This window comes from Sceloporus occidentalis, unplaced genomic scaffold (assembly GCF_023333645.1).
Source record: "Sceloporus occidentalis isolate IW3139 unplaced genomic scaffold, rSceOcc1.0.p SCAF_435, whole genome shotgun sequence".
In the NCBI taxonomy this organism is placed as follows: Eukaryota; Metazoa; Chordata; class Lepidosauria; order Squamata; family Phrynosomatidae; genus Sceloporus; species Sceloporus occidentalis.
Window position 1 is genome coordinate 16,881 of NW_028317415.1, and position 72,089 is coordinate 88,969.

The 72,089-nt window shown below is 44.5% G+C and overlaps 2 protein-coding genes across 2 annotated transcripts; one reads left to right on the plus strand and one right to left on the minus strand.

Moving 5' to 3' along the window:
- The first annotated feature begins 21,232 nt into the window (after positions 1 to 21,232).
- On the plus strand, positions 21,233 to 49,696 carry LOC149272590 (potassium channel subfamily K member 10-like). Its single transcript, XM_089506919.1, has 7 exons — positions 21,233 to 21,284; positions 37,472 to 37,830; positions 40,652 to 40,769; positions 41,180 to 41,340; positions 42,866 to 43,052; positions 44,602 to 44,744; positions 49,085 to 49,696. The coding sequence occupies exons 1-7, from the start codon at positions 21,233 to 21,235 to the stop codon at positions 49,694 to 49,696; spliced, it is 1,632 nt and encodes a 543-aa protein (XP_089363045.1).
- Positions 49,697 to 65,489: 15,793 nt separating this feature from the next.
- Positions 65,490 to 66,521, minus strand: LOC149272591 (G protein-coupled receptor 65-like). The gene has a single exon (XM_089506917.1). The coding sequence runs from the start codon at positions 66,519 to 66,521 to the stop codon at positions 65,490 to 65,492; it is 1,032 nt and encodes a 343-aa protein (XP_089363043.1).
- Positions 66,522 to 72,089: the final 5,568 nt, after the last annotated feature.

Consider the following 72,089-nt stretch of genomic DNA (forward strand, 5'->3'; position numbering starts at 1 on the left):
TTTCTCTAGATTCCAGCCTCTCCCAGCCCTGCCGGTAGTCGGAGCAGGAAGAAACGCAGCAGACGGTTCAAAGAGGTGGCAGGTCACCCGTTTTCATATATTTAACCGATCTTTACTAATGTTAAGAGCCCCCAGCCCCCCGTCCGCAGAAGGTTAGAGCCGGCTCTGTGGTTTGGCCGGTTTACAGGAGCACAATCCGGATGTCATTGATCTCGGTAAAGCCGTGAAATCTGCGTAAGGCTCCTCAAACACACAGAGCTGCTCTCCCATTGTGCCTGTGCTTTGCTACTGTGTACGGCGGCATCAAGCGATCCCGAAGGGATTAAGCGGTGGGCGAGCGCTTAATGCAAAATAAAACATGTTTCTGGAAGAATCTCTAGCTGGTTCTAGAGCTCCTTTATACTGATCATTCTACACAGGTCATTAATTATGAGGAAGCGCCGAGTCTGCAAAGAGGTCACGTAACCAAAAAGCCAGAGCAAGCGCCAACCAAGTGCCAGCCAAATGCCAACCAAGCGCCAGCCAAATGCCAACCGAGGGCCAACCAAGCACCAACCAAGCGCCAGCCAAATGCCAACCGATGGCCAACCAAGCGCCAGCCAAATGCCAACCAAGCGACAGCCAAATGCCAGGCAAATGCCAACCGAGGGCCAACCAAGCACCAACCAATTGCCAGCCATGCCCCAGCCAAGTGCCAACCACTAGCCAACCAAGTGCCAACCAAGCACCAGCCAAATGCCAACCAAGCGCCAGCCAAATGCCAACCAACCAAGCGCCAACCAACCACCAAGTGCCAACCAAATGCTTTGCTACTGTGTACGGCGGCAGCATCAAGTGATCCCGAAGGGATTACGTGGTGGGCGAGCGCTTAATGCAAAATAAAACATGTTTCTGGAAGAATCTCTAGCTGGTTCTAGAGCTCCTTTATACTGATCATTCTACACAGGTCATTAATTATGAGGAAGCGTCGAGTCTGCAAAGAGGTCTCGTAACCTTTTACGAGCCAGAGCAAGCGCCAACCAATTGCCAACCAAGTGCCAACAAAGCGCCAGCCAAGTGCCAACCAATCACCAAGCGCCAACCAAATGCTTTGCTTTTATGAGGAAGCGCAGAGTCTGCAAAGAGGTCTCATCATAACCAATAAGCCGGAAAAAAGCACCAACCAATCGCCCACCAAGCACCAACCAAATGCCAACAAGCGCCAAACAAATGCCAACCGAGCGCCAGCCAACTGCCAACCGAGTGCCAACCAAGCGCCAACCAACCAAGCGTCAGCCAAGTGCCAACCAAACAAGCGCAAACCAATTGCCAACCAAGCGCCAACCGAGGGCCAACCAAGCACCAACCAGCCATGCGCCAGCCAAATGCCAACCAAATGCTTTGCTACTGTGTACGGCGGCATCAGCCAAATGCCAACCAATCACCAACCAAGCACCAATTGCCAACCAAGTGCCAACCAAGCGCCAGCCAAATGCCAACCAATCAGCCAAATGCCAACCAATCGCCAGCCAAATGCCAACCAAGCGCCAACCAGCCAGACGCCAGCCAATTGCCAACCAATCGCCAGCCAAATGCCAACCAAGCGCTTTGCTACTGTGTACGGCGGCATCAAGCGATCCCGAAGGGATTACGTGGTGGGCGAGCGCTTAATGCAAAATAAAACATGTTTCTGGAAGAATCTCTAGCTGGTTCTAGAGCTCCTTTATACTGATCATTCTACGAAGGTCATTAATTATGAGGAAGCGCCGAGTCAGCAAAGAGGTCTCGTAACCAAAAAGCCGGAGCAAGCGCCAACCAATTGCCAACCAATTGCCAGCCAAATGCCAACCAACCAAGTGCCAACCAAGCGCCAACCAACCACCAAGTGCCAACCAAATGCTTTGCTACTGTGTACAGCGGCATCAAGCGATCCCGAAGGGATTACGTGGTGGGCGATCGCTTAATGCAAAATAAAACATGTTTCTGGGAGAATCTCTAGCTGGTTCTAGAGCTCCTTTATACTGATCATTCTACACAGGTCATTAATTATGAGGAAGCGCCGAGTCTGCAAAGAGGTCTCATAAGCGCCACCCATCACCAACCAAGCACCAGCCAAATGCCAACCAAGCGCCAACCAAATGCTTTGCTACTGTGTACGGCAGCATCAGCCAAATGCCAACCAATCACCAACCAAGCACCAATTGCCAACCAATCACCAGCCAAGTGTCAACCAAGCGCCAGCCAAGTGCCAACCAAGCGCCAGCCAGATGCCAACCAAGGGCCAACCAAGCACCAACCAAATGCCAACCAGCCATGCGCCAGCCAAGCATCAGCCAAGTGCCAACCAATCGCCAGCCAATTGCCAACCAAGTGCTTTGTTACAGTGGGCCAAATGCCAACCAACCACGCGCCAACCAATTGCCAACCAACCACGCGCCAACCAATTGCCAACCAACCAAGTGCCAGCCAAGTGCCAACCAATCGCCAGCCAAGTGGTATCAAGCAATCCCGAAGGGATTACGTGGTGGGCGAGCGCTTAATGCAAAATAAAACATGTTTCTGGGAGAATCTTTAGCTGGTTCTAGAGCTCCTTTATACTGATCATTCTACACAGGTCATTAATTATGACGAAGCGCCGAGTCTGCAAAGAGGTCACGTAACCAAAAAGCCAGAGCAAGCGCCAACCAATTGCCAACCAAGCGCCAGCCAAATGCCAACCAGCCGCCAGCCAAATGCCAACCAGCCGCCAGCCAAATGCCAACCGAGGGCCAGCCAAATGCCAACCGAGGGCCAGCCAAGTGCCAACCAATCGCCAAGTGCCAGATAAATGCCAACCAACCAAGCGCCAACCAAATGCTTTGCTACTGTGTATCAGCCAATTGCCAACCAAGCGCCAGCCAAATGCCAACCGAGGGCCAACCAAGCGCCAACCAGCCATGCGCCAGCCATGCGCCAACCAGCCAAGCGCCAGCCAAATGCCAACCAACCAAGCGCCAACCAAATGCTTTGCTACTGTGTATCAGCCAAACGCCAACCAAGCACCAATTGCCAACCAATCGCCAGCCAAGTGCCAACCAAGCGCCAACCAATCGCCAGCCAAGTGCCAACCAAATGCCAACGAAGCGCCAGCCAATCGCCAAGCAAGCGTTTTGCTACTTTGTACGGCGGCATCAAGCGATCCCGAAGGGATTAAGTGGTGGACGAGCGCTTAATGCAAAATAAAACATGTTTCTGGAAGAATCTCTAGCTGGTTCTAGAGCTCCTTTATACTGATCATTCTACACAGGTCATTAATTATGAGGAAGCGCCGAGTCTGCAAAGAGGTCTCATAAGCGCCACCCATCGCCAACCAAGCACCAGCCAAATGCCAAGCAAGCGCCAACCAAATGCTTTGCTACTGTGTACGGCGGCATCAGCCAAATGCCAACCAATCACCAACCAAGCACCAATTGCCAACCAATCACCAGCCAAGTGTCAACCAAGCGCCAGCCAAGTGCCAACCAATCGCCAGCCAAATGCCAACCGAGGGCCAACCGAGCACCAACCAGCCATGCGCCAGCCAAGCATCAGCCAAGTGCCAACCAATCGCCAGCCAAGTGCCAACCAAGTGCTTTGTTACGGTGGGCCAAATTCCAACCAACCTCGCGCCAACCAATTGCCAACCAACCACGCGCCAACCAATTGCCAACCAACCAAGCGCCAACCAATTGCCAACCAATCACAAGCACCAACCAAATGCCAACCAGCCATGTGCCAGCCAACCGTCAGCCAAGTGCCAACCAATCACCAGCCAAGTGGCATCAAGCGATCCCGAAGAGATTACGTGGAGGGCGAGCGCTTAATGTAAAATAAAACATGTTTCTGGAAGAATCTCTAGCTGTTCTAGAGCTCCTTTATACTGATCATTCTACGCAGGTCATTAATTATGAGGAAGCGCCGAGTCTGCAAAGAGGTCTTGTAACTAAAAAGCCGGAGCAAATGCCAACCACTAGCCAACCAAGTGCCAACCAAATTCTTTGCTACTGTGTACGGCGGCATGAAGCGATCCCGAAGGGATTACGTGGTGGGCGAGCGCTTAATGCAAAATAAAACATGTTTCTGGAAGAATCTCTAGCTGTTCTAGAGCTCCTTTATACTGATCATTCTACGCAGGTCATTAATTATGAGGAAGCGCCGAGTCTGCAAAGAGGTCTCGTAACCTTTTACGAGCCAGAGCCAGCGCCAACCAATTGCCAACCAATCACCAAGTGCCAACCAATCACCAAGTGCCAACCAAATGCTTTGCTTTTATGAGGAAGCGCAGAGTCTGCAAAGAGGTCTCATCATAACCAATAAGCCGGAAAAAAGCACCAACCAATCGCCCACCAAGCACCAACCAAATGCCAACAAGCGCCAACCAAAAGCCAACCGAGCGCCAGCCAACTGCCAGCCAACCAAGCGTCAGCCAAGTGCCAACCAACCAAGCGCAAACCAATTGCCAACCAAGCGCCAACCAGCCATGCGCCAGGCAAATGCCAACCAAATGCTTTGCTACTGTGTACGGCGGCATCAGCCAAATGCCAACCAATCACCAACCAAGCACCAATTGCCAACCAAGTGCCAACCAAGCGCCAGCCAAATGCCAACCAATCATCAGCCAAGTGCCAACCAATCGCCAGCCAAGTGACAGCCAAATGCCAACCAAGCGCCAACCAGCCAGGCGCCAGCCAAGTGCCAACCAATCGCTTTGCTACTGTGTACGGCGGCATGAAGCGATCCCGAAGGGATTACGTGGTGGGCGAGCGCTTAATGCAAAATAAAACATGTTTCTGGAAGAATCTCTAGCTGGTCATTAATTATGAGGAAGCGCCGAGTCTGCAAAGAGGTCTCATAAGCGCCACCCATACCCAACCAAGCACCAGCCAAATGCCAACCAAGCGCCAACCAAATGCTTTGCTACTGTGTACGGCGGCATCAGCCAAATGCCAACCAATCACCAACCAAGCACCAATTGCCAACCAACCACCAGCCAAGTGTCAACCAATCGCCAACCAAGCGCCAGCCAAGTGCCAACCAATCGCCAACCAAGCGCCAGCCAAATGCCAACCGAGGGCCAACCAAGCACCAACCAATTGCCAACCAGCCATGCGCCAGCCAAGCATCAGCTAAGTGCCAACCAATCGCCAGCCAAGTGCCAACCAAGTGCTTTGTTACGGTGGGCCAAATGCCAACCAACCACGCACCAACCAATTGCCAACCAACCAAGTGCCAGCCAAGTGCCAACCAATCGCCAGCCAAGTGGTATCAAGCAATCCCGAAGGGATTACGTGGTGGGCGAGCGCTTAATGCAAAATAAAACATGTTTCTGGGAGAATCTCTAGTTGGTTCTAGAGCTTCTTTATACTGATCATTCTACGCAGGTCATTAATTATGAGGAAGCGCCGAGTCTGCAAAGAGGTCTCTTAACCAAAAAGCCGGAGCAAGCGCCAACCAATTGCCAACCAAGCGCCAGCCAAATGCCAACCGAGGGTCAACCAAGTACCAACCAATTGCCAACCAAGGGCCAGCAAAATGCCAACCAATTGCCAACCAAGAACCAGCCAAATGCCAACCAAGCGCTAGCCAAAAGCCAACCAAGCGCCAGCCAAAAGCCAACCAACCAAGCGCCAACCAACCAAGTGCCAACCAAGCGCCAACCAAATGCTTTGCTACTGTGTACGGCGGCAGCATCAAGCGATCCCGAAGGGATTACACGGTGGGCGAGCAGTTAATGCAAAAGAAAACATGTTTCCAAGCATCAGCCAAGCACCAACCAACCAAGCGCAAACCAATTGCCAACCAAGCGCCAGCCAAATGCCAACCGAGGGCCAACCAAGCGCCAACCAGCCATGCGCCAGCCATGCGCCAAACACCAGCCAAGCGCCAGCCAAATGCCAACCAACCAAGCGCCAACCAAATGCTTTGCTACTTTGTATCAGCCAAATGCCAACCAAGCACCAATTGCCAACCAATCGCCAGCCAAGTGCCAACCAATCGCCAGCCAAATGCCAACCAAATGCCAACCAAGCACCGACCAAATGCCAACCAAGCACCAACCAACTGCCAACCAAGCGCCAACCAGCCATGCGCCAGCCAACCGCCAAGCAAGCGTTTTGCTACTTTGTACAGCGGCATCAAGCGATCCCGAAGGGATTACGTGGTGGACGAGCGCTTAATGCAAAATAAAACATGTTTCTGGAAGAATCTCTAGCTGGTTCTAGAGCTCCTTTATACTGATCATTCTACGCAGGTCATTAATTATGATGAAGCCCCAAGTCTGCAAAGAGGTCTCGTAACCAAAAAGCCGGAGCAAGCGCCAACCAATCGCCAACCAAGCGCCAGCCAAATGCCAACCAAGCGCCAACCGAGGGTCAACCAAGCACCAACCAATTGCCAACCAGGTGCCAACCAAATGCTTTGCTACTGTGTATGGCGGCATCAGCCAAATGCCAACCAATCACCAACCAAGCACCAATTGCCAACCAATCGCCAGCCAAGTGCCAACCAAGCTCCAGCCAATCGTCAGCCAAGTGCCAACAAATCGCCAACCGAGGGCCAACCAAGCACCAACCAATTGCCAACCAAATGCCAACCAGCCATGCGCCAGCCAAGTGCCAACCAATCGCCAGCCAAGTGCCAACCAAGTGCTTTGTTACGGTGGGCCAAATGCCAACCAAGCACGCGCCAACCAATTGCCAACCAAGCGTCAGCCAAGTGCCAACCAATCGCCAGCCAAGTGGTATCAAGCGATCCCGAAGGGATTACGTGGTGGGCGAGCGCTTAATGCAAAATAAAACATGTTTCTGGGAGAATCTCTAGCTGGTTATAGAGCTCCTTTATACTGATCATTCTATGCAGGTCATTAATTATGAGGAAGCGCCGAGTCTGCAAAGAGGTCTCTTAACCAAAAAGCCGGAGCAAGCGCCAACCAATCGCCAACCAATTGCCAACAACCAAGCGCCAGCCAAATGCCAACCAAGCGCCAGCCAAATGCCAACCGAGGGCCAGCCAAATGCCAACCAAGGGCCAGCCAAATGCCAACCAATTGCCAACCAAGAGCCAACCAACCAAGCGCCAACCAAATGCTTTGCTACTGTGTACGGCGGCAGCATTAAGCGATCCCGAAGGGATTACACGGTGGGCGCGCACTTAATGCAAAATAAAACATGTTTCTGGGAGAATCTTTAGCTGGTTCTAGAGCTCCTTTATACTGATCATTCTACGCAGGTCATTAATTATGAGGAAGCGCCGAGTCTGCAAAGAGGTCACGTAACCAAAAAGCCAGAGCAAGCGCCAACCAATTGCCAACCAAGCGCCAGCCAAATGCCAACCAAGCTCCAGCCAAATGCCAACCGAGAGCCAACCAAATGCCAACCGAGAGCCAACCAAGCACCAACCAATTGCCAACCAAGCACCAACTAATTGCCAACCGAGGGCCAGCCAAATGCCAACCGAGGGCCAGCCAAATGCCAACCAAGGGCCAAGTGCCAGCCAAATGCTAACCAACCAAGCGCCAACCAAATGCTTTGCTACTGTGTATCAGCCAATTGCCAACCAAGCGCCAGCCAAATGCCAACCGAGGGCCAACCAAGCGCCAACCAGCCATGCGCCAAACACCAGCCAAGCGCCAGCCAAATGCCAACCAACCAAGCGCCAATCAAATGCTTTGCTACTGTGTATCAGCCAAATGCCAACCAAGCACCAATTGCCAACCAATCGCCAGCCAAGTGCCAACCAAGCGCCAAGTGCCAACCAAATGCCAACCAAGCACCAACGAACTGCCAACCAAGCACCAACCAGCCATGCGCCAGCCAATCGCCAAGCAAGCGTTTTGCTACTTTGTACGGCGGCATCAAGCGATCCCGAAGGGATTAAGTGGTGGACGAGCGCTTAATGCAAAATAAAACATGTTTCTGGAAGAATCTCTAGCTGGTTCTAGAGCTCCTTTATACTGATCATTCTACGCAGGTCATTAATTATGAGGAAGCGCCGAGTCTGCAAAGAGGTCTTGTAACCAATAAGCCGGAAAAAAGCGCCAACCAATCGCCTACCAAGCACCAACCAAATGCCAACAAGTGCCAACCAAATGCCAACCGAGCGCCAACCAACCAAGCGCCAGCCAAATGCCAACCGAGGGCCAACCAAGCGCCAGCCAAATGCTAATCAACCAAGCGCCAACCAAATGCTTTGCTACTGTGTATCAGCCAAATGCCAACCAAGCACCAATTGCCACCCAATCGCCAGCCAAGTGCCAACCAAGCGCCAGCCAAATGCCAACCGAGGGCCAACTGAGCACCAACCAAGCGCCAGCCAAATGCCAACCAGCCATGCGCCAGCCAAATGCCAATCAAAGCGCCAACCAAATGCTTTGCTACTGTGTATCAGCCAAATGCCAACCAATCACCAACCACCAATTGCCAGCCAAGCGCCAGCCAAATGCCAACCAATCGCCAGCCAAGCGCCAACCAGCCATGCGCCAACCAAGTGCCAACCAAGCGCTTTGCTACTGTGTACGGCGGCATCAAGCGATGCCGAAGGGATTACGTGGTGGGCGAGCACTTAATGCAAAATAAAACATGTTTCTGGAAGAATCTCTAGCTGGTTCTAGAGCTCCTTTATACTGATCATTCTACGCAGGTCATTAATTATGAGGAAGCGCCGAGTCTGCAAAGAGGTCTCGTAACCAAAAAGCCGGAGCAAGCGCCGACCAATTGCCAACCAAGCGCCAGCCAAATGCCAACCGAGGGCCAACCAAGCGCCAGCCAAATGCCAACCGAGGGCCAGCCAAATGCCAACCGAGGGCCAACCAAGCACCAATCAATTGCCAACCAAGCGCCAACCAGCCATGCGCCAGCCAATCGCCAACCAAGTGCCAACCAAGCGCCAGCCAAATGCCAACCAACCAAGCGCCAACTAATCACCAACCAAATGCTTTGCTACTGCGTACGGCGGCATCAAGGGATCCCGAAGGGATTACGTGGTGGGCGAGAAACATGTTTCTGGAAGAATCTGTAGCTGGTTCTAGAGCTCCTTTATACTGATTATTCTACGCAGGTCATTAATTATGAGGAAGCACCGAGTCTGGAAAGAGGTCTCATAACCAATAAGCCGGAAAAAAGCGCCAACCAATCGCCCACCAAGCACCAACCAAATGCCAACAAGCCCCAACCAAATGCCAACCAAGCACCAACCAAATGCCAATCAAGTGCCAGCCAAATGCCAATCAAGTGCCAACCAACCAAGCGCCAACCAAGCACCAGCCAAATGCCAACCGAGGGCCAACAAAGCGCCAACCAGCCATGCGCCAACCAAGCGCCAGTCAAATGCCAACCAACCAATTGCCAACCAAGCGCCAACCAAATGCTTTGCTACTGTGTACGGCGGTATCAAGCGATCCTGAAGGATCGTGGTGGGCTAGCGCTTAATGCAAAATAAAACATGTTTCTGAAAGAATCTCTAGCTGGTTCTAGAGCTCCTTCATACTGATCATTCTACACAGGTCATTAATTATGAGGAAGCGAGAGTCTGCAAGCGCCAGCCAAATGCCAACCAATCACCAGCCAAATGCCAACCGAGCACCAACCAAATGCCAACCGAGCACCAACCAACCAAGCGCCAACCAACTGCCAACCAAGCACCAGCCAAATGCCAACCGAGGGCCAACCAAGTGCCAACCAGTCATGCGCCATCCAAGCGCCAGCCAAATGCCAACCAATTGCCAACCAAGCGCTTTGCTACTGTGTATCAGCCAAATGCCAACCAATCACCAACCAAGCACCAATTGCCAACCAATCGCCAGCCAAGTGCCAACCAATCGCCACCCTGCCATGCGCCAGCCAAGTGGCAACCAAGCACTTTGCTACTGTGTACGGCGGCATCAAGCGATCCCGAAGGGATTACACGGTGGGCGAGCGCTTAATGCAAAATAAAACATGTTTCTGGAAGAATCTCTAGCTGGTTCTAGAGCTCCTTTATACTGATCATTCTATGCAGGTCATTAATTATGAGGAAGCCCCAAGTCTGCAAAGAGGTCTTGTAACCAAAAAGCCGGAGCAAGCGCCAACCAATCGCCAACCAATTGCCAACCAATCGCCAACCAAGTGCCAGCCAAATCCCAACCAAGCGCCAGCCAAGCACACATTCTTTACTTACATTTAATACTTTTGAACAAGCTCTCTGGAGGGGAACAGTCAACGGCGGCTGGAATAAGAAAAATAAGAAAACAAAGCGGGTGAGCGTTACCGTGACAACGCGCTCGACTCCTTCTTGCAGCGCAGATCCTCTTTAAAGTTCTTCATCTTGCGCTCTCCGACATTCTCACTCATCTCAATCACGGGCGCTTTTGTGACAGGGACTGGGCCCCCCACACTAGGCGGCCCAGGACTACCCAGCGACAGCCCCCTTAAAAGCCGCTAACCGCAGGTAACTCCTACAGCGAGAGGCACAGGTCTCATCCCATGATCTCTCGCACTCTCTCCCTGCACGCTGTTTGATCTACAATGCAGGAAGTGACATCACATCCGCTCCCTGCAAGGTGGATCCATCTGCACAGAGGGGGAGAGATACAGGCAAGCTGTTTCAGGGGCCCACAATGGCACAGGCAAGCTGTTTGGGGGGGGCTACAATGGCACAGGCAAGCTGTTTGGGGGGGGCTACAATGGCACAGGCAAGCTGTTTGGGGGGCTACAATGGCACAGGCAAGCTGTTTGGGGGGCTACAATGGCACAGGCAAGCTGTTTGGGGGGCTACAATGGCACAGGAAAGCTGTTTGGGGGGGCTACAATGGCACAGGCAATCTGTTGGGGGGGCTACAATGGCACAGGCAATCTGTTGGGGGGGCTACAATGGCACAGGCAATCTGTTGGGGGGGCTACAATGGCACAGGCTATAGAAAAAACCATAAATCTATCAAATTGATTTCTAAACTCTAAAGAAAACTGATGTCACTGATAGGGCCCCTCGGGGGCCGCAGAGCGCCCCGGAGAAGTTCGGAGACGCCGGATAATCCGCTCCGGGAAGAACGCGGACTGCGCTTTACCTTTTGCCGACAGGATCTTGTTGTAATGGGCCAGCATCTGGTCTCGGACCCGGTACTGATCGCTCAGCCTGGTATTCGGGCCGATGCAAAACGCTGAAATGACAAAAAAAAAAAAAAGAATGAGATTCCCAGATCTCAAAAAATACTGAAATATAAAAAAAAGGCCAAATCAGCCAAAAAACACGATGAAGAAAAAAGTGAAATTCTGATTGGAAGTTATGCATTAATAGGTTATCCAAAATCCATCCGATGAATTGAGGCCGGGAAGGCTTTATTCTGCTGTATAAATCTCTACCACTTCTGCAGGGAGGCGGTTCCACCCATCTACCACACACAAAAAATGGACTCATGGCAAACATGTGGCTACCCCAGCCCCGAAAATGATCTGGATCACTATGGCCGGCCATATACCCGTCTAGGCAACAAGAGGGCACATACTGACCTGGGGACAGCAGAGGCATGAATAACCACCCTGGAGGGGTTTCCACAGGCTAGGGGTATATTGATTATCGCTTCAATTACATCTACAACCCCGCAGGGGCGGAATAAGACCTTTCAGCTGTAATTCCGGATCACTTACCGTTGCTTTTTGTACTTAAATGGCCTTTGAAGGGACTGGATATTCCGTATCTCGGGACAGACGGGACTCTGGCGGCTGCAACAAAACACATAAACCAGTTAAAAAAAGCATTACCGGTAACGCTGGACGGACCCAACCGGGCGCTACCGGCAACGGAGATAACGGCCATCACCGGCCACCTTCACAAAGACATGGGGACTACAGGGGCCACGCAGCGACAGGAGACATGCTTGTTGCCACGGTAACTGCATCACTTTTACTGCTTTGCACTAGAATCACTTTTTTTTGCAACCCAGAACAAACCAGGAGATCGGCCCCCATCCGGCCCCCGTCTAGTCGCCCGTTTCTTCTGCTGTAAAGACTCAAACCTTAATCAGTCGTTGGTCTCGTCTTAGATTCAGGAGCCGTATGTCTATCCCATGCATGTTTAATACCCTCGCTGTATTACCCTCTACCACCTCTGCTGGGAGGCTGTTCCATTTATCTTCCAACCCCCGAGTGTCTCTGGCTCAGTCTTGTATATGTCGGGGGGCTAGAATTGGGAGCATCAGCCGGCTGCTCTGTCCGGTTCTGCAATAAACATGATGTTTTATTCATAAGCTGCTAATGCAAAGTGCTAGAAACTGCTCTGCGGCCCCCGGGGCTCCTACTCAAAATGCCCCCATACCCCCAGCACACCTGCCCCATTTTGACTGCAGGGGTTAAAGAACCTGTAATCGGTGGCCAGACTGCACTCTGGGGCATCACAGATCACATACTGCCCTGGGGGGGGGGTAAGGGGAGGGTAGGAGGGGGGTTAAGAGAAGGGTAAGGGGAGGAGTGGCAGATGAGAAGGATGGGAGAGAATGAATGAAAACAGGGAATATCCCCCCCAGTATCTGCTCTGCCGGGCGGCCGCTCCCCAGCACCCCTCTACTCGGTACCTGTTCTGCCGGCAGGCCGCTCGCCGTCCCCACTGCCTCCCATGTTCAGCTTTCCGGTAACATCTCGGTTGCTACTCAGAGAGACGTGCGGCTTTTGTGACGTCACCGCGTAACGGGAACCGACGTCAGGCGTCCTGGTTACCATGGGAACGGAGGAAGTGCAGGGAGCGAGTGACGCCAGAAACAGCAGGAGATGACTCCTTCTAATTAAATAAAACACACATAGCCCCACCCAGCCACGCCTATAACCACACCCTAACCACGCCCCCGAAAAGTGCTCCTCTGGTCTTTCAGCTCTAAAATATGATTTATTGGGGAAAACTCCAGTAGCTTCCTACAGCCCCGAAAATTCCAGGGCAGTCTTGAGACTCAGCAACGCACCATGACATCACAACCCAGGCGTCAGGGCCAGGATATGATGTCATAGGATTCTTACTGCTGTGACGTGTGGTATTGGGGCTGCAGTATGTATTCCCACTGCTGTGGCCCCTGAGGAGTGAGGTCCTCAAAAGGGTGACAAGTTTAATCGCAGGGTAATCCATGTAACTATTTCATGTAACTATTTCACCCCGAGGGGGGTATTTCCAGCGTGTAGAATGATTTCTCCACACTAATATATCTACTGAGAGGCTGCTAGATACATGGAACAGCCTCCCAGCAGAGCAGACCCCGTCAGCACGTCTAGTCGCCCGTTTTTCCTGCTGTAAAGACTCAAACCTTAATCAGTCGTTGGTCTCGTCTTAGATTCAGGAGCCGTATGTCTATCCCATGCATGTTTAATACCCTCACTGTATTACCCTCTACCACATCTGCTGGGAGGCAGCTACATGGCAACATTCCTAAAGCAGTATTTATTTATCATACCAGTTCCAGTATTCGGTCAGACTGGTTTGTCCGTTTCAATAATAATAATAATCCCAGTTCAGCAGCCGATCACATGACCGATAAATTCTCCGTATAATCAGCCCGTTCATCGCTGTCCGAGGTCCTGAACTCCTAAACTATGCTGCATTTAAGATAACAATATTGACAAAAGTAACAAAAACAATAACAATAAAAATAATAATAAAACAATAATACAATTTCAAGAGTAGTAATTATAATAATACATGTTATAGTAATAAATATAATAATAATAATAATACAATTACAAGAGTAGTAATTATAATAATACATGTTATAGTAATAAATATAATAATAATAATAATACAATTACAAGAGTAGTAATTATAATAATACATGTTATAGTAATAAATATAATAATAATAATAATAATAATAATAATAATACAATTACAAGAGTAGTAATAATAATAATACAAAATAATATTGTGACAAAAATATTAATAATTAATAACTATCACAATAACAGTAATAATAAATGATTAATAAAGCAATTACAAAGGTATTACAAATAATAATAAGTATTATTATTATCGTAGCAGTAGTAATAAATAATAATACAAAAGTATTAATAATAATAATGCAGAATTATTATTATTATTATTATTAATGGTGAATGTTAAAGCTTTCAATGCTGTAATATTTACATATATTTATTTCTAAAAAGAAATTGTGAATCCGACGCAGCGATGATCTCAGAAGTGAAACACATATTTACTCCATAAATATTAAAAAAGAAGACATATACCCCAAAATAATTCTATAGAGACCCACGCTTACAGCACCCCACCCATAGGTACGTTTCCTCTGAAAAGTGAAATCGCTATAGCAACAGCGCTATAAACACAGCCTGGTCGGAGGCTCCATCAGCCTATAGCACTTTCAGCATATTTATATATATATAGCGCCGTCATATTCCGCAGCGCTGTACAAGAAATAGATGATTTCAGTTTCCCGCACCCAGTGAGCCCTCGGTGATTTACGGAAATATGCATTTTGTTTCTTGACCTTTAGTGACCTCTGATAAATCAGCCGTCAATATGCGTTGAATCATCATCGCACAGGCACTCATCTCCCGTGCCTCTCAGGGTTCAGGGGCAACTGGCTGGCTGAGGATGATGAGAGCTGAAAAGTCAAGGCTCGCCCACGGAAGACGAGCGGAAAGAGAACAATTGCTACGAAAAAAATCTTCACGAAATATAAACTATAAAGTGTCAATTATCACTGTTTATAAATCGGAAATCTCTTAAAATGCTTGGATCCGGCGACGGAAGCTTTGTGTTTATAAATAATGGATCATTTAAGCCATAAAACCAGATTTTTATGCTTTTTCTCTGTGTTTTTTCTCTGCTTTTCATTCTTACTGGTTTTTTTTTTAAAATGCAGCATTTGTTGCGCTTCTTCATATTTTCCATGTTTTGAAAGAAAAATATATATATATATAAAAGTATAATTTTTTAATGAAGTCGGCCTTGTTGTTTATAAATCAATTGCTTGTCTTTTCATGATTATTGTCAAGGTTTTGGTCGAATTGCAGAAGGATCTTTTCTAACAGAAGGCTGATCTCCCAAGCCTCATGAAATTGTCCAAATGATTGATTTTCACAAGAAAAATGCCTTTACTGGAGGGGATGAAGTCATGTAAGAGCCCGTTCCTGTAAAGTGATGTCATATCATGATTATATTACGCATCATATTGGGCAGCTTCCGGAATAAACCACTTCCAGTTTTAATTCAGTTTAAAGTCTCCAGGCTGCTCAGCAGGAAGCTGTCGGCACTCGGACCAATCGCTACAACCCCCCTTCTGTGTCAATTAATGAAAGTGCATCCTGATTGGCTGATACTCTACATTGCCATAGACTCCACAAATGGATCTTCCTAAAGATAAAAGGGACCTCACCTAAAAAAAATAAATAAAAAAAAAATCATTAATAAGAAAAAAATACAAAACTTTTAACTTTTTAACACAATGTATCATAAGATAATTGTAATAAACGAAATGCAGTTACATTCTTTTGCTCTCATTGGTGGATAAAACAGCCAATAAGAGGCGGTTTAGAAATAGGATTGTTTTCCGAAAATTTGACAATGGGAAAACCGAAATTGTTTGTTACAAAATTACAAAAAAAACATTATATTAATGTCCATTTTGCATAAATCACACTCTTTTGATTAATGTCACCTTTATTAAACTTTTAACCATTTTTAATTGAGTTTCCAAACAGAAACAAACCGTTTTAGTCAAATTTATTGTTAACGTTTTTACTATCAAGATGATGAATGGAAGACGGGGGGTGTGTGTGTGTGTGGGGGGGGGGGATGGCTTAAACCCCCCCATTTACCCTCTCTGACCTGGATCACTGGACCAAAGTAAAATAAAAAAAAAAATCCAAAAATATAGTTTTATAATTTTTTATTTAGATTCATTAAAATCAGGGTTTCTCACATTATATTGCATTCTCTATTTTTTTTTTTTTAAGTCACGGAGTGGGAGTCCGAAGCCTGTCTATGATGGCATCTTCAGAACATACTATATTTAAACCCAGTAATTATTCTTATAACAATACACACTGCTCGCGCATGCACAAGTGTGCGTTACATTCCACGCTTCTGACAGCCGAGTTTATATATAATATCATTTCGTCATGGTTCACAAAATAATACAAGTAACGGTAATCATTTCAATTAGTGGCGATTTTGTGTTTAACGCTGAATATAGAATTTCATATTTTAAATACCTTTTTTTTAATAATATAAAATGCACCAATTAGTGACAGAAGAGTGTAAGAGTTAATTTATTAATAAATACAGGAGCGCCAGAACTCCAGGGCCGGATTTACAGAATTTATTACTATTGATTAATATATTCAGGGGTGAGATATGGTGGGTGTTGGGCACCCAGGTGCGCAATAATTGTGGCGCCCAGCAGGTTTACATAACACGTGTTATGTGACCCCTCGGAAGTGGAGTGGCAGCAGAGTGCCAACTCGCACAGAGAGTGACAGGGCTGCGGGAGAGGTAAGAGGTAGAGAGAGCTGGTAACATGGAATGATGATGGGAGAGATAGAGTGAGAGAGTGTGTGTTTGTGTCAGTGCATGGTGATAGAGTGAGTGTGTTACTGGATGGAGTTAGCATGAGTGTGTTTGTTTGTGTCAGTGTATGGTGATAGAGTGAGTGTGTGTATGGAGTTAGCATGAGTGTGTATTGTGCTAGCATGGGTGTCTGCTTCTGTATGGGGATAGAGTGAGTGTGTGTTAGTGTATGGTGTTAGCATGCGTGTGTGTGTCAGCATATGGCGCTGGAGCATTTGAAAGTTAGTGTAAGGTGTTAGCATAACTGTGTGTGTTTTTCTTTGTTGTTAGAATGTGTGTGTGTCAGCTTATGGTGTTAGACTATGTGTATGTCAGTATGAGGTATTAGCGAGAATGTGTGTGTTTAATTTGTTGTTAGCATGTGTATATGTTAGTGTAATGTGTTAGCGTGTGTGTGTGTGTTTTTATTTGTTGTTAGCATGTGTATATGTTAGTGTAATGTGTTAGCGTGAGTGTGTGTGTCTTTTTATTTGTTGTTAGCATGTGTATATGTTAGTGTAATGTGTTAGCGTGAGTGTGTGTGTCTTTTTATTTGTTGTTAGCATGTGTAGATGTTAGTGTAATGTGTTAGCGTGAGTGTGTGTGTGTTTTTATTTGTTGTTAGCATGTGTATATGTTAGTGTAATGTGTTAGCGTGAGTGTGTGTGTGTTTTTATTTGTTGTTAGCATGTGTATATGTTAGTGTAATGTGTTAGCGTGAGTGTGTGTGTGTTTTTATTTGTTGTTAGCATGTGTATATGTTAGTGTAATGTGTTAGCGTGAGTGTGTGTCAGCGTGCGGTGTCGGGAGTGAGCCTAGGATTAGTGGTGTGAGGGAGAGGAGGGATAGATGTTATAGTTATAGGGGCTCTGAACAAAAACTGCACCCGGGGGCCGCTAACCCTGGCTCATCCGGAATATATTATTTCTATTTTTATATATGATGTAAAGATTCAGTGCCGGTCTCGCTGGTGGCCCCGGTGACGATCGCCGTGTCCCCCCGGTGACGATCGCCGTGTCCCCCCGGTGACGATCGCCGTGCCCCCCCCCCAGTGTCGTCGTCCCCGAGTGACGATCGCCGTGTCCCCCCCGGTGACGATCGCCGTGTCCCCCCCCAGTGACGATCGCCGTGTCCCCCCGGTGACGATCGCCGTGCCCCCCCCCAGTGTCGTCGTCCCCGAGTGACGATTGCCGTGCCCCCCCCCCAGTGTCGTCGTCCCCGAGTGACGATTGCCGTGCCCCCCCCCCCGGTGGTGTCCCCGCATTCTAGTTTTGCTCTTTTATTCGCCGTCGGGATTCCCTGCATGTCTCGCACACGCGGAGAAGTGCAATCCCAATTAGTATGAGGTGCAGAATCGGCGTCGCGTGGCACAGAGCCGTGTGTTTGGTTGTAAAACATGAGTAATACGCGTCGGACGGGTTTTTTTTTTTTTGCTAACATCAGCAATGAAGGTTGTTTGACGGGCTTCACGTGTGATAAATAAACACGCACATAAATCGAGACAAGAGTGGAGGAAAGCCACTCGCTTCCCAGCGCTCAACCTGGAGGCTACTGCCTGAGATCCACGCCATGAGTCTAAAGAGGCCTTGGGCATCAGCCTCTGCTTTGTACAACGCCATGGAATATGTTGGGGATTTTACAAATGGAAGATTAAACTTATTCTGCCAACCGCAAACTGAGCTTCCCTTCATAGAAACCTTAAACAGAAGACATGAATGATCCAGTGATGGTGGAACATCCCTAAACACCCGTCCATGGCGCTGGCCCTTTCTTGGCTCATTGGAACCCGGGGGTCCGGGGTAGAAGTTACTTGGAGCTCATTAAAAAAAAACATTGTGTACCAACAACCCACACAAAGGAACCAATCGCTGCCCCACAACGTACGTCTTATACAGGGACCGACCACAAGACACTGTCTACAAACACCGCCAATAAATTATCAACGACGACAAATACACTGGATTTGGTGTACTCACTGTGTGATTGTATCAGTGTGTGGTTGGTACATTGTGATAATGAGGACTTATTGTGTGTCTGTTCTCATGCAGTGTGAGACAACTGTGTTATTGTACACTGTATATGTTTATATGGTTGTGTCATTTATATATATATGTTCAGCAGTGTGTTGCTTATGTGTGTAAAGTGTAGGTATTGTGTATGTGCGTTGTGTAAATATTTTGTATGTGTGGGTATATATTAATAACAGTATGCATATTGTGTATAGGCATGTGTTTTGCTGACAGTGTGTAGCATACTCTGTGATCTTTGTATGTATTGTCTATCACTAATGTATTTTGTGTGGAGTGTATATTCTGCATGTATTTTGTATAGTGCGAATGATACATTGTATATAGTGTGTGCATACATCATGTACAGCGGGCACATATTGTGTATGTGTGCATACATTGCATATATGTCTTTGTATTGTATATAATGTGTATGCAGTGTGTATAGTGTGTACAATATTCATTGTGTATATGTAGTGTGTACAGTGTGTGTGCAGTGTGTATATAGTGTGTTTTTGCATTGCGAATGTAATATGTGCGCTGTGTGTATGCAGTGTGTTGTGTGCAGTGTGTGTTGTGTGTGCAGTATGTGCAGTGTGTGCAGTATGTGTAGTGTGTATGTAGTGTGTGCAGTATGTGTAGTGTGTATGTAGTGTGTGCAGTGTGTGCAGTATGTGTAGTGGGAATGTAGTGTGTGCAGTGTATGTAGTGTGTGCAGTGTGAATGTTGTGTGTGCAGTGTGTGTGTTGTGTGTGCAGTATGTGTAGTGTGTGCAGTATGTGTAGTATGTGCAGTATGTGTAGTGTGTATGTAGTGTATGTAGTGTGTGCAGTATGTGTAGTGTGTGTAGTATGTTCAGTGTGAATGTAGTGTATGCAGTGTGTGTGTTGTGTGTGCAGTATGTGTAGTGTGTGCAGTATGTGCAGTGTGTGCAGTATGTGTAGTGTGTGCAGTATGTGTAGTGTGTGCAGTATGTGTAGTGTGTGTAGTATGTTCAGTGTGGATGTAGTGTGTGCAGTGTGTGTGTTGTGTGTGCAGTATGTGCAGTGTGTGTGCAGTGTGTGTGCAGTATGTGTAGTGTGTGTGCAGTGTGTGTGCAGTGTGTGCAGTGTGTGTGCAGTGTGTGCAGTGTGTGTGTAGTGTGTGCAGTATGTGTAGTGTGTGCAGTGTGTGTGCAGTGTGTGTGCAGTATGTGTAGTGTGTGTGCAGTGTGTGTGTAGTGTGTGCAGTATGTGTAGTGTGTGCAGTGTGTGTGCAGTGTGTGTGCAGTATGTGTAGTGTGTGTGCAGTGTGTGTGCAGTGTGTGCAGTGTGTGTGTAGTGTGTGCAGTATGTGTAGTGTGTGCAGTGTGTGTGTAGTGTGTGTGCAGTGTGTGTGCAGTGTGTGCAGTGTGTGTGCAGTGTGTGCAGTGTGTGTGCAGTGTGTGCAGTGTGTGTGTAGTGTGTGCAGTATGTGTAGTGTGTGCAGTGTGTGTGCAGTGTGTGCAGTGTGTGTGTAGTGTGTGCAGTATGTGTAGTGTGTGCAGTGTGTGTGCAGTGTGTGTGCAGTGTGTGTGTAGTGTGTGCAGTATGTGTAGTGTGTGCAGTGTGTGTGCAGTGTGTGTGCAGTGTGTGTGCCCCTGCAGGCTGCCTGTTGTTTACCTGGCTGGGTGGATGTACCTGTCAGGGGAGGAGGGAGCTGCGGTCACATCACATACACACACTACACATCACACACACATTACACGGTGCATCCACACCTTACATACACTGCGCACACACACACGCATTACACATCACACAGCACACTGCACACATCACAGAGCACACTGCACACAGCACACATCACACTGCACACACATTATACACAGTGCCGGGCCATGTGTGATGTCAGCTGCTCTGTGCTTGCACCCAGGGGAAGCCCCCATGCAGCAGGGCAGCCCTGCCATTGTCTCCCAGCGCAGCTGCCTCTGTGATTACGAGGAGAGGGGCAGCCCCCCGGAGCAGCAGGGAGACCCCATGTTCTGGCCATGTGCTGACAGCCATCCGAGCAGATCCAGCCAGCCCCTGTGACATCCAGGCTTCCTCCAGCTCGCCCAGTGGTCACAACCAGTAAGTCCAGTAGCACAGTAAGTAGCCACCATACCAGCTGCAACCCCCCCCCCCCCACCTACCCCACTCCGCTTCACAGATAGAGACCACCCTTCCTCCTCCCTACCTGATTTGGATATCTGCATGGAAGGGGGACCCCATGCATGAAGTCAGACACCCCACCACCTCTCCCCATATCTCACCCAGAGGGGTAGAACTTCTTCCATGCTCCATCCCTGGGAGGGGTCTCCTCCCCACCACACACTGCAGTCATCCACTAGCCATGACGTGCTGTCGGATGCTGCCCCTGGCTCCTCACTTTTATCATCACAACGCATGGTGGGCATGTTGGACCCACCCTGAGTGGGTCTGCATCTCCACATCACACTCCACGCTCTGCTGCGGAGCACAAAGGGACCAGCATCGAGCTGCCCCCATCCCAGGAGCCCTTATTGCCCCCTATTTGACTTGGATCCAAGCCCTTGTGCTGGGGGGTTGCCTCATCTGCCTCTGGAGAAGACCTCCTCTGCCCAGCCCAAAGCGCAGGCTCCCTTTAGATGTTTGTGAGTCAGTCTCTGAAGCTGCAGCAGAAGCCCAGCGCTTACTGGGATTTGGATGTGGAGCTGAGCTCAGCCTTACTGGAGACATGAAATTCCCAATAGAGACTCCGAGAAAGCAGGTGAACTGGGATCCACAAGGTGGGTTCCTTCCTTCCTTCTGATTGTCTGTATGTGATCTCACCCTCTAGACAGCACGATGTACCCCCGAGCACTGGATACAATGTATCAAGCAGGGCAGCAACATTCTGAGCACTGGGTACAATGTATCAAGCAGGGGGCAGCAACATTCTGAGCACTGGGTACAATGTATCAAGCAGGGGGCAGATGTATTCTCAGCATCTTTGGGGGGTCCCTCTGATCTGTGTCGGGTAAATGTGTGTTTGTGGGGGAGGGGCTGCTGCTGGTGGATGGTGGTCCCCGGGTCTCAGATGCCCCTGTCTGTTGCCCTCACTGGGTAACAATGCCTCTCCCTGCCCCACCGCTGCACTGTGAAATTGGTCACACAGACCATTAATATGTTACAAGAGACTGCAGGATGCAGGCTGATGCTTTGTTACCCCAAACCTATAAATATGTATGAGGCAGAGGAGCCCCCAGGGCTGAGCTTCTTAACTTCTCTTCCTGAGCCAGGAGAGGACTTCACTTTAAATAAGCTCTGTTAACTCTTATTTCTGCTAGAGGTGAATTCATTATATTTTAATTATATTGCATGCAACAAGGGGCTGCTGCAGATCTCTGGTGGTGTAATGGGGTATAATGGGGTATAATGGGTTATAATGGGGTAAAAGTGACCTTACTTATTGTAATACTATTACATACATTTACACACCAAGTTGCTTTTGTTAATACTGAGGATATGTTGCAATTTTATTTTTCTATTTTATTTAATCAACAGTAAAACCCCAAAAATATCACAGTAAAAATTATTATTATTGTTATTTTTATTATTATTATTATTATTATTATTATTATTATTATTATCTTTATTATTATAAATAATTTTCTTTCTATATGGTGCTTATTGGATTTGCTTGTCTCTAATAGCTTTTTTATTTATTGCTCTATGTGCTGGGAAATAGAATAACTTGTAATACCTCTGAAGGCGCTGGGCTTTATGGAGAGTGTTGTGCTGGGTGATATTAGAATGGCTGGGTTACTGTATCGCTTCCCAGTAAGTGGCCCCCCCAGTGATCGTGATATCTGTCTGATGGATGGGACCTGTGTGTGTCCAGGACAGACAGTTTGAGCATAAAGTACATCACATCGCATGTAAGTATATAGCGCCAGCAGATTCTGTAGCGCTGTTACAATAGAGGACGGAGAGATTATTTAACAAAGACAATGTTAAAACTGACTGATACAGAAAGAGAAGAGGGTCTTGTTCCTAAGAGCTTACAATCTATCAGAGTAGAAATATATATTGTTTCTCAGCGGCCCCTGTATTTGCAATTCTTCCCTCATTTTATGTATAATGCTCGATTCAGAGCCATGCTGGACGGACCATTCCAGCAAAGCCATGATTTTTCCTTTTTATACTCGAAAACCCAGAATCCTTGACTGTAATGATGATGAATCCCCCAGTTTAACAACTTATGTGCTAGTTTGCATGTTACTGTTAGACTAGATTGTAAGCTCCCGGGAGCAGGACCCTCAGGACCTCTGCTTTTGTGCCAGTTTGTCATTGTGTATAAATTACGTTACTGACTCTGTTGTTGCGCTACGGAATCTGCTGGCGCTATATAAATGAAAGTAATGGAATGTTAGAAAAGTCACACCGATAGTCTTCTTGGTTTCTAGCAGACGGCGTAGGAGGCAGAAAAGTCAGGAATAAATTGGGGGGCCATTGAGGCTCCCACCCCCCCCGGTCCATAGAGCCTCTGTTAGTGACGTCACAAAAAGCTGTTGTTCATATGATGATAGCTCAGGAATCAGCTATGGCGTCTGATACAGGAGAAGTCTGAGAACTTCGAGGGACGGCAAGAATCCCAGCGCCCAGAGGCAGGAGATATCAGGCATTAAATAAACTCTGGGGTGACTTCCCAGGTGAAAGAAGCTTTTACCCCACGAATGTTTACCTCCGAGTTCTAATACAGGAGTCTTGTCTTTTGTAGCGAATGACATAATGGGCAACAAACCTAGACTTTTTTGGCAGATCGGCCCCCATTCGGCCCCCGTCTAATCGCCCGCTTCTCCTGCTGTAAAGACTCAAACCCTAATCAGTCGTTGGTCTCGTCTTAGATTCAGGAGCCGTATGTCTATCCTGCGCATGTTTAATACCCTCACTGGATTACCCTCTACCACCTCTGCTGGGAGGCTGTTCCACTTATCTACCACCCCCTCAGTAAAGTAGATATGGGCTGTGAGATAGGCAGATGTCTGGGTTGCTGCATCTTCTAGTCCAGCCGCTAACCCCCCACACGAGGCAAACAGGAGATCCCACCCAAGTAAGGGAAATAAAACTTCCAAATCAATATATTTTAGCTGTAAAATACGCCGGCTTTCCCAGGTAACGCGGCAGCCGGCAGCCTCAGACCCAATACATCAGCGTCACGCGTCGGGAACTATCGCCTTGGTTCGTGGAAAGATGTGACCTCGTTTCCAATTCTACTTTTTATTGGTATAAACTCCTTTATTTGGGGAAGAAGTAAATACATAATATATATGATATACAGTAATATATACATATTTATTATGAAAAAACCAGGAGGTTTGCTGTAAATATTTATTATTTGTAATAGAAGGTTGGGCACATTATAAAAATAAACAGAAAACATTACATTTCAGTAAATCAGACAAATGTTTATATATTATATATTATATTTCCTGCCTGTCTTCATTAGCATTGCCATAAAGCATCAGCTCAGTGTGGTGTTAGCCGGGAAAGTCACCCAAAATATCACATGACTGACAGCGAAGGCGGCTCCAGATCTGGGAGCTATTACTGTATACAGTGCTGGGGGGTTATATTACTGCATACAGTGCTGGGGGGTTATATTACTGTATACAGCACTGGGGGTTATATTACTGTATACAGTGCTGGGGGTTATATTACTGTATACAGCGCTGGGGGGTTATATTACTGTATACAGCGCTGCGGGTTATATTACTGTATACAGCGCTGGGGGTTATATTACTGTATACAGTGCTGGGGGGTTATATTACTGTATACAGCACTGGGGGTTATATTACTGTATACAGCGCTGGGGGTTATATTACTGTATACAGCGCTGGGGGTTATATTACTGTATACAGCGCTGGGGGGTTATATTACTGTATACAGCGCTGGGGGTTATATTACTGTATACAGCGCTGGGGGGTTATATTACTGTACACAGCGCTGGGGGTTATATTACTGTATACAGCACTGGGGGGTTATATTACTGTATACATCGCTGGGGGTTATATTACTGTATACAGCACTGGGGGGTTATATTACTGTATACAGTGCTGGGGGTTATATTACTGTATACAGCACTGGGGGGTTATATTACTGTATACAGCACTGGGGGGTTATATTACTGTATACAGCGCTGGGGGTTATATTACTGTATACAGCGCTGGGGGGTTATATTACTGTATACAGTGCTGGGGGTTATATTACTGTATACAGTGCTGGGGGGTTATATTACTGTATACAGTGCTGGGGGTTATATTACTGTATACAGCGCTGGGGTTATATTACTGTATACAGTGCTGGGGGTTATATTACTGTATACAGCACTGGGGGTTATATTACTGTATACAGCACTGGGGGGTTATATTACTGTATACAGTGCTGGGGGTTATATTACTGTATACAGTGCTGGGGGGTTATATTACTGTATACAGTGCTGTGGGGTTATATTACTGTATACAGTGCTGGGGGGTTATATTACTGTATACAGTGCTGGGGGTTATATTACTGTATACAGCGCTGGGGTTATATTACTGTATACAGTGCTGGGGGTTATATTACTGTATACAGCACTGGGGGTTATATTACTGTATACAATGCTGGGGGGTATTATTGTATGCAGTGCTGGGGGTTATATTACTGTATACAACGCTGGGGGGGTATTATTGTATACAGTGCTGGGGGTTATATTACTGTATACAACGCTGGGGGGGTATTATTGTATACATGTATTATTGTAAAATGTGGTTTTGGAAACAGTTTAGAGTACATAGTGTGAAGATGGTTGGCGTTGGTTGGCGTTGGTTGGCATTGGTTGGCGTTGGTTGGCGTTGGTTGGCATTGGTTGGCGTTGGTTGGCATTGGTTGGTGTTGGTTGGCATTGGTTGGCGTTGGTTGGCAGTGCCGTGTGGGAGTCCCGGTTCTGTGAATGATGATATCTTTGTACACAGTAATTAAATTACATTTTAATAGATTTCTGTTGGATTGGGGATTAACCCTTTATTTACCAGTATTTGCTTTGGTTTAAATCTTTACATGGTGCTGTACAGTAAGGATATAATAAGGCGTGGTGGGGAGTTATGGGAGCCGCGTGGAGGTTTGGTGGGCTGCTGCTGAGCCTGGCAGGCCCGCTGGAGCGGCGTATCGGGTGGGTGTTTGGCGCCGTTGGCCAGTGGCCATTTGGGCATTTGCCCGGTTTATTTATCATGCGTGGGATTCCGCTGAACGCACGTTGTACCCGACCGGCACGTACAGTGTTAATTGCCCATTGGCGTTGGAGCGAGAGGCATGATAATTAGTGGCTTGGAGCTCCATTAGTAATGATATTCAATGGCTGTGACATCACGATGATGTAAGCGGAGACCTTTAAGTCACTTCCTGTGTTTGGATTATTTGTAAACCAAATGCAGCCTTTTGTGATCTCTGATGGAGATGTAAGCGCTCGTTCCTGGGAGTTAATTGCAGTTAATTACCGGAGACCTCTGCTTTAATAAGTCGCCCTCTCGCTGCATTATTTCTTTGCGGTATTAATTGAATTTGGCGCCGGGGGATGGGCTCTGTTACGGATCAGACAAGGAGTTCTTCTTGTTTTTGGTGGAGACGTCTGGGGGAAGCGACTGAAATAGGGAACGGTTTGTAGGATAAAAAGGATCAGGAAAGTCTGAGGGGCTTCAATATCTCCGACTTGGGGGGAGAGAAGAGAGAGAGGGGATGGGAGAGAAGAGAGATGGGATGGGAGAGAGATGGGGGAGAGAAGAGAGAGATGGGTGAGAGATGGGATGGGAGAGAGAGAAAGAGAGAGAGAGAGAGAGAGAGAGAGAGAGAGAGAGAGAGAGAGACGGAGTAGAGAAGAGAAAGAGGGCATGGGAGAGAAGGATGGGGGAGAGAAGAAAGAGAAATAGACAGAGGAAAGAAGAGAGAGAGAGAGGGGATGGGAGAGAGAGTCGGGGAGAGAAGAGCGAGAGAGAGAGACAGTCAAGTGTAAAAACCAACATTGACTTTATTGTTTACTTGGTAGATAGGGTTGTAGAGAAGTGGACCAGCCTCCCAGCAGAGGTGGTAGAGGGTAATACAGTGAGGGGATTAAACACGCATGGGATAGACATACGGCTCCTGAATCTAAGACGAGACCAACGACTGATTAAGGTTCGAGTCGTTACAGTAGGAGAAACGAGCAGACTAGACGGGGCCGGATGGGGCCGATCTGCCGGCAGATTCTGGATTTCTATGTTCCTGTCTCACACGCAGCGCTGGGATCTGTTCTCTTACCTCTCCCTACAAACCAAGAACAAAGTAACACTAAATCCTCCGGGGCGGAGGGCAAAAACTGCATTAAACACGGAGGGCAGAGGGAAAAAGCACTGCGAAGCGAGACTCGTGGTTTATTTATCCTCTGAGTGTATCAGATAAGAGCGGTCACTTAATGAGTGATGTCACTCTGGACCGTCACCAAGCATTGGGATGATCCACGTCTGGAGCGGAGTGAATCGTCTGGAGCTCCGTCAGTTTCTTCCCCATTTATAAGTAAAACGTCTCCTTTTTAAGATTCTAATTAGAGATCCCCCCCCTCCTCATGGAAGTTCTCCAGCAGCAGAACGTTCTGTGATGGCTGAGGGTTCCGTGACCCGCGTGGGCTCGTGGCTGCCATGTTGCTCTCTCGTCGGACAGAAGACCGCCGTGAGACCTCGAGCTCTCCTGATTTCTGTACCTTGGTGACTCTACAGGAGATACTGTATCCAGAACGATGTATCCGGAACGATGTATCCGGAACGATGTATCCAGAACGATGTATCCGGAACGATGTATCCGGAACGATGTATCCAGAACGATGCATCCAGAAAGATGTATCCAGAACGATGTATCCGGAACGATGTATCCGGGTCACGTTACCCAGAACTTTCTTCATTTAGAAGATACAGAATATTCATGAAACGCGTTTTACTCTGTGGGGCAGTTTATTGAAGGCTTATAGGGGAGATGAAGGCGTCTGGTTCTAGATAGTTCTAGATAAAGATACCCAAGCCCAGGGCCGCACTGGGCATCTCAGCATCTCATCTATGATTTATCACAGACCAGCCTGGCTTTATAGATAATGACTGGATGCAGCGGGGTAATCGGGTAATAACACGACAGTTAGATACATTTCGGGGGGGCTTCTGGAACCCACAGATGCCCCACAAGTGATTAAAACCCCAGTGGGTTAGGGGAGTGTTGTCGGCTGTGAAATGTTCCTGTCGGTCCCTCACAGGCATCCCTAAAAACATCTCAATCGATTTCCCTCACAAGCGATTTAAGGATCAATATTTTTACTGGAAGAAATTCCACGTGTTCTGCGTAAATCGCTCGAGCGGCTTCAATACGTGCCAACAGGCAGAGGTGAGCGTGACTGCATGGCTTCTCTGGCTGGATGTGGATGATGGGATTTAATGATCTTGCCCACCTCTTGAAATTTTTTTCCAACAAAAGACAAGCCAACAGATCTTGTAGCAAACTCCCATCACTCCAGCCATGGTGGGACCTCCACAGCTGCTTATGGCTGATCTTCAGGGTCCCCATCAGAGGACGGAGAGTGGATGCCTCTGGAACCATTATAACAACCGGTTATGATTCCAGTTTTTGTGATTCCTTAGATTCCGTATAATACATTCGCAGCATGTCTGTGGCCCTCAACTATTCTTGTCAGGAACCTTGAAATTTAAGGTCACTCCCTGTGGGGGTCTGCCTATCAGTGGTGGTGGTCAACTAGCAAGGTGTGTCTCTCGCTGTCCTCAATATTAATTATCTGTAGCAATTATTATTAGCGTTATTGGGTTTATGGCTCCTATCATGCACAGACTGCTGTCGCCATCTTATGACATCATACCCAGTTGCCTTAATTAGCTGAACCCGAGGAGCCAGCGAGGAAATGGCAGATGGAAGACTCTGGTCCTTTGCAGAAATTGTTACCAGATACAAGGCTGATCTTCGGATGTCTCCATGGAGGCTCCCAAGTGCCTATGTTTAGTTTCATTAGCTCTATTTGGGCCCCAAACCCCCCCTGGGCCCCTGTTTCCTCCCCCGTTTCTCCTTTTGGTCCTTTTAATATTGGGTGGTACACAACATTTATTGTTTTACAAGGATTTGTATTTTTGCATCACGTCTGCTCTCAGGTCTTTAGCCATAATAATAAAATAATAATAATAATAATAATATAATAAAACATAAAATAATAATAATAAAAAATACAAATAATAACAATAATACCATAGCAAGAAAATATAATGATAATAACAATAATAACACTAGTACTATAGCAAGAAAATATAATAATAATAATAATAATAATAATAATAATAAAATAATAATAATAATAATATTAAAATAATGTGTTTCAACAATAATACTATAGCAGGAAAATATAATAATAATAATAATAATAGGATGCGTTTTAACAACAAAGGCGAAATTCACCAAGAATTCATAAACTGCTTTATTGAGACCTTTACCCCATGTGTAAAAATGATTCACCCCAGGGTATAAGTTATTTGTTATAGAGAGTGTTTGAGGGGCTGGCCGGAGCGCCGCGGGTACATAGTTACATAGTTACATAGGCTGAAAAAAGACCTGCGTCCATCAAGTTCAGCCTTTCCTATATCTGTTAATTTGTTGCTGTTGATCCAAAAGAAGGCAAAAAAACCCCTGGTTTCGCTCTTTCCAATTTTGCACAAACCAGGGAAAAAAATTCCTTCTTGACCCCAAAATGGCCGTGAGATTTCTCCTTGGATCAATAAACCGTTTCCCCATAATTACAGATTATATCCCTGAATATTATGTTTCTCCAGGTATCCATCCAGTTGCAGTTTAAACGTCTGTACCGACTCCGATAAAACTACCTTTGCAGGCAGAGAATTCCACATCCTTACTGCCCTTACTGTAAAAAACCCTTTCCTCTGCTTTAGACTAAATCTCCTTTCTTCCAGTCTGAACGCCTGACCCCGTGTCCTATGCATAGTCCTGTTTATGAACAGATTTCCACACAATGGTTTGTATCGGCCCCCCGCATATATTTATATAACGCTATCATATCCCCTCTGAGGCGACGTTTCTCTAAACTAAACAGATTTAAATTAGTTAACCTTTCTTCGTAACTATAGCGCTCCATTCCTTCTATTAATTTTGTAGCCGCCTCTGCACCCTTTCTAGTGCTATGATATCCTTCTTTAGAATAGGTGCCCAAAATTGCACAGCATATTCAAGGTGCGGCCTTACCACTGATTTATACAGAGGCAAAATCATATTTTTATCCCGCGACTTGATGCCCCTTTTTATGCACGACAATACCTTACTGGCCTTAGCAACCGCAGACTGACATTGCGCATGGTTGCCTAGTTTGTTGTCTATAACAATTCCCAAATCCTTCTCATTTGTCGTGACCCCTAATTCACTACCGTTTAGGGTGTAGGTTGCTTGTGCATTCCTTACCCCGAAGTGCATAACCTTACATTTATCTACATTGAGTTTCATCTGCCATTTGTGTGCCCGGCCCCCCAGTCTATCTAGATCCCTCTGCAGCACAGTGATATCCCGCTCGCCCTGTATAACTTTACCTAGTTTAGCGTCATCTGCAAACACAGAAACATGACTTTCAACGCCTCCTGCCAGGTCATTTATAAATACGTTGAATAAAAAAAGGTCCCAGAACAGAACCCTGAGGGACACCACTTACCAATTTCCACCAGCTTGAAAATTTACCGTTTATAACAACTCTCTGTTCTCTATCTCTAAGCCAGTGTTCTACCCAAGAGCAAGAATTTGCATCCAGACCGATTTCCTTCAGTTTGAATTCTAACCTATTGTGTGGAACCGAGTCAAACGCGTCGGCAAAATCCAAGTAGATTCCATCCACCGCGACCCCCTGATCCACACTTCTACTTACTTCTTCATAGAATGCAATTCAATTAGTTTGACAGGACCTATGTTTCATAAAACCATGCTGATTTTTGCTAATAATACAGTTCTTCCCAACGAATTCATGAATATTATCCCTAAACAGCCCTTCAAATACTTTCCCAGCCACGGAAGTTAAGCCCACGGGTCTATGATTTCCGGGCACAGAGTTTGAAGCCCTTTTTGAATATAGGAACCGCATCTGCCTTCCTCCAATCCTCCGGTACAATTCCTGAAAGAAAAGAATCCCGAAAGATTAGAAGCCGAGGTTCCCTTATCTCCAGACTCAGCTTTGTTAACATTCATTTTCTTTAGTTGCTTGGTCTCACGTTCTGAGTGTGGCGGGCTGTAGTTATTTGCGTGTATCATAGAATGTGTTTCTGATCTTCACCGCTATGGAACTCGATGTCCTGATGAAATATTCATCCGGGGGCATGGTCGTGCTATTTTAGTAGCCCAACTGCATTAATTAACCATGGCTAAATTCAAATACACCCATTTGCCCTCCCCAAAAGCAAATCACATCTTTTATTTTTGTATCCGTTTACAACTTCTGCAAATCCGAGCCGCAGAAAATCCGCCATTGTCGCTTTGCTAGATGGAGGAGAGACGCTTTACTTCATGGTTCCGGGGGTGTATTTACGGTTTTGGACGCTCGGGATTAGCTGTCACGGCCCTCATGTCCCTGTAAGTACGCGTGCTCCCTGGGTACTGTGTTTTGACCAAGACTGCGGAATGCGTTGGCCACAGAGACTGCCACATTGTGGAGATAATGAACTTATTCCTGGGTTGTGTAGACAGGAAGAATGGTGTCAAGGCAGACCCACAAATTGGACAAATTGGGTTAATTAAAGGCTATTTGGGGGTTTAGAGGGTTTGTCTTTTCCAAGACACCAGCCCTCAAAGTAGCCAGCGAAGGCTTGTTAGGGTTACTGTAACTAATAAAGGGTCTCAGGGCGGCACCCAAGATGTGGACCCAGTCTACCTCCGGGTACCCGATAAAGATGGAAAGAACCTCGTACCATGCCTGAGGTCGCTTTGCCACCAGACACCACCTGAAGATTAAATGCCCAAATGAAGTCATTTTCAGATATAATAGAACTCTGGGAAAGCTTTACTGAAGACTGTCCGGAAACATCCAAATATCCATAAAAGATCACTTTCATAAACTTCATAAAGGGATTGTGTTTTATACAAAGTATCTTTCTTTAGGACTTTGGAGTCCGCGTTGTGTTGTCCTCCTCCGGGCAGATAGAACGTTCTCTCTTGTGTCGGTTCTGCGTAGGACGTGTTCCCGTCCTCGATACATTTTCATTTTCTTGTCTTTCTCTTCCTTTTCATTAAGATTTGGATCAGAGAATTAAGGGCTGATGTTTGTGTCGTGGATGAAATCATTTGGAAACCCATGGGATTTGTGGTGGGGTCTGTGTAGGGTTTTGGTAACATCGTTTTCCGGTGTTTTTTTGGACATTTTGTATCATTTTGTATGACTTATAAGACCTGGAAACCAAGGGACTCGATGCCAAGAACCTGGAATTTGGGAAGGTTCTAGGTACCTTTCAGTATCTTTTTTAACTGGTTTTCAAGGTCATTGGTTGTCTTCACCTTGAAGGTCAAGCCTAAAGTCACGTTTTAGCCAGGCGTAGCTCTCCACTGATAGAAATCTTTCCCATCACTCTGCTCCATAGATGCAGTTTTTTTCCTCCCCTGTGTAAATATTATTATTTTTTTTTTTCTACTTAGGCTTAGTGAAAAAGAAAAACAATTAAAAATGGCTATTATCATAATTCTCACCATTTAACAGACTCTATTTATTATTTAGCATAAAAGTTACATAGAAGAGGATGTTTCATGCAGTTAATAAAGCTGGAAAATCTGTAGCTCAAAGAAAAGTAGTTTTTGCTCTTAAAAAATATATGTATTTTATTTTTATCTATAGAAATGTAGAATTTGCCAGCGTATGAGAGCTGTTGGTCCCGTCTGTCTTTTTCTTGCTCCTGTGAGACATTAAAGGTTATTTGGCTTTATGTTATATCAGCTATAGATTATACTGATATTATACTCGTCTTTTCTACATGCCGTTGGTGATCCGATCCTGCACAGCCCGACATTGTGTTGGCCAGAGAGGGGCACTTTTTTTTAAAAAGGGGTGTGGTTAGGGGTGTGGATGGGGCGTGGCTTTTGGCGTGACTTTGTGACCTATTGATAGCTATTTCTTTAAGATAAAGCGAAGGTTAATATACACCCCCCCCCCCCCCAGTCCGACCCAAAAAATGAACAGACGAAGGGCCCGGCAGCAACCTCCCCAAAATACTGAGCCTTCTTCACATGCCGCTCTGTGTGTGTATGTGCCTGTGTGTATGCATGAGTGCGTGTGTGCATGCGCTGGTGTGTGCATGTGTAAGTGAGTGTGCGTGTGTATATGGGTATGCGTGTGTACGTGTGTATGTGTTTGTCTGTGTATGTGTGAGTGTGTATGGGTCTGTTTGCGTGTGCGTACATGTGTGTGTGAGTGTTTGCGCATGTGTGTTTGTGTAAGTGTGAGAGTGTGTATATGTGCGTGTGTGTGTATGCGTGAGTGTGTGTGTGCATGTGTATGCGTGTGTGTATGGGTGTGTATGGATGTGTGTTTGTGTGTCCGTTACCCACAAAATTGACCCCAAGGGATCGGCTTTCTTGTCAGAGGGGCTGGGAAGCGTATGAGGCAGCACCTCGCGCATGATAATGACTTCCCATCAGTATGCAGGGCCTGTGTTAATGCAGACGGAGGATGTTTATTGGCAGCGATTATTCCAACCAAATTAATCAGAAACAATCTGAGGGAAGACGCTGAAATATTTTGGGGAATCTGCCGTCTATAATCAGACTCAATTACTGCGACAGAGAATTTATTCTAAAGGATAAACAAATCAGGCATTAGAAGGACTCCTGAAAGTAATGAATTCCCCCCGAAATCACTGTCCGCATATTTACATCGCTTATAACGCCACATTTGTTGCTCTGGATGCACTCAGGTGAGAAAGGTCCGACGCAGGTTGTGGCCTCCTGGTAATGAAGGGGTTAATTCCGACTGAAATTCGAGGACCGTTAGAGGAAGAAAAGTCAGACAGAAGGAAGCAGACGCTGCGCTAATCATTAAATCCCCACCTTCACGGGACATCGGTTACCGTCTGTAATAATTCCATACCCTCCAAGTGTCCCTGCTTAGTTTGTCCAGTCCCTTTTTGGTTCTCAAATCTCTATGCCCCTCTTTCCTCCCATGTGTCCCCCCTTTCCTCCCCTCTTGCCCTCTTTCCTCCTCCTGTACCCCTTTTCTCCTCCTTTTTACCCCTCTCTCCTCCCCTGATGCCCCTTAATGAACGATTCACTATTCACTGTTGTCTAGAAAAAGCCGAGTGGGAAAAGTCGGGCAATTTCTATACCGACCAATGATCTGCGCGAAAACCGCTCGTTAAACGGCCTTTGGCCCTGACGCCGCTGCCGCTGGTTAGATGCCCCCTTAATACGCTTTATTCATTTATGACTCCGAATACTTTGTATCCTGGACCTTTGGGGCCATAAGCCTTGAACTGGAGCCACCTCTGAGACAGCCTGCTGCTCACGACGTGATAAGGAGCAGTTTGCTCGCTGTAATCCGAAGCAGTACCCGGAAAGCTGAAAATGTATGATTTCCCTATAATTAGTTACCAAAAAGTGGAGTTTTACCCCTTCTTTCTAAGGGGCCGGAGGTTTGGGATAGTTAGACAGAAGGCTCCTTCTCCTGAGTATTCTGTTGACGGAAAACACGGAACTTAATGGAGTAAAAAAAAGAAAATCTGTTCTAAAAACTGCAATCGCCTGGGGAGGAAAATTCTGATGAAGTGAAGATATATCCTGAAAACTGTCAGCCGTGCAGGATGACGGCGCTGAGAGCAAACGGGCTTACTGGAGGTTCTGAGGGTTCTATGGACGCGTTAAACGCGTTCCGGGGTTCTCCCTCTCGGCCCCCGGCGCGCTCCGTTATCGCTGCGAGAGGATGGAATAACCGCGGTGGGCGGCGGGCTGCCGGGTTTGGTTCCGGGGTTCTTGTAGCTCAGAGGCTGCTTTCCAGCCGAGGTCTTTAATACGGGATGCGAGTGTCTGATAACGGCGCGGAGTCTCTCTCTGGGGCATTGAGGTTTGGCTCGGTCTCATCGCGTGAGACATCCTCGGGTCTCCGAGCGCATCGCACCCGGGGACTGCATGCTGCGCGTCTCGTCCACAACAAACAACCTCCATCCCGACAGGTGTGCTCTGCGCTTTGTAGAGGAGGGATTCTGGGGGGGGGGGATCGTTCGGAAGACCCTTTAGCGCAGGTAAGAACGTCTCATTAATGAGCTGCCCCTGGGACTCTTTAAATACTTTAATAGCCCATCGTGAAGATTCTATGCAGCAACTCGCCAAATGTGTTCCCCAAATGTCTCTATTATCGGTCGTCATGGAAACCTTGACCTGTCATTATTAAAAAGATACACTTAATTGAGTCACCTGCATTCAAGCAGGGATATCAAGAATAACATACTGGGAGCAAAAACACCAACTGGGAGTCTTATTTGTGATAGTACTTTTGCCCCCCCCCCCAAACGAATTATTCAAGGTCAATAAATGTGAATTACAGAAACATGGGCTGTTCTCACCCAAAAAGTCTTAGTTTACTGAGAGGGAGGTGGATAAGTGGAACATCCTGCCAGCAGAATAGAACCATGCATGAGATAGACGTATGACTGTTGTCAGAGAAGCCGTCGTCTGAGAAGGTAAGGCGAGAGTGACGGAAAAAAAAGGAAATTCAGATGAAAAGTCTGAGCTTCCGACTTTCATACAAATTAATGAATTTCACAAGATTCGGTCAAATTCCCAAAATTCATAAGAATCCTAAATTGTGCTCTGATTTTCTCTAGAATACACCGTTCTGTAACATTTTGGAAGAAACACGTATTCTCTCCAGATATTTCTGTTCCGTTGAAGACGTCAGAGCTGTATGTTTGGATTATAAAGCGATCCCGATTCCTGGATTAGAATTTCTAAGCTTTTTTTTCCAATCAAATTTACATTTTCCAGAATTTTGAGTGTTAAAAAAATCTAATCTCCCTAAAAAGCATCAAAGTACAGGGTCCGTTTATTCAGTTTCAGGATCAGTTTCTCGGGGATTATCGATGTGATGACTCTAGATGTTCAGAATGATGGATTGTGCGCTTTGATCGCCGGCCCTGACGGGATTTATTGATTGTGTTACCTGCTTATTAAATATGTGTACATTATAAACGTGCGACTGTAAACAGTAACAACCCAACAATTCAACCTCATCGTGCTCCAGGATCCCGAGGGATCTGCCTAAGTCACTCTATGTCTGCGTTCCCACGGTTGCCATACCCACGCCAGCCTCCACGGTGTGACGTTCCCTGGAGACCCCGCGCCTAACGTGCGTTCCTGTCATTCGTATTCAGACACAAATTTAACGCAGCAGGGTGAAACTTTTAATAATTGTGAGGGCAATGAGGACTTTATAGCCTACTCCGAAAGATGGCCTTAATATACCAATAACCCACACCAACCCACTATCCCATACCAATGACCCACACCAACCCACTATCCCATACCAATAACCCACACCAACCCACTATCCCATACCAATAACCCACACCAACCCACTATCCCATACCAATGACCCACACCAACCCACTATCCCATACCAATGACCCACACCAACCCACTATCCCATACCAATAACCCACACCAACCGACTATCCCATACCAATAACCCACCCCAACCCACTATTCCATACCAACAACCCACACAAACCCAATATCCCATACCAACGACCCATACCAACCCACTATCCCATACCAACGACCCATACCAACCCACTATCCCATACCAATAACCCACCCCAACCCACTATTCCATACCAACAACCCACACCAACCCACTATCCCATACCAACGACCCATACCAACCCACTATCCCATACCAACGACCCACACCAACCCACTATGCTATACCAATAACCCACACCAACCCACTATTCAATACCAATTACCCACACCAACCAACTCTCCCATACCAACGACCCACACCAACCCACTATCCCATACCAATAACCCACACCAACCCACTATCCCATACCAACGACCCACACCAACCAACTCTCCCATACCAATGACCCACACCAACCCACTATTCCATACCAACAACCCACACCAACCAACTCTCCCATACCAATGACCCACACCAACCCATCCTCCCATACCAATGACCCACACCAACCCCCTATCCCATACCAATGACCCACACCAACCCACAATCCCATACCAACGACCCATACCAACCCACTATCCCATACCAACGACCCACACCAACCAACTCTCCCATACCAACGACCCACACCAACCCACTATCCCATACCAACAACCCACACCAACCAACTCTCCCATACCAATGACCCACACCAACCCATCCTCCCATACCAATGACCCACACCAACCCCCTATCCCATACCAATGACCCACACCAACCCACTATCCCATAAAAATGACCCACACCAACCCACAATCCCATACCAACAACCCACACCAACCCCCTATCCCATACCAATGACCCACACCAACCCACTATCCCATACCAATAACCCACACCAACCCACCCTCCCATACCAACGACCCACACCAACCCACCCTCCCATACCAACGACCCACACCAACCCACCCTCCCATACCAACTACCCACACCAACCCACTATCCCATACCAAAGACCCACACCAACCCACTATCCCATACCAAAGACCCACACCAACCCACTATCCCATACCAATGTGCTACACCAACCCACTCTCCAGTATCAGCTGATCCTTTTATAACCCATCGGCTCTGGAATACACAAGAAGATCCACGAGAAGACACGTTAATATACAGTATTGTCACCAAATGTTGTAACAATTACTTACAGCAAAGTGTAATGAGGATCATTGTCTTGTTTTTTTTTTTTTGCAGTGGCGGTGCCCTCAGCTGTACCCTCACCTGCCCCATTGCCTGTGCCCCCTTCTGATCCAAAGCCCAACGGGCATCACCCGACTCCCACGCCTACCCCCAGAATGTCTGTGTGCTCGCGGGCTACCGTAGTGAGCAGCATGGACAACACATCCAGCGGTCTGCACACCGTTATGAAGTGGAAGACTGTTCTCGCCATCTTCGTTGTGGTAGTGGTGTACCTGGTCAGCGGTGGCCTTGTCTTCCGAGCTCTCGAACAACCATTTGAGAGCAGCAAGAAAAGCACCATAGCCCAGGAGAAGGCAGATTTCCTACAGAACCACCCCTGCGTCACTCAACAGGAGTTGGATTCACTAATAAAGGTCAGTGGTCTATCCGTACCGTTTGTTAATTAGACTGAGTGCTCTAGAGTTACCCTCAAGCTTCTCTCCGGGGTGGTAATTTGTGGCTGGGCTAATGACTCAAATGTACCCAAACTGGCCAATGGAGGGGCAGGGTGACTTGGTGGGCTTTGGCCAGGATTGTGAGAACTTTCTTAGGAGGCAAAGCCAAATTCTCCAGGATGGTGGCCAAGCCATGACACGGACCCAACGAGATCCATCTCACCTATGGTCATTCCATTGTCAATTTCAAATGATAGATAGAAATGATGTAATAATTCCATCTATCCAGGATAAATTAAGCTGGAGATGAAATTCCCGCTTTACACCCCAGGTCGCTGGGCGAAGATCCCGCCGCGTTTCTCTATGGAGGTTCTGAACGTGAGATTGTTCACCTTTTCAGGTTAACCTCGGAATCATCCTCGATATCTCCTGGACACGCAGACTTTGTGTGATTGTTTGGTTCGTTTTTTGTAACAAATCAATCCTCCCCTCTTTTTTTAAACTCCAGCGTTAGATATATCTACTAAGAGAAAGGATTTCTTTTTGATTAACCCCTCATGTGCTGGATGGATCTTGATACATGTTACTAACGTTGGAGCAGAGAACAGAACTTTGAGGATTTGTAACTCATCGTCGCATCACAATTGTATTTCTTTCTAATTGGGGACCCCTTCGTAGACAAACAATTTGAGACTTTTTTTTAATCTAAATTCTTGTTTTGTAGATAAAATGAAAAAGATACATTTTTTTTAACAGCTTACTGCCGATACTAGAACCGCATTTGCAATGCAGGCAATATCCACGGTTTCACAAAGCAAACGCGTTAACCTCTTGAATACAATGTGCAGCTCCCCGGCATTGAAACGGTTAAAAGGCTCGGTTTAAAGCGACTGCGCTAGGTCGCCTCTCTCTGTAATGATCTGCCAGCTCCAGGTGGTTAGAAGCATCCGCCGTACATCGGGGGCGGTCGTGCAGAACCTTTTGCTGCGTAATGAATGTCTTTTACGACTCTACGTTATAATAAAACGGATATTTTCATGGAATCTTTGCGTTCTGGCGGAGCTGTAAGCCGAGGAACGTGCGCGAAATGATAGATTCCTTCCCAGAAAAAAAGACGTTATCCTTTTACCCTCTCGACCCTCTGGCAGGCATAAGAGACGGATAATCCTGAATCTTAAGCTTCCTTCTAAAATGTAGAATGCCCTTCGTGGTTTGTGTCCCCAGCGATGAGAGGGTTAAGGGCAGAGAGCCGAAGTGTTTGTGCGAATAGGGTATCTACTGCAATGCAGCAAGAAGCAGCCGGCTCTGCAATCCATGAGCTCATAGCACAGAACACGCGCCCGGCGGGGGGCCGAGGCTCCGCTGCCAGGAACAGAGCCTTCGGGGCCCGGGCAGACAAAGCATGAGCGAGACCCGCGGCCATGTATGTTACGGTATCGATCCGCAGGGGAATAAACCCGACGCGTCTCGCTCGGCTTGCGCTGCTCTGCATGTCAGAGATGACTGCTTCTTAATGACAGACGCTTGATGAATCTTAAAGCCCAGCGGCTCGGAGCTTAAAATGCTCCATTTAGAAACTTATTGTAAATCGAAAAACACCTTGTGTGATGACATCATACTCGATTCCCATACTTGATATTTTTCTTACGGTCTCCGCATTTACTTAACGCGATCCCTGAAAACTAGAGCGCAAAAGCCTCCGTCTGTAAAGCGGTGGTAAGAGGGCAAGAGGTAAGAGGTGGTAGGAGGTGGTAAAACATGGTATGAGGGGGTAAGTGGTAAGGGGTGGTAAGAGGGGGTAGGTGGTAAGAGGTGGTTAGATGGGGTAAGTGGTTAGAGGGGGTAAGAGGGGTATAAGGTATACATCGGTATATGTGTGTGTTTGAGAGCTGGCCGAGCGTCACAAGAGACTGCTGTGTGAGACACAGAAGATGCCGGCCAACCCTTCCAGCTCATGCGCCCCATTCTCCGCACCAGGCTTTCCACTATCATTCCCCTGAACTTGGGTTTGTGATAAAGTATTCTACTCGCAGCCTCGTCATGTCCCAAAGCTCAGTGGTGGAGATGATTTACATGAGAATGAGGACTTCTCAGGACAGAACAACTCAGAGATATCAAACGGCAGACATGTACGGAGCAAACACAATCCCTGCCACCTCTCCTTGGTGCTGACATCTAGAATCAGTCCTGGTTACTTTGTATCGATCAGTCAGTTACTGAGTTTGAGTAAAGGATCTGGAGATAATAACTTAGAAGACCTTCGTACAAAGCCACCCATCCACAAGAGGACCATCAGTCAAGACAATGTTTGGTGTTCATAGAGACGACCTTCAAATGTTAGTAAAGCAACTTATTAACCTAAAGCTGAAGTCTTTCTGGAGGAACGTTCGGTCTGGACGGGTTCAGGATTTAGTTATCTCTTGGGAGGGATACGATGTTCGGTTGTCTTCAGAGAAATTCATGGGAGATTTGAGGTCCCCTTTGATGTAAACGCTACTCTTATAGATTTCATGGGTCCCAAATGTCTAAGGAGGACAAAGGAGACCTGGAGGTTCCTGCAGAATCTGATGTCTCTTTCTCTGTATCCCCGCGATGACCAAACGTAAAGAATGATTAGTCTTTGTTCTCGTCTTAGATTCAGGAGCCATATGCCTATCCCATGCATGTTTCGATCCCTCTACCGCTTCTGCTGGGAGGCTGTTCCACTGATCTACCCACCTCACAATGAAGTAAAACTTTGCACTAAAGGATTTGCGTGTGATATAGCAGAGTTTCATGCTGTTACGCTTATCATCTGCAGAAAGCCATTGAAGCCGACAACGCTGGGGTGAACCCTATTGGCAACTACTCAAACAGCAGCAGTCATTGGGACCTCGGAAGTGCCTTTTTCTTTGCCGGGACTGTAATCACTACGATTGGTGAGTGTGAAGGGGTGGAGCTAGAAAGGGGCGTGTCCACACCCTGTTACAATGTTGCTTTGTGTGTTTGATTGATGCATCGAGTTCTCATAAGGAATACGTTAGTGGAAAGCTTTCTTTCCTCCCCTGATGCCTCTCTTTCCCCCCTGAAGTTCCTTTTTCCTCCCCTGATGCCCCTCTTTCCTTCCCTGATGTTCCTCTCTCCTCCTGAATTCTAGGCAGATATAAAAGACCCAATCACTTTATTACGTCCCCGGCTCTGCTGGGGGAAACTATTACTAGAAAAATCTAAAATAAAACTATAAAATGACCTTATTTGCCCCTGTTCTAGGTCATTTTCTCACGGCATTGTGCTTATGGTCTGGCTCACTGCCAGCGATAGTATTCCAACGTCTTATATGTGTCCGCAGGGTACGGAAATATCGCGCCAAGCACCCAAGGCGGGAAGATATTCTGCATTCTTTACGCCATTTTCGGAATCCCTCTCTTCGGCTTCCTCTTGGCTGGAATTGGAGACCAACTGGGAACCATCTTCGGAAAAAGTATCGCAAGAGTAGAAAAGGTTTTCAGGGTAAGATCAAAGTCATTTGATTCATTTAAAATAATAAAATGTCTTCGTATTCGCTTTTAAGTCAGTGTGGAAGGAAATATATGGTATGAATGTAAAATAATAATAATAATAATAATAATATTTCATTATTATTATTATTATTATTATTATTGAACGGATATAGATTTATAAATATACAGTGAAAAACTTCAATTAAAGGAATGTAAACATATCATAGTTATTGTGTCCTTTTGGTTCGGACGGAATTCGGAGGGGCTTTTTTTAAATAAATTTGTGGCTTTAGGAATTATTATTAATGATCGATTTATATTGCGCCACCATATTCCGTGGAGCTGTACAATACGCGTTTCAATAGCGGAGCTGCTGTATATTTTTGGATTCGACCCGATTCATTTTTGATCTGATTGTAGAATATAGAATAAACCCCTCAATGTTTTAACGGCTTCTCGCCGGACTCCTAACGAGCTGACCTCCGCGCACGCGGTTCATGAATATTTAACGCAGCGGAGATGAAAATGTACAAATGTTTTATCGCTCGGATGCTGGAAGCGTGGACTTGGCTTCAAGTCCCGAAAAAAAGTAATCTAGAAAGAAATGAAATATAAGACGGTTGCCGGGGGCGCCGCCATAAAAACGGACTTTCGACTTCGCGGTGACATTAACGAGAGATTCCTGACCAGCCTCGTTAAGAGCGTCACTAATCTGTGTCATTGATCAGCCGCTGGGAGAACGGTGATAGTGACATCATTTCTCATTGTAATGCCAAATCCAGTTATTTCACCGCTATGCAAAAAGAGGTAAAATCACCCGAAACGGTTACCATGGAAACCTTAAAATTCTACATTTTGGAATTGAGAATTAAGATTTGGAAAAACCGATCCCTGTCTTATATGATTTATTTCCTGAATTTTGCCCACTTTGTGGAATTCTATGATTATTATTATTATTATTAATAACATCATCCTTAATAGTTTCCCGATTAGATAACATTGTAACGTATTGTATCGATTCATAATGTATTTTGTTACAATGTATCATTGGGAGAGAGGAAATAATTATTCTCTAATGTTAAAAATACACATTTTACATGCATTAAAGGTCAGTGGCTTCAGATCCTGACATGGAGAGAAAGAGAGGTCATGTGATCAGATCATTTGCATGTCAAGTCCCAGAATGCCCGGCTGCTAGGAAGGATGGAAACGTTGTAGCCAAACGAGCCGCGTTAAACAATGTATTACATTCCACTGCTTTACAAGGGAGGGTTTTTGGGGACGGAAGTGGTTGAAACAGGAAGATGAAGGGGTTAATTCTGGAAACAAAAATTAAGTGTTACATAGTATCCCAGGTTTAAATATACAGAACACCCACGTGCTACATATTACATCTTGTGGCTCTTTATTATACAAACAAACTTTTTACAGATTTTTTTATCTTTTTCCCCCTAAAAAATAATCCTCCTTGGCTGTAAGTGAAATGATGGTAATGATGACTTTCCTGCATCTCACTCCATCTGTCTTCTCTCCAGAAGAAGCAGGTGAGCCAGACGAAGATCCGAGTGATCTCCACCATCCTCTTCATTGTGGCGGGGTTCCTGGTCTTTGTGACCATCCCCGCCGTCATCTTTAAGCAGATCGAAGGTTGGACCGAACTGGAGTCCATTTATTTTGTGGTCGTTACCCTCTCAACCGTCGGATTCGGTGATTTTGTGGCAGGTACGTTGAGCGATCCATGCTGGTGTCACCTTCTGTCCCAATGGCTTTGATTGTTGGGCGTTAGAACGTTTCATGGTGCGTTGAACACCCATCTGCCGCTCAAAGGCTTATTGAGCTTGATACATTACTAATGGGTGGATACAATTCATTGAGGGGGAGCCTTTTCCTGAAGGAGTTAATGATAACAGCACTGCAATTCAGCGCTATTATATGACCTCATGCTCCCATGAATGATACATGAGCGCCTGACTACACAAGAGCCTCGTGTGATTCTGATGCAGTAATAACCAACAACAACCCTTACGCCGCCTATACAGTATAGTCTTGTGGTTCCTTGTATCGCTGTGCAATTCAAGCCAACAGATTGATTTAAAAAAAAGGAAAATAGCCAAAAAAAGAACCAATAAAAATAGCCAAATAAATAAAAAAATGAAAATACCCCAAAATAAAAAAAAAAAGGAAAATAGCCAAAAAAGGAACCAATAAAAATAGCCAAATAAATAAAAAAATGAAAATACCCCAAAATTAAAAAAAGGAAAATAGCCAAAAAATTAAACAATAAAAAGAGCCAAATAAGTAAAAAAAAAAAAAAAAGGAAAATAGCCAAAAAAGAAAAAAAAGAAAACAGCCAAAAAGTGAAACAACAAAAATAACCAAAGAAGGAAAAAAAAGGAAAATAGCCAAATAAGTAAAAGAAAAATACAAAAAATTGCCTTATAAGTAAAATAAAAAGAAAAAAGGAAACAATCCAAATAAGTGAAAAAATAAATAAGAAATATGTTCAGTTGAATTACTTATTAAGAGCAAATAGGATACAATCTTGCCAAGTAATATTCTTCACAATAGTTTGAAGTTCCGAGCCAGGCGCTTGTTAGAATTTCTTGTCGTTACCCGGAGCCGGGGACACGGTGACCCGACTCCACTCGTGTATCTATATAAAGATTTTTTTTTTCTGTGCAGGTAGAAAGAACAAGATGTTTCCCAAATAACCGTTAAAGGGCGTAAATTGTAAATATTCAATCTCAGTCCGCAACTGGTCTGTTCTAGAGTAAGGTTCTAGAGCAAGTCGTCCTTCAATTGTGACACCCCAATGTTCTACTGCGAAACATCTTTGTTTTTGGGGCCCTCTAGAAAATATATACCCTCCATTACACCATATGGTGAGGTCCATTTACCCCAATGATCATCATTCCCCCCCCGCCCCCAGTTGAATGAAACGAAGCAGAGAAAATCCAAACAAATATAATCCGTCATTTTAAGAATCATTAGCTGTTATCTCATTCAATTAAATCTCTTCCGAATGATCTTCCTTTCAATTAGTCTGAGCAGCACGCAGTTTGAATAGAGATATTCGGAGGAGCAAAGGGCTCCCCGCAACGAGTAACCAGGGAGCTGAAGACGGAACTCGATAAACCTGCGCGGTTAGGGTCACGAGTCAGGTGTAACCCAACCCAATGGCTGATTTAAAGCGTTTTAACCTAAAACCAGCGGCCACCTTGGGGCCGCGACAATGTTTCAGGAATGGGATACAGTGACTTTTATCTTGCAGGTGGGAACACGGACATCATCTATCGCGAGTGGTACAAGCCCCTGGTGTGGTTTTGGATCTTGGTCGGTCTGGCGTACTTCGCGGCCGTCCTGAGCATGATCGGCGATTGGCTTCGGGTAATATCCAAGAAAACCAAGGAAGAGGTAAAAATTACGAATAATCGTTTCAGAAACAGTTTTACAAAATTGATTTATTTTATGACATTTATTTTATAAAATGTTTTTATTAAATAAAATAATAATTATTATTATACTTTATTTATAAAGCGCCGACAGATTCCGTAGCGCTGTACAAAGGTGAAAAATGAAAATACAACAATAAAAAAATGCTCATATATGTACCAATTGTAAAAAATATTGGCTACTTAATAATACTTTGAGTAATAATCAATAATCAATTGGTCAATGTAGCCAACTTTTTGGATTGGAAGTACATTTTTATGGAATTTAACAAATCCCTGGAAATTCAGAACAAATTTGGCTGAACCCTGAATACAGCTGTAAGCAGTGAACAAAAATTACCAAAATAAAAGGATTTTTGGCAGAAATGAAAGCTCTCTAAAAGATCAGATAAATTAAGACATTGAAATAAAAATATTTGGGGTCCCTTTAGTTAAAATACCTTATTATTGATCATAATCAAATAAGTAAAAAAAAAACAAAAGCTTATATAATTAAATAAAAAGGGGTTAAAAATGGTTGACCCCCCCAATTTGTGACGTGATCATGTGACTCTATAGGCGATCTGATTATCATTCTAGTAGTTAATTTGCATAAAGGACAGAGCAATTTTTTGGCCCAAATATCTAAAATTATAAAATTCTTGTTAATTTGGGGAACATGTAGGAGTTTTGAGATAGGAGGCTGCTGATCGTCTTGTCATCGTCGCAATGTTTCGATGATGAAATCACTGCTTGTTTTCAGAATAATACAGCTGACCTTCGGAATTCTGATACACTGATGTTACAATTACAGCTCATTTGATGTGATTAAACTATCTATGCTTTTTTTTTTGCTAATTTAATGAAATATCTCGGGCGCTCTGGCTATGGACGTGATCCACAGGGCAAAGAACAGAGAACTGACAAAGCAACATCTGTCACCAGACGGGGCAGAGCTAATGGGGTAATCTCGCTGCGTGTTCAGCACAAGCGTTTTAGAGGCTCCCCTGAGAGTTGTGTCAGATGAGCATATGGTCTCATAATTGATTCCAGAAAACAAAGGAAAGATTGGCCGTCAAAGACTTTACTGAAAGGGAACCATCGCGGTTGGGTTAGATGCTGGTAACGTATCCACGGAGAGGCTGGGAGCGGCTGGTATTTGTAGGAGTTAACGGGATAAGTCGTGTGTTTGATGTATGGAGCACATATAGTTTTATAGTAATGCATATGATAGCTGAGTGGTCCCTTTAAATGTATATATGGTCCCCATTGTAAATGCCTAGGAAGGTCCTGCATAATCACCCCCCCCATAAGCATTCGCCCCGAACATTGCACCCACGTAGTGTACTCACTGTCAGCCCCAGCACTGGCTTGGCAAGGGTCCTGGGGGGCCGTCTAATGAGACCCGAGAACACATGTGCAGAAAGCACTCCTGTTTATTTCAATGAGAGCGCTTTCCTTGCACTGATTGGCTGCTTGAAGCTGTCAATCAGTGGCGTGAAAATGGAACCATTTCAAGCTGCAGCTGCGTTTTCTCCTTTTGTTCTTTTTTCCCCCTACATGCTAAAAAATGCATATTAAAGTAGATGAAGTACTTTAATGAGACATGTGACTGTCTCTTTCATACCTAAATGCAAATCTGAAAGGGTGTCAATCAGACCGCCGTGGTAAAATTACCATTATTTTCATTTTTAGCCCCGTATTCCTCTTTCTTGTGTAGGACAAAAAAAAAAAAAAGATTAGTAGACTTATACATTTTAATTTGTACGAATTTTAATGAATTTTTCGAAATTCGTTTATTTGTACGAATGTCTAAAAAACAGGAGGAGAAAAGCTGAACTTTCCCTTTTTTCTCACTCTCTTAAACTGATAGAAGAAGAAACCAAATTCAATGAATGGATCCAAAACACAACAGAAAATGCATAAGAGTAATTTGCACTTTTTCCAAGATTTCCGAATGCAAACACCAGTAGATCAGATTAACAAAAATTGTACAGTTTCGGCGGGGGGGGTGGGCATTACCTTTTGGCTTTTATCAAAAAAAATCCTGCAAATTCCAATATTCCTAAACCGGCAGCAGTTACCCAGAGATGTGAGGCTTCTGGTGAGTCTATTGATTTCCGGGGGTCACGGGGTGTCTCGCATTCCTGCGCTTCGGAATTCCGAAGGTCTGTAAAGCGAATGAATTCTCAGGTCGGCGAGTGGGCCTCTCGCTTATCATAAATCGATTGTTCGTTCTTTGCATATCCTCCTGAATTTGTTGAAATAAAGCCGACGTTTCACGGCAACTCAACCACTCGATTTTCCACTCTGCATATTATTCCTGCGAAGGAGAGATTGAGACGTGGAATCTTTCTCATGCATACGAAGAGCTTATCTCTTTATCGTTAAATGCGATACGTCTTGTAAGCCCGGCGATCACTCGAAGAATATGCATCCGTATCAGACGGACGGAACTTGGCGTGCGTTCGGAATCAATAAAAAGACTTTCATTGTTGTCACTGGTCGGGTTCTTCATACAGAATATATTATTATTATTATTACTATTATTATTATTATTACTATTATTATTGCTATTATTATCTCCAGTGCATTCCATATTTTGTACAAAAAGGTTAAAAGTAACGGACATGAAATACTGCAAGGATCTCAGGGATGATTAGATCTTCCTGCCTTAAGTGTGTCGTATATATAAAACATAAAATGGGCTGAAAACTCTTCTCTGGGTCAACTGATCATTTTTTGAAAGTTCTTTCTCACTTACTTTGTATCACCATTCCAATGTTGGTATGCTGAAGTTTATGACTACAAATGTAGTAATATAGTAATATAGCAACATAGTAACATATATTAATATATAATAATATAGTAACATATAATAATAATAATAATAATAATAATAATATACCGTAATAATATAGTAACATAGTAACAAAGTAATATAGGAACATATAACAATATTGTAACATAGTAATATAGTAATATATAACAAGATATAACATAGTACTCGTCTGTACGAGGCAATGTTGTTACCTTTCGCCGGCGGGTCTGTCCAGGGAGCTCCTCTGCTGCCGTCCTCGGTGCTATGGAAGTGCACACACGTGCACGCTGTCATGGCGGCCAGGAATCCTTACCCAGCAACTGCGTACGTCACGCTAGGGGGCGGGTCCTCCCGCTTTTTATCTGATTGGCTGATTATTGCCTGCAGCTGTTTGGCACCAAATTTAAGCCCACTGCTCACTCTAATCTGAGCCCTTGTGTGGTACATTCGCTATCACTGTCTCAGTGTGCTATATATCTGATATTCTGGTTTTCTGACTCCTGCTTTGTTCCTGACTACTCTTTGATCGCCGCCTGGATTGACTTCGGATTGCTTTTTGAACTTTGCCTGTTTGCTGCCTGCCTTGACCTTGGACTGTGACCTGTTTTTGCTATTTGTACTGTTCCGCTGCTGTCCCACTATTCCTCCTACAACTACTTGTCCGGATAGCTCACCACTCTGCATACGGGACCCGTCCCTTGTCGGATTGTTACAAATGTATGTTGTATTGATATAACACATGAGTGGGGCACAGGGGAAAGGGTCTTACTAACTAAATGAATGCCCCAAGCCCAAAAGCAGAGCCGTATAGCAGCCCTGTATATGGCCAGGACCCTAGTGAGTAATGTAGATCAGTACCATGGACAGCAGACCATCTTCCGTGAGACCTCGTAGCTCCCAGAAAGCTCCTCAGATAAAGCCCTCAGCGGAAGTCATGGATCCAGAAAGGACAGCGATGATGATGATGATGAGTATTTTTGGTCGGAGAGCCGTATTGAGGTCTGTGAGGTGGAAGCACCTGCCCAAAAGTCTCCTGGTGTATTAAATACTGGGGCATGTGCTGGCTGTGGAATATATTAGTTACAAAGTAATAGTTATAAACGGTTCCATATTCACCTTTTTTTTTCCATTCTACAAGTGAATGAAAGGAACTCAAGTCATTGTAATTCTAGGCTGCGGCGACAAGAAACCGCCGTCTGAGTTATAGAGACAAACGGAAACATTAGCGAGGGAATTAATACCATCCTGGATGGGTTCCAAGCTCTGGGGATAACAATGTTAAGGACAGAGTATTGCGATCATTCCGTTTCTGTCGCTACCTTTTGAAGTCTTAATACAGATAGGTCAGATTTTGGTGGAAATGATTTGACATCATGATGACATCATGTTCTTGGCATGAAATATTCCAAAAAGTGGAAGTTAATGAAACAAAAAATGTATCGTAAAATATGTCATTTAATTTGAACTTTTTGAAAATGATTTTTACTTATTTTTTTAACCAGGTCGGCGAGATCAAGGCGCACGCGGCGGAATGGAAAGCCAACGTGACAGCAGAGTTCAGAGAGACGCGGCGACGGCTCAGCGTGGAAATCCACGACAAACTTCAGCGAGCGGCCACCATTAGGAGCATGGAGCGCAGGAGGCTTGGGCTGGACCAGAGAGCCCACTCGCTGGATATGCTTTCTCCCGAGAAGCGTTCGGTGTTTGCCGAGCTGGAAACGGGGCGCTTCAAGGCCTCGTCCCAGGAGAGTATAAACAACAGGCCCAACAACATGAGACTGAAAGCGGCCGAGCAGTTCAATTTACACGGACAGGGGGTCTCGGAGGATAACATCATCAATAAGTTTGGGTCCAACTCATCCAAGCCGACAAAGAGGAAAAACAGAGACTTGAAAAAAAACCTTCCGGAGGACGTGCGGAAGATCTACGAGAACTTCAGGAAGTACTCGGTGGATGAAGAGAAGAGGGAAGACGAGGCCGACAACATTTCCAACTCTGACACGGCGACCCTGTCTGACTTCATTCAGCACTCGGTGATGGAGAACGGGTCCATACCCTGCGAAACCAAAGAAGAGGAACACGAGAACAAAGCCCTCCTTGAAGAGAAAAACTAAAAAAGGGCAGCTTTGGAGATCATCGCTCCGTCTCGGCACAAGCTTGGCCTTGGGCCGCGGAGTTGGGAAGAATATGGACGTTGTACTTCCGACTCCAAGCCCAGACTTAGTCTGTACTCTGACCGAGCAGTAACCTTTGACCCCTTCTGTGTTGTAGGGTCTCTCCAGCACAGAAGGGGGTTAAATACTGTCCTTGTGTGAAAGGAGCTTCACTCATGGATCCAGGAGCGGGGGTGAGGCAAGCTCAGCCTTTACGTTTTCAGCTCTTGATGGAGTACAACCCTTTAAGCCCCCGGGACGGGGCGTTGTACGCCAACAACGGCTGGAAATGCGCCGGCCGCTCGTTCTCGCTTCAAAAACAGACGGACGGAATTTGGTTTCTTTAAAACGAGTTATTTAAGACACGTGCCTTATGCAGACTTTTAAACTATTTGGGATTCTTTACTTTACTGCGTTGATGAAATTTACTGTGCCATAAGAGACTGCCAAAAAAAAAAATAATAATAACGCGAGGAAATGATGTCCCGGGGCGGAGGAAATAATTAACCCGAGCGGAAGAAAAATCGGGTCGGGCCGGTGGAAGATTAATTAATGTGGCAATTATAAAAAAAAAAATAACGGCAGCATATTTTGCTCTGTGATTTAAACAGGGTAGGAACAGGTTAAATATATGCATTTTGTGGCACATTGGTAGAATAATGAATATTTTAAAGATATATATCATCCTTCTAACCTCCATATCAAGCCAGCCGTGACCCGGCTAAAGCTACATCAGCACACGTCCTGGGATAACTGTGCTTTTTAACCAATGAGAGCGCTGCGGTTTTAACGACAACCAATGAGAAAAGCTGACACTGACGACGTTCTGACTTGTAGCTCTAGAAGAGGCTCTCGAACGTTCTAGGCGTTGAAAAGGTGTCTTTTTAAAGAATGGAAAGAATGGTCCTATGTGTGTTTTTTTTATACATATATCTTGCAGACACTTTATAACGCTGACGAAATTTCAGTCATTGAGACCGTAACACGGGAAGGAAGCTAGCATCGCGCATGCGCTTTCAGAACGCTTCGTATTTTAAAGAAAAATTCTCAAAAAGGTTGAACTAGACCCAAAAACGTTGTGGATATCTGCGTACAATTCTCAGGGCTTTGTGTCCCTTTCTATAAAACAAAGGGTTTGATGGGCACTGTATAACCCCCCCCCACCCAAAACAATTGTATTAGAGAGTCTGTGGGAGCATGAAGGAGTTAAAGGAGTGAAGGAATGCCATTTGGTGCCATTTTAATTTTTAACTTTTTTATATTTCAGTTAGAAATGTATTTGTCCTCAATGACCCGTTTCTAAAAAAAGAAAAAAAAATAATAAAAAAAAAGAAAAAAGAAAAATAGACACAAAATTTACTTGGGAAAAACATCAGGCATTGGGGAGACCCCATATCCAAATTATTCGACACCAAAATTGGTTCCCATATTTATTACTAATTTAAGTTATTATTATTTTTTCATTTTAATAATAAAAAAAAAAAAAAATTATGATTATTATTAAAATTATTGGACGGAACTCGGAATAAAAACATATCGCTTCCCGATATCAAATACAATACATGAAGGTAAGAAGCATTTAAATACTCAAAGTATTAATTTGCATTTGGAGCCATGCTATATTAACCCTTTAGAATCTCTCTACATAATTTGTTAGCAATATTTACAGGCAGAACGAGACCAAAATATTTCCTTTTTCACAAGAAAGACGTGTGACAACAACAGAAACATTAGTTAATCTGGGAGAACATCTTCAAGTGTCCCCCCCCAAAAAAGAAAAAAATCTGGTGTAAACCAGAGCCTCGATGAGGAAGTTTTTTTTCCATTTTTTTAAATCACTTTAATAAATTCTGTTTAAAATAGGGGATTTTTTTTTATTTGGTAAATATTGTGCAGTTTGGTTATTACGTTTCTGGGTCTGGATCGGCAGTGAATATAAGTGTATTGGTTGGTTTGTGGGGGGGGGGGGCAGCAAGTTTAATGTCCCAAAACTCCCCCAAAAATTGAAATGTTACAGACCTTGTTAACTCTTTCAGCCTCAGAAATGCATTTTGTTACATAGAACGTGTCTCTCGTGCTGGTCTTGGAAGCACCCCATACAAGCTGACACGTCCTTGTGTGCTGGGAGTTACTCCTGACTTCGTCTGACGTATCTTCCGATAGAAAGAGAGACTTTGGTTTATATAGAAACACAGAATTTGATGGCAGTTCGGCCCCATTCGGCCCCCATCTATCTAATTGTCAGGCAGGAAGTTGGTCTGGGGCAAACAGGAAGTTGGTCTGGGGCAGGCAGGAAGTTGGTCTGGGGCAGACAGGAAGTTGAAAAGAAACAAGCAAATTCCTACTTCCTGTTTGGAAGGGAAGAGCATGAGTGATAGAAATATGCTCAGCAAATCTCTGGAAGTCTCTGTATTGTGAGGGGTTCATATTTACTTAACATGTGTGACGGCGGATCATTCGCTGATTTAACTATACATTATACAGGAGCCCCGGGTCACTGATTTAACTATACATTGAACAGGCGTGGTGGCTCGCTGATTTAATTATACATTATACAGGGAGGGCTCATTGATTTAACTATACATTATACAGGGGGCGGCTCACTTATTTAACTATACATTATAGAGGGGCTGGCTCACTGATTTAACTATACATTATACAGGGTTGGCTCAGCCCTTCCTGCGGGAGAAGCTTCTTGGGGTCAGCCCTTTACAATGCGCAATGAAGTACAGTAGAAGACCAGAAATATATACAGTAATGTCAAAGTTCAGGTTAATTGGGAAATAATAATAAAAAAAGAGATTTAAAAACATTTAACCAAGTAGGTGAAATAATAATCAATGTTCCTTTAAAACTAAACAAACCTCGGCAGGCCACGCTGGAAATTCATACAAATCTATGTGTTGACATGAAAATGAAGCCCGTTGTTTGTTTGCCTATCAGGGCGGAGGACGAGAAATCCGGGACAACAAACGCACCTGCCGGGTCTGAGCGGCCACGGAGAGAGCAGGGGACCTTTATTACGACGACGGCATTAAACCCCTAGGGGAAGACATTGCATGGGCGTTTCCGCGGGCTGCCGGGGGGATTGTGGGAGTTGGAGTTTAGTATTATCCAGTGACCTGCCCATTGGCTTTACGTGCTTAGCAGAGGCTTTTTTCCCTGGGTCTTCTTCATGTCGGCCACTAAAAGGTTAGGGTTCTTCATGTCGGCCCCAATAAAACCTCCTTTTATATCGATTTATAAATCACTTTGGGTGAAACGGGTCAGTTTTTTTGATAATTTTCATCCGTTTCCTGTGTCTTCATAAATGCCAAAGTAGCCATTTTCTGGGTCATTGTAACACAATTTAGCCATTATTTTAAGGAAGGACAGAGAACTTAGTGGTTACTTTGTGACTTTGCTCGGTTTCTTTCCAACGTGAAAATTCTTCAGAAAAAGCAGACATTCTATTCAGAATGTTCGGAGATTCTCGAGACAGCTGCTCATACAAAACGTATCCCAACTTTATTGGCCAACTCTTGGACCCTGCCCAGTTAGGCGCCATCTACGAGCTGCCCCAAGAACTGAACCGGTGACATATATGATGCCATCTATGGTATCATAGTTATGAAGTTATGCCGAAAGCGTCTCACATTGAGTGACACTCAGCCCGAGGACAGAGGGGACAGGAGCTGCCCAGACCACCTTCGCTGTCTAAGTAATGGGGGGGGGGATTTACTCGCCAAAATCTATGTCCAAAAAAAGGAGATATGTTTAAGGGAATTCATATCGACGCTTAACAGACTTCAGAGTAAAAAGAGGTAAATAAATAACTATGCAACATTTGCATCCTGTATGCATTCAATATGTGTTAATACTTAGGGTATATTTAATTCTGGGGGACGTTAAGCAACGTGGATTGATCCTCTGTTGAATATCGATTATTGATCTATATGGAACACAACGGACTCTCTGGCCTGTTACCTGTTCGTGGTTTTCATATCTGATTCCTTTTTAATACATTGTACTATTTTGTTTGAATGAACTCTGAATACTTTGAAGTCCACGGTGAATGTCAACATTTTTGGTCTAGAAACACCAAATCCAGCTTAATGCTCCATGGCGTTGAGCCGACTTTGTGGTTGGAGTCTTATGCATCGCTCACGGGACCTTGGCACGTTCGTGCGGCCACCGAGACGTCTTCAGGACCTCGCTTTGCTCCTCGGTGGTCGCAGTTGAGAAAGAGACTTGGCTCTCTTACCTTGGCTGAATAATTTGTCTGTTGCTGATGTTTTCTGTCCATCTGTTAAATAAGATTTATTGTACTTTGGAAACATGAAAGCACTGTAAAAAAAAACAAAACAAAACAAAAAAAAAGCCGCATTGCACTAATTTGCTCAATATGCGTCTCGGAAAAGGACGCCCCATTCGCAGTGTAGTGTCGACTGTGTAACACATAATGTATGCAAGGATATAAAATAGAACATTGGAACGATATCAAAGTTGGTGTTTTCTTCTTTGACACAATGATTGATACATAAACCAGGTAATGACCCCCATGAGACCCATCTGGGAGTCATCGAAACACAACTCTCCGTGTCTGTGTTGGTTTCTCCAGTGGGTGGTCGATGGTTCTTTAAGATACGTAGACTTGTGATGTCATAGAATAATGGTTATGGTGTTATCAGGGGCCAGGCAAACAACAAAGGTGATACTCCGATGTTCCATGGAGGTTTACTGGCAAAGGGGGGGCATTTTTTAAACTGGGGAAAAAAATTAGCCTCGTTGGCCCAAGTACCTTGGATTTCGTGGCCATCTGAAGACTTGTTGGCCGACATGATATCATAAATATATACTTTATAATTATTGGAATCACATCTACTATGGGTGTTTATTGTTTATGAGTATTTAGTATTGAAGGTTTAGTGGTGGGGAGTCAGCAAAAGGTAAAATTGTCCTGAACATAAGATCACATCAACCCCTCCAAAAAAAATAAAGTAAAGGCTATTTAGAACATGTGGAGAAAAGAGGAGATTTCTGAAGGTTTAGCTGAAATATCAAAAGTTCTACAACAATGAAGCATGTGAATGGGTTAAGGTGTATGTGTGTATAGACGGAGGTTTGTGATGCGGGCTGTGTGTGTTATGACATCATCAAAAGACATATGAAGGTACAGGGTGAACATTTATGAAGCCTTTTAAGGGTTAACCTATTGTAATTCATAAAAGTTAATTTGCAATATAAAACCAATTAAAAGTTTGTTATTTTCTGAGCGGAGGACTGCGGATAACGGGAGTGCATTAGAGTGCAAGCCTTCAAGGCATCAGATTCCTTCTTCCGTTCCGTTATGAATGTACTTCAGAAAAAAAAAAAACACTCAACTGGTCTCAAGAGCTTACACTCAAACACAGTTCTGTTTTATCAATGAACAATTTTGCACGGTGGATAATGACATTTAGGTTTTATGGTCTGAAACTATATAAGGGGGCAGAAGGAGCCCCTGAGAACATAATCTTAAAAGTTATTTTTGAGGCAGTCATGCCGTCCGGTTTATATTCTTACTCGTCGGGGACGAGCGGACTGAAGGAAAATTCCAAAATATTGCATTAACATTTTTAAAGTGTTTCAGCAGTTTTTAGAATGTATTGGTTAACATTTCCTACCAGCCAATAAACTCTACATCCCTGGGAATCCATCGCGAATAACCAGCTTTTCCTGAGCTCACAAAAGTCATAAGATTATAAAAATCACGGGAAATCGCTGAAATAATTGAAATCGTGTTAATTTAACAGTATTTGGGGCACTAACCTCTGATTTGATTATTTTCAGCTTTATATCCCAAGGTGATTACATATCAATTACTTCCTTCTAAGAATTTGAAAATGTTTCCCAGTAAAATTATTAATGCTCTATTTCACATCTTTAGAAAAAAAAATGTAATTTGGCATTCTATAGACATCGTAATCCACCCCCCCCCCAGACTCTGAGTCATCATTTCAGGGAGGAAAAATCAATTTCAATAATTTTGTTCTTTGGCGGGGGAAGGGTCTCCGAGGGATCACAGTCCGCATCGAATATTTCGCGGAATAGATCTTTGAACTGAAAGCTACGAGGTTCAGCGTCCGCGTCGTGATGACATTTCATAAATGGAGTCACGTCGTGGCTTTTTAATGTTCGGAGTCCCAGGAATGAAAGTGATGGAGAGAAAAAGAAAGGCATAAAGAATAGATACGGCGTAGATTACATCAGATTATAACCAAATGTTTCCATGACGGCATCTTGATTCAATGGGGTATCGATCATTGGGGGAGAGATCTTGCATTCATAGTCGAGTTCTGCGGTGGGTTTCGTGATTATATCCTGGAATCCAGGTCTTCCACCCCCCCCCCCCCCAAAAGGAATGAACTAAACCTGAAGGCACCAAATCATCTGCAAAACTGCTCTTCAGCCAATCGTCTTTGCCTTCTGCCTGGCTTCCCCATAAGCCAGCGGCGTCCAACCTGCGGCCCTCCAGCTGCTGCAGGACTACATCTCCCATCCTCCTCAGCCAGCCCCTTAGCTGAAAGAGCATTATGGGAGATGTAGTCCTTCAGCAGCTGGAGGGCCGCAGGTTGGACGCCCTTCCCATCAGGCATTGACTACACTTTTTAGGGACACTTCTCATCATAACACCTGTGACCATTTTCTTCTATTTGTGTCCATCCTCTACCCATTTTCCACCTACGCCTCACCACATTATTTCATGATGTGTGGGACACCATTATTGTGATATCATACACTTGTGATGTCAATCCTGCCTCATCTTTCAGCCATTTATATAGATCGAAGCCAACTCCATTGGCTAAGATGTTGTCCACATTAATGGTGCCAGATGGGTTCTGTTATCTACAAAAACATGGACAACCCAAAGTCCATCTGTGAATGACATCATTCCAAATTATTACACCAGGAGAGGGTGAGAGGGGGGCTTTTATTGATTTTTTTTTTTTTTACTAAAACCATCATATGCTTCACATTTCCATGAAAGCGGTGTTGTGACTTTGTTACTGACCTCCTCGCCATTCCATACAAACCTTGTTCTTGTGAGACGTACGGACCCTGGAGACCGGACATCACCGAGGGTCAAAGGACGCTGTTGCTCAACGTTGCAAACCCTTTCAGGAATAGAAGTCAAGTCCCTGCATCACATAACCCAAAGGTCAAAGTTTAAATAAATCTTGAGGATCTCGTGCACTTATTGTCTCCCTCGGGGCCCTCGATCCATCTTAGTCCAATATATCTAAGCTTAATTCCCTGATGTGACAGCGGGTCCTCGGTGAAAGCGCTCGGGTTACATTGTATCAATGATCTCGCGGAAGCTTTTTTGCTTTTTTTTTTTCCTGGCAGAAGCAAAATGTTAAGAGAATTGTCTCTGCCCGTCGAAGCGGCTGCCGATTTTACCTGTTGCCTTGGAAACCAAGCTGTTGGCATCGTTAACCTTTGCGCCGTTGCAGACGTCCATCGGTTACAGAATATTTCTGTGTTTACAGCGCCGGGGAGGACGTTAAAAACAAAGCGAGGCGATTCTCTGCGAAATTGGGTAATTTGCGAGGTTTGCTCATAAGCCTTTACGTACGAAGAATAGATTTTGAGTTATAGAACGCATGTTGGCTCCCATTGTGGAACTATCTGCTGAAATATTCCGTTGGTTTCCATGGTGACTGCCCCGTATTTAGAACTTTGTAAATCTAACCCAATGTGTCCTGGTATTAGGGCAATTTATATACTAAAAAAATGCATCCAATCCCTTAAAATGTCCCAAATGCCCTTAAATGAAAGGAAATGCCTACATCGCTCATGACGTTAGCCGGTGTATTTACCCCCTGCGCCTGTGCTTTAATTCAGAGCGCACGGGGCAGCCGGTCAGGTACAGAATAACCTCATCGTTTGCGTCTCGGAGCGTCCTGTCTTTCTCCATCTGCATTAATTCCCCAGGACATGATGTAACCGGCTGCCGAGCCGACGCTCTGCGCTTCCAATGCAGCTTTGGAAGCCGCCAAGCGCCCGACTTCATTCAGCTCCATCCATGGGCAGCTGGAAGCTTAGATTAAAGTGACGTCTCCCCATTTTCTCCACTTCCAACCCATCCTTTATTTCTATTTTACCCTCATTCCTTTATTCTTCCACCCCAGACTGCGAGTTATCTTATTATCTTTACTTGTTCAGAGTCTCATTAACTAAAAGCCTGCTCTTTAGAACATTTGAATGAGGTCGGGTCCAGGTCCCCAGCTGTGGATCTCCGCATGTCCCCAGGGGCTCAAATGGCGCTAGACGTCAGCGCTCCCAGCGTATCGGGGGCATTTATTATTAATAAATGATACGTTTTTGCATTATCAATCGCCCTGATTGCTTTCTGACACGTGTGCATCTTCTGATCCCTTAACTTTCTGCGTCCCGCAGCATTCAAGTAACTACAGAGCCATCCTCTAGATCGTAAGCTCTTTGAGCAGGGCCCTCCTTACCTTTTGTTTCTTTAAGTTTGATATGTGACGTGATGCGCTTCTTGTTATGTCCTCTTGTACAGCGCTATATAAATCAATAATAATAATAACACACTGTACAGCTCTGCGGAATATGATGGCGCTATATAAATCAATAATAATAATAACACATTGTACAGCGCTGCGGAATATGATGGCGCTATATAAATCCATAACTAATAATAATTTGGTTGCATATTTAACTGGAAAAATAGCAGAATTATCTCATTTTAAATAGACGCATTTAAGTAAGACCTAATCTGCTATGTGACAGATAATTGAATCTCCGGTGAGTAGACATCAGGGTATATCTACCCCTCCCCCCCCCAGGTGATAGGCGTTTTATGTGCAGTCAGTCAGTGGACAAGATGAGGTTAATTGACGGGAACGTCTCTTTAACCTTCAGAGGGTGTAATTCTACAGAGGGAACTATAAAGGGTTACTTGCCGCGTCAGCATCCCCTGCCGTTGTCCTCTGTGTCGCCGAGTTCTCTCTGTGACCTTGCACCGTCAAGCTGCTCCGCCAAGATTCCAACGACGGATCATTAAAGTGCGTTATCGCGGACCCTTATTAATCTTCCCACTTCTCCAAGAGTCTGCGAGACAGGCGATAGACGGCAAGGCCTTGGCGGAGGACGACTCGGAGCTGCAGGTCTCCCAATTTTAATGCCATTTAATCTCTTTGGTCAGAACCGACCATCGCTGCTTCATGTCTCGGCATTGATACTTTAGACCTGCTTCATGGTGTAACAAATAAAGATACAAAATTAAAATCTTTTAAAAAATTCCAGAGGGGTAAATGAAGCCTTGCTATACCTTTGAGCAGTTGGGTTGGTTGAACGTGGTCAGAAGCTGAAGTCCACATCCACTTAGTTAATAAAACCCATAGAGTTAATCTACCCTCAGACATTGACAGTCTCTAGGACTCTAGTGAAGGTTCTACCCAACTTGCTCCAGATAAAATCATTCTGTTCCACTGTATTCCCGGGTGTAATGGCGCCACTCGTTACATTGTAATTACTGCGAGATTCTGGAGAACCAACGCAAGGCTGGAGACTCCATTCAGTTTTTGCGTTAAGACCGTTTCGTTGAGTAAAGAAGGTTTTACGCGAAAAAAAGGAAGGGATGAAGACTGCGCTCCCCTCTTACATCCTTGTTTAATGTTCATTTTTGATTATTTTTTTTAACCTCTCATGGGTTTTACTTTATCCTTAATAAATGCCCTCGATACGCTAACAGCGCTGACGTCTATCACCGGTCGAGCCGCTGGGGACAAGCGGAAATCCACAGGGGGGACCTTGACCCGACCTCATTAAAATGTTCTAAAGATCATGGCTGAGGCTTTTAGTTAATGAGACTCTGAGCAAGTAAAGATAAAAAAGGTCGTTACAGCCACGGGGTTCAGTTAAGACCCCCCCCCCCCAGGAGACCGTCAGGTGATATGGCTGGAAAGCCAAAATAGTGCAAGGCCAGCGATAAACCTTAAACGAGGGTGGGAAGTCTGGTGTCACATCTTAGACCTCATATAACGAGCACTAAAAGACTCATAACATGAGATCAGAGAACAGATACATCTTAGAACAACTAAAGCCGGGTGAGCAGTGTTACACTTTCATCAAAATGTGGCTCTTGCAGAGGGAAACCCAAACCGTAAGATGTCCTTAAAGCTAAAAAATGAGAACTGCCGAGAAGGTTGGTTATAAAACCTGAACAACAGGAGCTTAAGATGGTTAACAAGAGCTAACACAGAGCTCATTACCGCCAGACACAGGCGGGGGGGGGGTGGGTTAATGATCTATAGATATTCAGAGATCAGGGAATCACAGCAGCCATTTAGAGTTATTAGAAGACAATGAGAAGGCCGGCGAGTGGAGAAGGATAGAGGACGAGCGGAGGAAGGGATAGTATGGAGGATAACTCCTGCCAAAGGTGAGGATCAGGGGCTGTGTCCCTTGGGATAAGACAAATTCCCACTCAAGTGCGCAGGCTTTTGGGGGGACGTTGTTACTTAATGGCACGAGAAGTAGAAGCCCAGGTCCTCCATTGAGTCATCAGGGCCAGAATTAAACCGCTGTGGTGCCCTCGTCAGGGCAGATGTACTATGTGCCTCTTAAAGAGATGCCGTAAAGGATGTGTTTCTCTGAAGACTATTGGTGGATACTCGGGATGTTCCTCATCTGGCTCCCCATTTAATGTGATCTAGAAATGCATTCTAGAGTTGATAAAAGACCAAGAACGCAGGTCAAAAATAAGATAGCAGAGAATAAATGGTCTTTCATGTGTTCATATGTTCTCTGTTATCCATTATTTTCCGTGGCATTATAAACCAATAATGTTTTGCACGATTCCGGCACGCTGTCTGCTAATGTGTCCATTGGGGTCAATCGTCAGAAATACAATGTGGGAAGTTTGACAAAATAATATTTTATCTTTCCTTCCCCAACAGGTTACCAAATTCCAGCTCATTCTGGACCCTCCATGGGGTTTTTATGCCACCAACAATGACCCTCATATTAGTCGCAATTTAACTTCAGAGATACAAAGTATCCAAATGGAGTCTTCTGAACAGAAATACTTTGAAACATTGTAGAAATGCCACCCTGTCCTATAGTGTGCTGTTTAACTTATATATCCTTTAAACTGTTCAAAGACCGCTGGGGGGATGGGTGGAGAGTTGGAAAATCAAACACAAATAGAATCTGGCTCGGATTTTACTCGATGTCGGCTCTCAGCCGAGGACTCGGAGTCCATGAAGCATAAACAGGTTGCCTGTTTACATCGTACAGAAACACTTTCTGGGTGTAAAGGAAATATGCCGAGAAACGATTAATTCTGCTAATGGAGTTTATTCAGTACAAAGTCATTTGGTTAGAAATTAATTATAAAAAAACCCGAACATCTCGTTAAAATCATTGCTTAGTTTCGGCAAGGCAGATACTTGTGCGCCTTCTCTTGCACTTAGATGATAACACCCAGCATGCATCTGGGCTTCTATTCCTGACTGATGATTTTCAGGTTTATACACTAAAGAATTGTCCATCATGAACTTTTTTACTCAACTGGTGTCAACAAAGTAAAGGTCGATCTGGTGTGCCATTGACTCGAGTGCTGTTGAGTTTTTGCACCGTTTCTGGGTCAACTTGTTGGCAGTTTGACCGTTTTTGGGTCGACTTGTTGGGAGTTTGACTGGTTCTGGGTCAACCTGTTGGGAGTTTGACCGGTTCTGGGTCAACCTATTGGGAGTTTGACTGGTTCTGGGTCAACCTGTTGGGAGTTTGACTGGTTCTGGGTCAATCTGTTGGGAGTTTGACTGGTTCTGGGTCAACTTGTTGGGAGTTTGACCGTTTCTGGGTCGACTTGTTGGGAGTTTGACCGGTTCTGGGTCAACCTGTTGGGAGTTTGACCGGTTCTGGGTCAACCTGTTGGGAGTTTGACCGGTTCTGGGTCAACCTGTTGGGAGTTTGACTGGTTCTGGGTCAACCTGTTGGGAGTTTGACTGGTTCTGGGTCAACCTGTTGGGAGTTTGACCGTTTCTGGATCAACCTGTTGGGAGTTTGACTGGTTCTGGGTAAACCTGTTGGGAGTTTGACTGGTTCTGGGTAAACCTGTTGGGAGTTTGACCAGTTCTGGGTCGAATCGCTTCCACCTGAGGATTAAGGTGAATGTCACAGGATATAAACTACTGGCGCTACTTCTAAAGTTCTAAACATTGAGCATTTACCATGGAAACCAATGGAATGTCACAGCTGGTTGTTACATTAATAACCCCAGAATTGTTTTTTGGATTTGTTTAAAGATGACTAAGGCGATGTGTGTTCACTAAATCTCTTTTACAGACACAAATAACACAAAGTACACACTGCTTGTTCATTGTTTCAATATATTTTAAAATACCGTATCATGTAGAGGGACGATTTAAATAGTGTATTATCCATTATTCTAGATCAAAATATCACCTAAAGAAACCTAATAGCACCAGATTAACCCTAAAGTGCCCTAACACATGTTGATCACCCATCCCCTGGCCTTTATCTCCTTTCGGTATCGTGTAAGTTCTCTTTCTCGTATTGGAAGTTAGTTTAGGCATTTTCTTCTAATAACAGAATAGGAAAATCAATTGGCGGGCGACAGATACTCAATTCCTGATGGATGAAGCATTGTCCGCTGGTCCGGTGTCTGTGTGCGAGGCCGCGCGGCCCGTTATTCATTCTGAAGGCTTTTTTGCTGTAAAACCCTCGCCAAGCGTCCTGCCGAGTGTCAGAAACATCAGTTTGCGGGAATTAAAGATGTGTATCAGAGAGACGGGGGTAATTTATAACCTCGACGCCTCGTTAGCAGAAAACACAACCATTAATTAGTATTTGTGATAAATCTCCAGCGCTCCATCACTAATAAAAATATCAATACATGGGTTAGAATAAAATGTATAGAATAAAAAGCCAACATGTTAACCCCTTCTGTATTAATATATTGAGTAACTGATAAGAAAGAGATGAATCCGTCTGGTTGGTTAAGCAAATTAACCCTAGCAGATCTGGAAATTAATTCAGAAAAACAACATAGAACCTTTAAGGAAGCCACTTCAGTTTCTAAGGCAACCACCAATCAGCACCTGCCTTTTTGTCACATGACATATACGTATTCCCTAAAAAATGGCTAATTTTACATGATTATTACTGGGAATGGTTCATAGCGTATTATCCAGAGCCAACCAAGGAAAAATCTTGTCTAAAAATTGCCAAATTGGACCTGTAACGAGATGAGATTGCTGACTTTTCTATACATTATACAGGGCCAGTCAAGCATTTCCAGCGTCAAGCTCCTTCCATCGCACGACAACTCAACTCACCTGCAACGTACTGTTCAGTAGGTAAAGCCCAGTCGATAGAGAGAGAGAGAGAAAATCCTCCTGCGGAATATAATTAAAGATCTGAAGACACAAATCTTCCTGGATATAACTGGGGAGAACCAACTGGGACCAGACAAGTGTCTGGAGTAATTAAGTATTGAACCAGTTCATGGCCTCATTCACAGGTGGAGCATAAATCTGGATAATGGCAGACAGCGGGTATTCAGAGCATCTGTCGGAATGAAATGCTCCGGCGCTCCGCAAGCTTGGGGTGGATGAGAAATAACAATAATTGTTATTATTATTAAGAAGACACATGATTAAATATTTATTGAGAATTGCATTTGTTGAGGACAGATATATTCTGGGGATCGGATGCCTATTATCCTTCAATAGATTTTTTAATAGGATTATAAAATCAGGATATCTGGTGCTTTGAATGTTAAACTCCCCCGGAGTGGGAATCATAACCAGACATTATGTATCAGAAAATGGAAACATTCATTTGGGTGTCTGGTCACGAATCCCCTCTGGCGGGATCTGTCCGAACTCTGTGGACGTTCTATGTTATTTCGATAATTGCGCGAAAACAGAACAATTTATCGCAGCGTCTCCGCCGGCATCAGACACACAAATGAATCTTATTTGTACTGTTATTACTGTTATCACCAAAGAGAGGAGCCCTGGACTACCACACATAGAAACATAGAACCTGCCGGCAGATCGGCCCCATCCGGCCCCCGTCTAGTCGCCCGTTTCTCCTGCTGTAAAGACTCAAACCTTAATCAGTCGTTGGTCTCGTCTTAGATTCAGGAGCCGTATGCCTATCCCATGCATGTTTAATCCCCTCGCTGTATTACCCTCTACCACCTCTGCTGGGAGCCTTTACAGCAGGAAAAACAGGCGGCTAGACGGGCCGAATGGGGCTGATCCGCCGGCAAGTTTTATGTTTCTATGTTCCTACATCCCTAGCAAAGTACGGTAAGTCCCCTTCATCTTCCAGGTTTCCAGGGTCTCTTGACATCAGAACTAAAATCATGGAGCGTCTGGCGTTATAGAAAAATCCAATCTTGGAAATGGTGGATTATTGAAACATCAATAATACAGAATTATGAAAAGTTAAAGTGAAAAATACACATTTCCAGGTGATATGAGGGTGGTACAATTGTGACCCCTAGTGGTAAAGAATGAGAATGACTGCAGACTGCATCTCCATGCATTATAGTAAAAGTTTCATCATTTTACCTATCAATCAATCAATTTGTATCAGATAGACAGACAATTATCTGTCTTATTAAAGAGCAAACGGCTGCGGATCACCTGTTCTTCTGAATAAATTATAGTATTTGCTGTAAACCGAGCCAAGTGCATGCTCCTGTATGTCTGTTTGCTCTGGGGAGTGAAGGATGAATGTTGCAAACAAAACAAAAAATATTTGTTAAACCACAGAAACACATTTTCCACATCCTGTCACCGGTTCCGGCTCCACGTTCCACGCTAACACGGCTCACCGTCAAAGAGATGCAATGAAATTGTGTAATTTACTAAAATAAGAAAGGTTAGAGGGTGAAATCTTTGCTGTTAATCTATCACGGTATATACCCCATGCAATAACACAGCCAATGGGAGAGGGAATCTCTACCCTACTTACCTCCTATTGGCTACTTACTGTTCTAATTCATAACTCTGACTCTGGATCAGCTCCAGATGAGTAACATCCCAGCAGAGTAACATACAGAGTACAGACTGGGGTTATAGGGCTTTTCCATCAGGGCTACCCTTGACTACATTTAAACATAGAATTTGCCAGCAGATCGTCCCCATCCGGCCCCGGTCTAGTCTGCCAGGTTTTCCTGCTGTAAAGACTCAAACCTTCATTGGTTGTTGGTCTTTAAAGTGATTTAAAGTATTGAGGGATGCTAAATTCCAGGTCAACCATGTAAACTTCGTTGTTCATTTGTAAGTTGTGTGTGTATTTTTTTTATGACGCAGAGAGATAGACTCCATGGTGCAACAAATTATGATTCCGAATGAAAATCCATTCCGAATTTCGTTTGAAAAGAAAGGTCTGGAGTACAAAACTGCTTAAAAATACAAGCTCTTTGAAGAGTAAGCAGCGCCACCTAGTGGAGAGAAAATACAAGCTCTTGGAAAAGGAAGCAGCGCCACCTAGTGGAGAGCACCCAAATAGAAACATTTCTCCCAAACACAGATAAATAAAATAATTCACAACTACCACCTGGAATCATTTTACAACTATTATTCTGTTATAAAAATCCAAAGTTTACACACCTTAGGAACATTTAATAAGTCTGGGAATCTCATTTGAACGGCCCGCATTAATGACCATTTTGCAATGACCTTCATACAGGTGACCCGATGTCGATTCACAGTGCAACGCTGTATCAGTATATTTGGTCGTTTTTGGATAGAGTAAAGTCCGTCCCTTTTTCTGGGTTGTCGCGCCCTGAAATCTCACACATCGCATACTTATTCTTCCCAGGGGGTGCGTTCTCCGCCGAGGCCTCGCTGTACTGGGTAAAGCAGCGCGCTATGCTTTTCAGGTCGGCTCTCCCCGTCTCACTCACGAAGCAGTAGAGCAGAGGGTCGGCGATGCAGTTGAGGCTGGACAGCGCCAGGGTGATTTTATACGGACTAAACATTTTTTTAGCGAACAGGCAGTTCCCGGGCTCCCATATACTCCGCATCAACAGCACGATGTGGTACGGAGTGAAAGTTATAATAAAAGTCACCACTATAGTAAAGAGAAGCTGCTTGATTTTCTTTTTGTCCCCGCTGGCCGTGGCCTGGTTGCTTTTCACGGCGGCGTAGATTTTACAGTAACAGAAAATCATGATGGTTAGCGGGACGAAGTGCCCAAAGCACACGTTGATGATGCTAAAGGTAGACTTCCATTTCTCCATGGGGAAGATGTAATAACACCGAACGTCTCTCGAGACGACGAACGTTTCTTTATGAACTAGAATGATGAGTTTCGACGCGCTCTGTATGAGCCAAACGATCAGGCTGATCCCTAAGGCTGTTCTCCTGGTGCGGAGGCGGCTGAATTTCAGCGGAAAAACCACAGCGAGGTACCTGTCGAGGGAGATGCAGGTGAGGAAGCCTGCGCTGCTGTATAGGTTGGTGTGCATGAAGAAGGCGCTCAAGGAACAAACCCAATCTGGAAACCTCCAGTTATCGTGATTGAGGCTGAAGTCCACCCAAAGAGTCAAAGTCATTGTGTAGAGCAGATCCGAGAAAGACAAATTAAACAGATAGATCCCTAACTCGTTCTTCTTTTTAACCTGTTGGTAAGAAATATATAGCGAGACGCAGTTTATGGGGACGCCTATCGCAATGACGATAATATAAATGGTTGGAAACATGTATATATCAAGATCGTGATCGATGGTGCAGTTAATAGCAGATTTATTCATCGTAACACACGCTAGATTCCGCCTGTAAATATCCTAAGGGTCACTCGGACGCACTGTCCTCTGATACGGTAGATCGGTTCCAGCCTCTAGATGACATCTTTGATGATGTCATATGTCAATTGCCCTTCCTGGGGATCATTGTAACGTTCATTTTATCGTTGGGATCCTGCTGATCTTTAGAACACTGTTAAGGCTCGTTTAGAAGTTTGTTCCTTAAAGTAGATGTTTTTTTCTTTTTTCTTTATTGAAAATAAAGCCTCATCTGTTGTTGGTTAAAAATCAGATCTTGTTTATTATTTGGCCTTCATCGATCACTTGATCCTCGACAAATCCAGGCCGATCATAAAATAAGCTAATCTCGGACGAGATATTTTTCAAGACTGTAAAGAAACAATATAAATTTAAAAAAAAACAGGGAAAAAAAATGCAGCCGCCTAAAGGTGTTGGTTATTCTAGAACATTGAGTTAATCGTACTTCATAGACAGGGGTATTGTGTTCCTTAAGCAGGTTTGGATGGTAATGATATTTTATACTATGCATATAATGAACAAAGTTTATTCAAATTTGGTTTTATGACCCGCTGTCGAAATCATCTGCCGAAGAAAAGTCATAAAGTCAGCGCTGTTCTTCAAAAGAGGAAGCTCGCTCGCTTCACAAGGCGGAAGATAATAAAGCTGCGTTTTCTTACACAAAGCCAGTTTGTTCTCGGCTACATGAAATGTAAAAAAAAATAAAATAAAATATATATGTATATAAAAAATAATAATAATATATCTATATATATATAAAATCACAGAGCTCCTTTAAGAGTGCTCAGGATCTCTTTATATGAAAGTGAGAGAAAGTTATGAAAGATGGAAATCCCCGACTGATAAGAGAGCGTCTGCGCCTTATCAGCTACAACCAGGCAGAAAACTGCGAGAATTATAAATAAAAATAAAAAAAAAGAGCCTTTCAACAGTCTCCCATTCGGTATAAAGAGTTAATTTGAGAACAAAATCTGTATCGAAATTCTATGTAATTAATATGCCATTATCTCTGTCCTTTCAAAAAAAACCAGAAACGTATTTACTTCTAAAAAGAAATAATAAAAATAATAATAATAATAATAATTAGACGAAGAATGCTTCAATTTTGGAGATCTGATTTCAGCTAAAAAACAATATTTATAATAATTAAACTTGAGTGACTGGTGGAGAATCAGCATTCCAAACATTCCACTGGTTTCTATGACAACTGCTCCAAAATGAGCAAAAACTGCTCCAAATGGCTGTTATCTACAGCCATTAGCATGTAACCAAAACACAGCTGGGGGGGGGGCGATGACCTATTTTCGAAGTTAAGAGTCTCTGGACAGAGACCTGCGATGGAATTTCTAAAGCGTAGATTCTATTAACTACAGTTTAATAGAGAAAAAGAATGAACTCACGCAGTTCCCTGGCCGGCACAGACGGGCGCAGATACAGCTCTCAAAAACTCCAACAAGAGAGTAAAAGAAAAAAAAAAAACGAAGAAAAAAACCAGGAAATTGCATCAAAAATCAAGAGGAACCGAAGACTGAAACGGGCAGCGCAATCTTAAGCCGCGTATCCTAAAAACAGATTTTTGGGGGAGGGCGGCGCTCGGGTTGAAATAAATTTAATGGATTCTGATATTTGTAACATTTAACTTTGGAGTAAATTTTACAACTTGAAATGAATGGAATTTATAATTCTGGATTCATGATTTTTTAAAATTCATTTTGTTACATGGAGAATTCTACATCTGTCTGAATTTGGAATTTTAGTTCTTTCAAAGGGTTTTATTCGTTGAAAATGTTTGCGGTGGAAAGTTTAAAAAGGGGTGTTATCGCTATAACAACAAAGCTATTGGACCAATGAATTGAATCGATTCAATTGGTTGCTATGGTGATTACACCTAACCTTTTTTTTTTTACACATCCCCTAGAAAGCATAAGCCATTGGAATCCCGGGCTGGAGATAAAAGGAGGCCATCAACACGGACTGTTTTGAGACCCGCATTTTTAGAGTGCAAGCTCATATGACTAAAGTCTATCTCCCATTGGACAAGGCAACGGAGTCTTACATCTCAGGTTATAACTTCTCTCCCCGGAAAGATCTCCTGAAGTCTAAAGATAAATTACATTGCAAAAGCTTCTTGATGTATTCTTTTGGATATCACCATTAACCCCTTAAAGACCGAGGCTATTGTTCCTTTTTTTTTTTTTTTTTTAGGACTTTTGTTGTCTTGTTTTTGATTATAATTTAAGGACTGAGACTGAATAATATACTGAATAAAATGAGGATAACTAATTTTACATAAAAAAATTAGTTATATTTATATTCAATGAATTTATTTATTTTTCACTCACGATTTAGATGTAATCGTTGGGTTTCATTTAAAAAAAAAAAACCCCTCATTATTCAGCCTGTGAATAACAGCGAAAGGGTAACGCAACCACAAAAATGAACTCATCTCCGCCCTTCCTCTGAGTGCATTTAGATTATTTCTTAAATTCACGCTCAAACATCCTTTTCCGACGACAGACGGCTGCTCTGGATTTTGGGCGATCAAACCCCTCGTTTCCCAGGGGGACGCGGCTCATGACCCAGCACCCGAGTCTAGTGTGAGAGCTCCTCTGTCTTATTCACCTGTCACTAGATCTGGTGTTTTGGGCCGAGTCTGGAAACGCTGCACCCATTTCGCTAAGTCAGGCCCCTTCCACAGGAATCTCCCTGATTTTGTGTCATTTCTCAGAAAGAAAAATCTTCTTTTTCCCCCAAGAATGATAATAAACTAATAAATCCATCATCAGCATCTTTCTCTACGTAGAGAAGGACAAACAACGAGCGTCGATGTCCTGTAACAATGTTACTGCAACCAAAGATTACAATGAAAAAATAAACAATACATAATACGTATTATATTATTATGATTCATAACAGTCATTATTTATTGTAATATATTAATTGTAATAATAATAATAATGATAATAATGCTTTTTATTCATATTGTTATATTATTATGATTCATAACAGTCATTATTTATTGTAATATATTAATTGTAATAATAATAATGCTAATAATGCTTTTTATTCATATTGTTATATTATTATGATTCATAAGTCATAATTTATTGTAATATATTAATTGTAAAAATAATGTTTTTATTCATTTGTTATATTATTATGGCTATTAATAATCACAATTTGTAATCTAATTATTGTTTTTAGAATAGTAATATAATATTACTAAAATAATAATAATAATAAGGATTGGAAGGGATACTTTGTTGTTCCGGAGGTTTTGTACGAAGGGTTCTGGGTATTATATTTTCTTTTTAGAGTAGAGGAAACAGCATCAATAAAGTTATTTTGGGTTAAAAATGATCATCGACACCACTTTATCAGAAATCTTTTCCCGTAATCTGTTGTTTTTGAGGTCTGCTAAGGTAACGCGACTAAAAGTTATAAGATGGGTTCGTCGGTCGTGATTCACCTACAGACTCTGAAACACAATAGTTAACTCTAGAAGGAGTTATAAGGGAAGCTGGTTTGGTGTGAGCAACACGCACAGGAAGAAGACAAACTAATAAAAAATACTGCATTTGACTTTACTGAGAGGGTGGTAGATAAGTGGAACAGCCTCCCAGCAGAGGCGGTAGACGGTAATACAGTGAGGGTATTAAACACGCATGGGATAGACATACGGCTCCTGAACCTGAACAAGACCAACGACTGATTAAGATTTGAGTCTTTACAGCAGGAGAAACGGGCGACTAGACGGGGGCCGGATGGGGCCGAATTGCCGGCAGGTTCTATGCTTCTATATCACAAAGAATTAAAAGCAGATTAGAATGCGGTTCCTGCCGACGGCAATCAATGGGGGGTGTCCAGGACAGTAGCATACCTGCCAAGTGACCCTATTTAGGCTTGTCAGTCCCTTCTTGGGACTCAAATCCCAGTGTCCCTTTTTCCTCCCCTGAGCAGCTGTTTGTAAATGCCCCCGTTCAGTATAATAAATACTCACCTATTTGGGGCACAATAGGAATTTTCTCAGTAGGGGTTTTGCCATCTTCTGTTGACCTTGGACTGGTGTGTCTTCGCTGAGGACTCGTAGGAAATGATCTGCACCAGAGGTTCGGGTTTTGCCCCTGGCAGGGGGTGGGGGGGCAGATACGATGTCAGGGCTGGGAAACCTAAATCTGAATAACCGAAGAGCCGGAGCGCTCCATAAAACGAATAAAAACACACGTGACGGATGCTTTATGATTTTATCTCAAGTGCAACATCTCCTTTAACAATTAACCCCGCGTTATCTGCCGGAGATCGGCACTCGGATTCGGTTGTTTTGGCAATAAAGGCGCAGTTTAGTACACAGCCCAGAACCTGATTATTTCACTCAAAAAACAAAATGCTCCGCAGCGCAGGAAGGGTTCAGGATGAGGTTGTTTAACCCGCGGCTTTATTATGGAAAATTCTCGCTTTACATTAAATACAATTATTTATTATTATTTAAGGCTGGATTGGGTAAAGACCCCACAGCGAGTGGGACATGCGTGGGTAAAGACCCCACACTCACAGCAGCGAGTGGGACGTGCGTGGGTAAAGACCTCACACTTACAGCAGCGAGTGGGAAGTGCATGGGTAAAGACCCCACACTCACAGCAGCGAGTGGGACGTGCGTGGGTAAAGACCTCACACTTACAGCAGCGAGTGGGAAGTGCATGGGTAAAGACCTCACACTCACAGCGCGGAGCGGGAGATAATAATCTTGGCTGCTATCTCCTCCATCAGTAACTATCGCTTCAGGCCTTTCCCTCCAACAGGGTGAGCGGGGCATTAGCTGAGAGGCGAGGGGCATTAGCTGAGAGGTGAGGGGTATTAGCTGCGAGGTGAGGGGCATTAGCTGAGAAGTGAGGGGCATTAGCTGAGAGGTGAGGGGTATTAGCTGCGAGGTGAGGGGTATTAGCTGCGAGGTGAGGGGTATTAGCTGAGAGGTGAGGGGTATTAGCTGAGAGGTGAGGGGCATTAGCTGAGAGGTGAGGGGTATTAGCTGAGAGGTGAGGGGTATTAGCTGAGAGGTGAGGGGTATTAGCTGAGAGGTGAGGGGTATTAGCTGAGAGGTGAGGGGTATTAGCTGAGAGGTGAGGGGTATTAGCTGAGAGGTGAGGGGTATTAGCTGAGAGGTGAGGGGTATTAGCTGAGAGGCGAGGGGCATTAGATGGGAGGTGAGGGGCATTGCAGAACCTGTGCCTGCGGGAGGCGAGGAGTTAGCGCTTTTATAGCGAGGAGTTAGCGCTCTAGACCGTTAGGAATTAATCAATTTTTTGGGGGTGACAGAATAGTTTTTTTACCCTCACTGATAATTTGTTGCAATTGCATCGTTTCCTTTCACATTTCTTAGTATTTCTGGCCTTGTCGGGACATTTATTCCTCCCCTGGAATAATAAAAGCATGGGGTTGGCGCGAGGTGTCGGTGGTTTTTGGCAATAACGCTGCCCATGCTAATGCCCCTCAGGGGGGTAGATGTGAGCCGGTTCTGTGCCCGGCTTCCGGTCGGATGAT

Coding starts and splice junctions, on each gene's coding strand:
- LOC149272591 (XM_089506917.1), bottom strand. CDS start 66,521: ATGAATAAATCTGCTATTAACTGCACCATCGATCACGATCTTGATATA.
- LOC149272590 (XM_089506919.1), top strand. CDS start 21,233: ATGAAATTCCCAATAGAGACTCCGAGAAAGCAGGTGAACTGGGATCCA. Junction 21,285..37,471: donor GGTGAACTGGGATCCACAAG/GTGGGTTCCTTC, acceptor TTTTTTTTGCAG/TGGCGGTGCCCTCAGCTGTA. Junction 40,770..41,179: donor GACTGTAATCACTACGATTG/GTGAGTGTGAAG, acceptor ATGTGTCCGCAG/GGTACGGAAATATCGCGCCA.